The 72089-nt window shown below is 43.5% G+C and overlaps 3 protein-coding genes across 3 annotated transcripts; 2 read left to right on the top strand and 1 right to left on the bottom strand.

Moving 5' to 3' along the window:
* The first annotated feature begins 15932 nt into the window (after window positions 1–15932).
* LOC115204550 (claudin-3) lies at window positions 15933–18545 on the top strand. The gene has a single exon (XM_029770215.1). The coding sequence runs from the start codon at window positions 16208–16210 to the stop codon at window positions 16862–16864; it is 657 nt and encodes a 218-aa protein (XP_029626075.1). The 5' UTR covers window positions 15933–16207; the 3' UTR covers window positions 16865–18545.
* A 15781-nt stretch (window positions 18546–34326) lies between these two features.
* Window positions 34327–48465, top strand: abhd11 (abhydrolase domain containing 11). Its single transcript, XM_029770214.1, has 6 exons — window positions 34327–34762; window positions 36776–36911; window positions 37732–37905; window positions 39869–40039; window positions 42083–42264; window positions 42464–48465. Exons 1-6 carry the CDS (start codon window positions 34635–34637, stop codon window positions 42597–42599), a joined length of 927 nt encoding a protein of 308 aa, XP_029626074.1. The 5' UTR covers window positions 34327–34634; the 3' UTR covers window positions 42600–48465.
* Window positions 48466–48612: 147 nt separating this feature from the next.
* LOC115204548 (BICD family-like cargo adapter 2) lies at window positions 48613–61079 on the bottom strand. The gene is made up of 6 exons (XM_029770213.1): window positions 60411–61079; window positions 58942–59061; window positions 53490–53648; window positions 51532–51620; window positions 51288–51408; window positions 48613–49254 (listed from the first exon to the last, which is right to left on the bottom strand). Exons 1-6 carry the CDS (start codon window positions 60945–60947, stop codon window positions 48913–48915), a joined length of 1368 nt encoding a protein of 455 aa, XP_029626073.1. The 5' UTR covers window positions 60948–61079; the 3' UTR covers window positions 48613–48912.
* Window positions 61080–72089: the final 11010 nt, after the last annotated feature.

The raw sequence follows: 72089 nt of genomic DNA, 5'->3' as shown, positions 1-72089 counted from the left end.
TGCTTCTGATCTGGCGACACTTAACAAAAATGCTTTGTTTCTGAATGACATCTGAGTGTTGGATATGCCCCTGGCTATCCGTAAATTTAGAAAACACGAACAATTGTGCCATCTCGTTTGCTTAATATAAGGAATTTGAAATTCTTTATGCTTTTACTTTTACTTTCGATACTTAAGTATATTTTTGAAATGACATTTACTTTTGATACTTAAGAATATTTTAAACCAAATACTTTTAGACTTTTACTCAAGTAGTATTTTACTGGGTGACTTTCACTTTTACTTGAGTCATTTTCTATTAAGGTATCTTTACTTTTACTCAAGTATGACAATTGGGTACTTTTTCCACCACTGCCTAAAGCTGAACTAAATGTTTCTCTAATTTTTGGGGAACTTTTTTAGTGTGCTATTCTTATTTTGAATGGTTTGAATCACTCCATATGTGTGTTTCCAAATGTTTTGTGAAATAAGTCAAAAAAAAGTTTTAGGTTTTGTACTGTTGTCAGAAGAAGAGGTAGGACGGCGCACATCTGGTATTGCATTTGAACTGTTGTCTAAAAACCATAGAGGGAGGAAGAGAAAGGGGAAATTGGTTATGCATCAGAGTCCAATCCGTTCAATAGACGTTTCAACAATGCACGATATGTACAGTAAGACTAGGACAATATATACATATATTTTATAAGATACGCAAACAACAAAAATAGACCGTGCAGTGTTGCTGGGGCAACCAAACAATCAGGTCAACAAGGTGGCACAGTAGCAGTAAACTACAGAATACAAAGAGCATTGACAGCAGTGACATTGTGATGTTTGAGAGTAGGAGAGGGGGGAGACTTCATGGTCATATAAAATGTTATAGCAAATCTTCTCACCATAGAGTGAACCTTTATAAAAAAAATACTCAGATGAAGTTTGGACTTTGATATCATATCTGTTTTTGTTGTTGCAATATGTCATCTATTTACTGACAGCCAATCTTGGATATTTTGAAATTCATAACCTTTCCATGGGACGTGTAACTCTTGTACTGTAAATGATTGACCTCTGTTTGCCTGGAAATATTGTGTTTACAGTTTGATGATTCATACAAAACAGGTTATATAATAAAAGTGTTTTACTCTGTTCAGTAAAATATGTGTTTTTTGCATCATTTTGAAATTGAATATATGACGCTTTAATGTTCCCCAATAATAAAATAGCTCAAATGAATAGGAACTATTTCAACATGTCAGCTGGATGTGGAAGTACAGTCTTTTTCACCTGTATGTTTAGTTTTACTGATTGTGAAATAGAGGGAGCTGTGGTAAAAGGTAGTGTGTGTGTGTGTGTGTGTGTGTGTGTGTGTGTGTAGCTATACTTGTACAAGCAACACAAATTTGACCAACTGGGTACATTTTCTTGGACCCCACAAGGTCAAAAGTTATTTCTAAGGGGTTTAGTGTTAAGGTAAGAATTAGTATTAGGGTTAGAATTAGGTTTAGTGTTAGGGATCGGAGCTAGGGTTAGTTTTATGGTTAGCGTTAGGAGCTAGGGTTAAGGTTAGGTTTTTGGGTTAAGGTTAGGGTACGGGTTAGGGTTAGGGTTAGGTTTAAGGTTAGGTGTTAGGGAAAATAGAATATTGAATGGGACTGAATTGTATATCCCCATAAGGTTAGCTGAACAAAACTGTGTGTGTGTGTGTGTGTGTGTGTGTATTTCAGAGTGAGGTAAAGACTTGGCAGGAAGGATCTACCATTCAGAGTAAACAACAGTCATAGGAGGAAAGGCTGCAGAGCGGCCAAGTAAACTCTTTCCCATAGTTTCAGTTTCACCCATGTGTGACAGAGAGAAGACATTCACATTAAATTACAGCATGTGACATTTCAGGCAAATACCGTTTTTATGATTTATTGGTATGAGCTGGTCAAGTTCATACAACCTGATGTTTTAAGTGCTGTTACGTTAAATGTTAAATAATGTACTTTGGATCAGTAGGAAATGAATGAATGTATAATTCATGTAAGTAATGTATTGATTATGGCATATAAATGTGATTTTGTCACCACGTCATTGTGTGAAAAGGGTGAGGTGGGGTTAGAGAAGAGGGTGAGGTGGGGTTAGAGAAGAGGCTGAGGTAGGGTTAGAGAAGAGGGTGAGGTGGGGTTAGAGAAGAGGGTGAGGTGGGGTTAGAGAAGAGGGTGAGGTGGGGTTAGAGAAGAGGGTGAGGTGGGGTTAGAGAAGAGGGTGAGGTGGGGTTAGAGAAGAGGGTGAGGTGGGGTTAGAGAAGAGGCTGAGGTGGGGTTAGAGAAGAGGGTGAGGTGGGGTTAGAGAAGAGAGAGGTAGGGTTAGAGAAGAGGGTGAGGTGGGGTTAGAGAAGAGGCTGAGGTGGGGTTAGACAAGAGAGAGGTAGGGTTAGAGAAGAGGGTGAGGTGGGGTTAGAGAAGAGGGTGAGGTGGGGTTAGAGAAGACGGTGAGGTGGGGTTAGAGAAGAGGATGAGGTGGGGTTAGAGAAGAGGGTGAGGTGGGGTTAGAGAAGAGGGTGAGGTGGGGTTAGAGAAGAGGGTGAGGTGGGGTTAGACAAGAGAGAGGTGGGTTTAGAGAAGAGGGTTTGGTGGGGTTAGAGAAGAGGATGAGGTGGGTCTAGAGAAGAGGGTGAGGTGGGGTTAGAGAAGAGGGTGAGGTGGGGTTAGAGAAGAGGGTGAGGTGGAGTTAGAGAAGAGGATGAGGTGGGGTTAGAGAAGAGGATGAGGTGGGGTTAGAGAAGAGGGTGAGGTGGGGTTAGAGAAGAGGGTGAGGTAGGGTTAGAGAAGAGGGTGAGGTGGGGTTAGAGAAGAGGGTGAGGTGGGGTTAGAGAAGAGGATGAGGTGGGGTTAGAGAAGAGGGTGAGGTGGGGTTAGAGAAGAGGGTGAGGTGGGGTTAGAGAAGAGGGTGAGGTGGGGTTAGACAAGAGAGAGGTGGGTTTAGAGAAGAGGGTTTGGTGGGGTTAGAGAAGAGGATGAGGTGGGTCTAGAGAAGAGGGTGAGGTGGGGTTAGAGAAGAGGGTGAGGTGGGGTTAGAGAAGAGGGTGAGGTGGGGTTAGAGAAGAGGGTGAGGTGGAGTTAGAGAAGAGGATGAGGTGGGGTTAGACAAGAGAGATGTGGGTTTAAAGAAGAGAATTGCACATACAAGGACATTTTGATGATCTATTTACTTACCTATTATATCACTGTCATGCATTGTGTTTTTTCCGACAGCATATCTAAACAGTTTCGGTGGAAAGCAGACTATCATACCCGTCATTGGTTCAATAACCATGGTGGTGCGTTTACACACAATAGATGGGAAGAAAATACCATAAAAAGTGGAAGTGTGAGGAAAGTATTCACACAGGTCACACACACACACACACACACACACACACACACACACACACACGCACACTCCATAATCACAGTAACTCAGCTGGTCTGGCTGGCTCAGGGATAGAGACAAGCTGGCAAAGATGCTGACTGGCTGAGTGACTTACTGACTGACTGACTGACTACTGCTGCTTCCCTATTTGAATAGTTAAATAGTTCCTTATGGTCTGACTTGAGAGGTGTGGAGGCACATGGCTTAGTGGAGAGGCCTGGAGAGGTGCTGCCGCCGGTGAATATTAACACCACTAAACTACCTCACTTGACCAATCAGGTAAGTCATTGAAAAAATAAGTTGCTTTCCATAACCTGGATAGGTAGGGGCACAGCACACCTAAGGTTGGAAAGTTATTACACAAGTTACACATTTAACATAGTCTCATATTCAAAGTCTCTGCTGCCTACTGTCCGACCGTGCATTGGGCCTGCATCTGTCCTATGTTCCACTGCTCAGCAGCACGATGACTGACGGAATGAAACTTGCCCTGCTCCTGTTCTTGCTGAACAATGTGACCCATAATAAGGAGATTAAGGGGGGCAGCAGCTCAAAAAATTGGGCAAGAGTGCGTGTGGGGTCCTCTGTGATGAACTTGGCCTTGTCCCTTGCCTGTTTATCATAGAGGCCCTGAAGTGCCCTGCACTACAGCCTGCAGAGCTTGGATCCGAGGTTCACAGTCCGCCTGAGGATTCCCTTATTAGCCACTGACATCCCCCAATACCAGGCCAGGAAACAGAAGGTTAGCACACTCTGTATGGCCAGTGTAGTAGTTGGACAGTATCCTGGAGTTGACAGTCAGTTGTCTCAGTCTGGTGTAGTAGTTGGACAGTATCCTGGTGTTGACAGTCAGTTGTCTCAGTCTGGTGTAGTAGTTGGACAGTATCCTGGTGTTGACAGTCAGTTGTCTCAGTCTGGTGTAGTAGTTGGACAGTATCCTGGTGTTGACAGTCAGTTGTCTCAGTCTGGTGTAGTAGTTGGACAGTATCCTGGTGTTGACAGTCAGTTGTCTCAGTCTGGTGTAGTAGTTGGACAGTATCCTAGTGTTGACAGTCAGTTGTCTCAGTCTGGTGTAGTAGTTGGACAGTATCCTGGAGTTGACAGTCAGTTGTCTCAGTCTGGTGTAGTAGTTGGACAGTATCCTGGTGTTAACATTTGGTTGTCTCAGTCTGCTCAGAAGGTTCAGTCGTTGTTGGCATGTTTTGTTGATGTTCTGAGTGTTGGCATTAAAAGAGAGTCCCTGTCGCCATCCATGGCAAATTTAGGAAAAGGAGGATTTTAGCTAGCTAGCTAGCCACCGGAGGACAACGACACAACGAGATGCAACAATTCAAGTTTTTTTCTGTCAATGATGTTTGGCTTCTGATGTGATGTGATTGGCAAAGCTAATTGTTCTATCTGTGTGATTGGTGTGCACCAAATCCAAACTAGCTTCCCTTGACACTTTTTTATGGTGCGCCAGGACCATTCACAGCTGAGCTCACCCAGTTAAGCTCAACGCTGATTGGCTATTATTTTATAGAGCAATTTATCAAGGGAGGCCAAATGCTCACTTGCTTTCAATGCTACGGGCGGTAACAATGTCATACTCTTTTTGACCAGACAGCATCAGATAGATACGCTACACATACTGAGACAGAGGGGCATTGTTTCGTTCGCTCTGATGCTTTCTCCAGTGAGATGCATTCAGCCTCTTGCAAATTGAAGGACATTTATGAAATAAGGAGCGACCAAATCTACATTATTTTGTATGTTTTTTCTTTTTTTTCTGGGTAGTTTTTTTTGGGAAGCATGGCCAGGCTGCCCTTGGCACCCATGAATATGCACCACTGGACACTGGAAGATGTTTCTGAGTAACAGAGTGAAGGCTTTGCCTAGGCGCTTTGTTTAGTTTTTTTGTGGGACTGAAAAACATTTCTGGAACGTAAAATAATGTTATTAACCGGTTCCCTTGCATTTAAAATATTGGTTCTGTTCTCTAACACTATTGATCACGTTCGTTCCTGGTTCTGATTCTGTCCCTCTTTTTTACGGCACATCCACACTTTTCACAGTAGTTGGACAAAAATCCAATATAATGTTTGTTTTTTAACAACAACAACAATAAATAAATGTAAAATGTAATTATATCCTAAATTGCCATGATAGCCGTTGAACCAGTCTTCTTTATAGTAGGCCAAAGGGAGGTAATGGGTTTTTGAACATATGAAATGGAACACAAACAATTGTTACAGGTTACAGATAACTTCTAAATACGATGATTACTGGTATTCACCGAGGTTCACATCTCTTGTTTTATGATGGGCATGGACACGTAGCCTACATCCTGGAGGGGATCTTAAGCACATCCAAAACGGAACCTGCACGGCAAAAATAATGTGGGCCTGCCTACAATTCATAGATAAAAAGGGAATGTCAACTCACTGTTTTGCTCTTCTCAAACTTTATATTTTAATTAAGCTTTGGTGATTAAGATTTATTTCCAAGCAGTCTCAGGAGCCAAAACCTTTATTGACAGTCTTGACAAAAAAAAAGGCTTCATTGGATTTTAACAAAATAAAACAAAATGGAAAAAAGCATTTGTTTTTATGTTTCTAAATAGGAAGTATACAGGCACCAGAAGAATATTAGGCAACTCTAGTTCCATGCGCATATGGGCACTGTGAGTCACGGCTGGATAAGCTGCGTTTCCACTGTCAAAATTCATGCCATAACCAACGTGTTACCGCTAAAACCAGCTTTTGGTTGATCTTAAATATCCCTATCAGCGCTAATTTGCCCTATGGATCATGTTTTTAAGGACACACCTCAAATATTTCCACCCCTCCTATCTGTTAACACCGACATAATATTTTAGGGAGTGGTAGAGGTGACCAATAGTAGTTGCAATTGAGATCAGCTGTGGGGGTGAATTTAATGCATATTGATGGTTTAACAAGACATCAACTGGTGATGATCTAGCACCATCGATGGTTGCAATAGGCCCCTTGTTATTTCATTATATTCCTATAGGCTACATTTTGTAGGCTACCTGTTAGCCTATCCGTACTGAAAGGTGTGACAAACGATAATAGGCTACTGTTTGTGTTTCCCTGGCTGAGTTGATGAGCTGATTTGGGCCATCAGTTGATTGACAGTTGATGGCCTACTGTAGAACGATAAACTTTCCTCCAGAGCGGATGCTCGTCCACGTTTTATAGTTAGGCTATGTATAATTTGCAGAGGTGGATAAAGTACTGAACATACTGTCACTTAGTTTGTAATTTACTAAAGTAAAAGTAGCCCTCTTAATAAACTACTCAAGTAAGAGTAAAAAAATATCAGATCAGAAAACTACTTAAGTACTAGTTAGAATTGTAATTTGGTCTTTTTTTTTTACACCTTATGGTAAACTGTGAGAGAACAAAAATGACAACTTACTGTAATTGATTTGACATTAATTTATTATTTAACCTTTTACTGCAGTGGGCTATATCAGGTTCACAAAGAGTGTTTCTAGGAAGCCTTAAACAAATCTACTTTGAAACTTAAGTATCCACCTCACGCACATGGTTATGGGCTTCCAAAAAAGGCTTCACTGCAAGTATAATGTATGTTTCGAATATTCAATAAATAAAAATAAATAACATTTAAAAAACATTTTTTTAATCCATGAGGTCGAAGGAATTGTCTGAAGAGCTCCGAGACAGAATTGTGTCGAGACACAGATCTGGGGAAGGGTACCAAAACATTTCTGCAAAGTTGAAGGTCACCAAGAACAAAGTGGACTCCATCATTCTAAAATGGAAGTTTGGAGCCACCAAGACTTCCTAGAGCTGGCTGCCTGGCCAAACTGAATAATCGGGGGAGAAGGGCCTTGTTCAGGGAGGTGTCCAAGAACCGGATGGTCACTCTGACAGAGCTCTAAAGTTCCTCTGTGGAGATGGGAGAAACTTCCAGAAGGAAAACCATCTTTGCAGCACTCCACCAATCAGGCCTTTGTGGTCGAGTGGCTAGACGGAGGTCACTCCTTAGTAAAAGGCACATGACATCCCGCTTGGAGTTTTCCAAAAGGCACCTAAAGACTCAGACCATGAGAAACAAGATTCTCTGGTCTGAATGCCAAGCGTCACGTCTGGAGGAAACCTGGCACCATCCCTACATTAAAGCATGGTGGTGGCAGCATCATGCTGTGGGGATGTTTTTCAACGGCAGGGACTGGGAGACTAGTCAGCATCGAGGCAAAGATGAACGGAGCAAAGTACAGAGAGATCCTTCATTAAAAAAAACTGCTCCAGAGAGCTCAGGACCTCAGACTGAGGCTAACGTTCACCTTCCAACAGGACAACAACCCTAAGCAAACAGCCAAGACAACGCAGGAGTGGCTTCGGGACAAGTCTGTGAATGTCCTTGAGTAGCCCAGACAGAGCTCGGACTTGAACCCGATCGAACATCTTTGGAGAGACCTGAAAATAGCTGTGCAGCAACCCTCCCCATCCAACCTGACAGAGCTTGAGAGGATCTGCAGAGAAGAATGGGAGAAACTCCCCAAATACAGGTGTGCCAAGCTTGTAGCATCATACCCAAGAAGACTCGAGGCTGTAATCGCTGCCAAAGGTGCTTCAACAAAGTACTGAGTAAAGGATCCGCAGACTTATGTAAATGATATGTTTCAGTTTAATAACTTCTTACATCTAGGCGTTCCGCTAGCGGTACCCTGTTCCGCCAGCGGGACCCCTATGCAACAGCCAATAGGATCGCATGGCGCAAAATACAAAAACAACTAAAATACCACAATTCAATTTTCTCAAACAATCAACTATTTTACACCATTTTAAAGATAAGACTCTCGTTAATCTAACCACATTGTCCGATTTCAAAAAGGCTTTACAGCGAAAGCAAAACATTAGATTATGTTAGGAGAGTACATAGACACAAATAATCACACAGCCATTTTCCAAGCAAGGGTATATGTCACAGAAACCGAAAACACAGCTAAATTATGCACTAACCTTTGACGATCTTCATCAGATGACACTCCTAGGACATTATGTTACACAATACATGTATGTTTTGTTCGATAAAGTTCATATTTATATCCAAAAACAGCTTTTTACATTGGCGCTTGATGTTCAGAAAATGTATTTCCCACCAAAAACCTCCGGTGAATTTACAAAAATACTCATCATAAACATTGACAAAATACATAACAATTATTTTAAGAATTATAGATAGACTACTCCTTTATGCAACCGCTGTGTCAGATTTTAAAATAGCTTTACGGAGAAAGCACATTTTTCAATATTCTGAGTACATAGCTCAGCCATCACGGCTAGCTATTCAGACACCCGCCAACTTCGGGGTCACCTAAACTCAGAATTAGTATTCGAAATATTGTATTACCTTTGCCGATCTTCGTCAGAATGCACTCCCAGGACTGCTACTTCCACAAGAAATGTTGTTTTTGTTCGAAATAATCGATAGTTATGTCCAAATACCTCCGTTATGTTCGTGCGTTCAGGTCACTATCCGAAGGGTAACGCGCGAGCACAATTCGAGACACAAAAAGTAAAAATGTTCCATTACCGTACTTAAAAGCATGTCAAACGCTGTTTAAAATCAATTTTTATGGTATTTTTACCGTAAAATTGCGATAATATTCCAACCGGACAATAGTGTATTCATTCAAGGAGGAAAAGAAAAAACAGCGTGCTCGCGGGAACGCACATATCCAATCTCTTTGTCCTCAGGCAGACCACTCAGTAACTGAGCTCCTATTATCTGCCAAGAGACAGGAGAAGGCTCAATCCACTTTCTGAAGGCTTTAGACAGCCAATGGAAGCCTTAGAAAGTGCAACGTAACAGCACAGATACTGTAGTTTCGAAAGGGACTAGAAAGAAGAACTACATTTCTCAGATCATTCACTTCCTGGTTGACTTTTTCTCAGGTTTTTGCCTGCCATATGAGTTCTGTTATACTCACAGACACCATTCAAACAGTTTTAGAAACTTCAGAGTGTTTCTATCCAAATCTACTAATAATATGCAAATATTTGACTCTGGGCCCGAGAAGTAGGCCGTTTAATTTGGGTATGTTTTTAATCCGGCCATGAAAATACTGCCCCCTATAGCGAAGAGTTACATTTTTTATAAATTAGCAAAATACATTTAAAACTGTTTTTACTTCGTCATTATGGGATATTGTGTGTAGATTAATGAGGAAAAAAATAAATGTTATCAATTTTAGAATAAGGCTGTAACGTAACAAAATGTGTAAAAGGTTAAGGGGTCTGAATACTTTCCGAAGGGCACTGTAGAACAATGTGGACTGCAAATGGGTTCAAGATAACATGTTTAGCAAAGATACGTCTACATTTTGTTATTTTGTTTCTGTAAACCATTTAACAAACTATAACAGAATAACATTGGAATTGGAGTTGATTCCAAGGCAATACACAGAAGACAGTAAATACACAACTTGAAGCAACCACATATTTCACCATGGAGCACGTTCTGATTGGCCAGTGAGGGGCCATGCCTCAACAGAATGTTGTGGAAATTCAGTACTGAGAGAGACTTGGTCATTTCTTCAAACAATCATCTTTATTTAATATCAATTAATTATTGCAATAATGAAGCCGTCAATCCAACAGTCTTGACTGCCGGACCGAGTGCTTGAATCATACGGAGAATACATTGTCTTTATATACCAAACCTAAAAATGCTTCAACCATGGCTGGCTCCACCCTTCCCATGCAGACTAAAGGCCATCATAAGCCATTCTGTGTTCATCTCCTGGTCACCTGCCTCTGGTGTTATTATTAACCCCACCTTGTCTTAGTTTCCCAGATGCCAGAACAATTAGGAAAACTGAGGCCTTTGTTCTGCTCCTCCAGGCTCTAAACATACACCATATCTTGTCTATGGAATGCAGGCTCAATCAGACCGGAGACATATGTCTCACATGCACCACTAATCATAGAATGGAATGTGGCTGTTGGTTTTTATCACTAAGATATCAATAAACTATCTCTAGTAAAACCATACGCCCAGATTAGCTGCAGGGTGCTAGAGTGGAGACCTTAAAACACAGCATTAGCAGGACAGAAATATCTTACTGTTTGTTAAGTAAATAATTGTTAAATATCCAACAAATCAGGAAAATATATATTTTTTTCTATCACAACACCTATCACTACAACTTGTTTATTCATCAAAACCTAATCCTTTCGCTCGAACGCCAGCAAGTGCACTGATAATTGTCATAGTGAAAATAGCAAAAACAATTCTGACACACCCCCAAACCTATAGCGATACCGCCTGCGCTTAGATTTCCCATTGTGTTAGGTTTGTTAAGATAGAGCCCTGAGGGAGATTTATCTATTTGACAAGCATTCCATACAATAGAAATAATGTATTTCATTGTTGACCATAGAAAATCTACTGTGGCAATTTACCTGACAATTTGTTTGAATGGAAGCTAATGTTGGTGTAGCCTACTATTATTATTGTATTTGTTTCCTAATTATGTTATCCCACAGTGTCTTGTATGGGGATTTCTTATCAAGATCGGGGGTATTAAGACTAATTGATCCTTAGAAAACCCTTTTGCAATTATGTTAGCATAGCTGAAAACTGTTGTTCTGATTAAAGAAGCAATAAAACTGGCCTTCTTTAGACTAGTTGAGTTTCTGAAGCATTTGCATTTGTGGGTTCGATTACAGGCTCAAAATGGCCAGAAACAAATAACTTTCTTCTGAAACTCGTCAGTCTGTTCTTGTTCTGGGAAATGAAGGCTATTCCTTGCGAGAAATTGCCAAGAAACTGAAGATCTCGTACAACACCGTGTACTACTCCCTTCACAGAACAGCGCAAACTGGCTCTAACCATAATAGAAAGAGAAGTGGGAAGCCCCAGTGCACAACTGAGCAAGAGGACAAGTACATTAGAGTGTCTAGTTTGAGAAACAGACGCCTCACTGGCAGCTTTATTAAATAGTAAGAGCAAAACACCAGTCTCAACGTCAACAGTTGAGAGGCGACTCCGGGATGCTGGCCTTCTAGGCAGAGTTGCAAAGAAAAAGCCATATCTCAGACTGGCCAATAAAAATAAAAGATGGGCAAAAGAACACAGACACTGGACAGAAGAACCAGAAGAACTTCTGCCTAGAAGGCCAGCATCCTGGAGTCGCCTCTTCACTGTTGACGTTGAGACTGGTGTTTTGCGGGTACTATTTAATGAAGCTGCCAGTTGAGGACTTGTGAGGCGTCTGTTTCTCAAACTAGACACTCTAATGTATTTGTCCTTTTGCTCAGTTGTGCACTGGGGCCTCCCACTCCTCTTTCTATTCTGGTTAGAGCCAGTTTGCGCTCTTCTGTGAAGGGAGTAGTACACAGTGTGTTACGAGATCTTCAGTTTCTTTGCAATTTCTCACATGGAATAGCCTTCATTTCTCAGAACAAGAACAGACCGACAAGTTTCAGAAGAAAGTACTTTGTTTCTGGCCATTTTGAACCTGTAATCGAACCCACAAGTGCTGATGCTCCAGATACTCAACTAGTCTAAAGAAGGCAAGGTTCATTGCTTCTTTAATCAGAACAACAGTTTTCAGCTGTGCTAACATAATTGCAAAATGGTTTTCTAATGATCAATTAGCCTTTTGAAATGATCAAGTTGAATTAGCTAACACAACGTGATGGGTGATGATAATGGGCCTCTGTACGCCTATTTAGATATTCCACAAAAAAATCTGCTGTTTCCAGCTACAATAGTCATTTACAACATTAACAATGCCTACACTGTATTTCTGAACAATTTCATGTTATTTTAATGGACAAAAAAGTGCTTTTCTTTCAAAAACAAGGACATTTCTAAGTGACAAGGACAAGGAAATGTTTTGAACGGTAGTGTAGGTTTGGTTAAAGTGACTTTGCATATATGATAAACAGATTTGATAAACAATAATATGATCTAGGTGTAGCGTTTGAGCGAGTGACAGATAATATTATTTTGATCGCAAGTCCTGATCCCAATGACTCGATTGCCCACGCATTTAGAGAATGAGAACAGCACATTTCAAGGAATAACGAGGCTCATTCGAATTTCCTGATACAGCAGGAAAATTCTCCCCAACAAAAGAGTGATCAAGTTAAGGTCTGACATCTGTATATTTTTCTTAAAGGTGCAATATGCAGAAATCCATCCACCATTTTCTAGATGCTAAAATTATAATAGTTGGCATAATTTCAGTTTATGTGATAAAACAAGCAGTCATTGTGTAGAGAATCAGCGTACTATCTAAACCTCTGTGAAATGTATTTTCCATCACCAAAAATATTGTATTTTTTTGCTGTTTGAAGCTGATGTACAAAACCAAAAGTAAAAGACGCAAAAACTAAACTTAATGGGAAGCATAGAAATAGTGCACATAGAAAAGATATATCGCTTTTTAGACTTGCTTTCAATGAGAATGACAGATCTATAACTCATATTTCTATTTGAATTTGGTCCGTTCGCCTAAAAACTTAAACATTGCGACATTAAGGGTAGCTTTAGTGTAGCTTAACTTCTTCCAGTGTAAAGTAATTGGTAGCTTGGTAAACTATATTTTCAGAGTAGCTTCCCCAACACTGCCGTCGGATAGGTTGGGGCACTGCACACACAAGGCTTTTGGTCAGGTCATATGATCAGGTAAAACTAAGACCTAGTTTATCATCTACGGAAATATAGACCTGTGGTGAATGTCAGTGGCTGTATGTTTAGTTGAATGTAAAACACTCCACTGTTGTTGATGTTGTTGCTGCTGCTGTTGTGTTGATTATTCAGGTGCTACAATCAATGGACTGATTAACAACAACTGTAAACACAACAGACTCAAATGCATACAGAGCAGAGTACTCGTTCAGTTAAAGGTTTCATGTGTAAATTTAGCTATCTCAATGTTGTTGCCGTTGTTTGTACCTGTGAGAGATATATCCCAAGGACCGGTAACCAGAGGCAACCAACTGACAAATGTGGACATTTTGGGTGGTTGGGGGGGGGGGGGGGGGTCAGGTCTTTCATCACCGTCACAACATGTGACAGGCCTTCCATCACCATCCTTAACACAATACAAATACGTACCCACTTTCATTCAACGCTATTCATCTGCTTTAGTGCTTCACTGACAGCTAAGGCCAAAACAGCAAATTGAGTTAACTGAACGTTAGTTATACTTATGACAGAAAACAACTGACTTTATCATACAAAGTGTTAGTGACATTTTTCAGGGTATTTCTAATGTGTCACTCGGTATATGGAGCAAGCTGTAGACTGTGAGTTCGTAACCGATACTGAGAGGAGTACATGGTGTGTATGCTAAGGGTGTCTGGGCTCTCTCTCTCTCATGGTCATATTTACTCACAGAGCAGTTTTGCAGGTTTTCAGGGATCTGGGAATGTTTCCCGCATAATCATTCTATTATAGGAACTGACACAGAAACCTGCTGGCTGTGGAAGGCCATGTCACCATGTGGAAGCAGGAAGTAGGCCAACATAATAAATAGTAAGGTGGCTCAACAATTCTGACAGCAACGTCAAACTTTTTCCATATGTCTTTTATTAATAAATTCTAATTCACATAGAAACAAACAAAGGTAGAATTATACAAAGGATTAATTACCATTAGAGTCAAGGAACCAAGAAACTACTGTGAGAAATCACTATCATAAAATGTAATTGTGTATGGTGCTACACAGTAGGCCTAGGTGAATCACGGTGTGAGGCTTATTGCTGTGTGTGTGTGCTTGTTTGCGTGAGTGTGACTGAGGGCTTTATTTTTTGGGCTGGTGCTAAGGAGGCGCAAGTGTCAAACACGTTATTTAGCAATTTTGTCATGTTAAAACTGGGGCATTTTCCAGCCCCATATGCCAGGTTTGGCATTTGACCTGTGGCAATATTTGAAGTGTGTCCTTAAAAACATGAGCAAAAGTGACAATTTCAAGCAGCACTAATGGGAAGTTTTAAGACCCACAAAAAGAAGCTCTTAATGGTAACGCAGTTGATAATGGCATGGATTTTGAGAACGGAAGCGCAGCCTATCGAGCCATGAAGCACAGTTCCCATGGAAGGAGAGATGTGCCATTTGTGTGTGTAAATCTCGATTGGTTTCCCCCAATTTTGTTAAATTTGATTAAAAACCAAGCATAGAAATAGCAAAAATGATTTGACACACCCCCAAACCTATAACGCTTTTGTCAGCGCTAAAATGTACTGTTGTGTTAGGTTTGTTAATAAAGAGTCCTGAGTGTATCTACCCAGCCTGATCACTAGAAATAGACTTTGATTTCAGGAAAGGTCCTGAGAACGGCGATATACGCCTTCCTTGGCGCTCACACGTTTGTTTTAAATAATGGCCTAGCACTGGGCGCAAACGTACATTTTGAAGGGAAACGACGAGATCTCGTTGATCTGCCTTGGTGCGTGTGTTTGTTTCTATGTGAGGTCATAAAGCCTATAGGTAACCACAGTGAAGCCTATAGGTAACCACAGTGAAGCCTATAGGTAACCACAGTAAAGCCTATAGGTAACCACAGTAAAGCCTATAGGTAACCACAGTAAAGCCTATAGGTAGTCACAGTAAAGCCTATAGGTAGTCACAGTAAAGCCTACAGGTAGTCACAGTAAAGCCTATAGGTAACCACAGTAAAGCCTATAGGTAACCACAGTAAAGCCTATAGGTAGTCACAGTAAAGCCTACAGGTAGTCACAGTAAAGCCTATAGGTAGCCACAGTAAAGTCTATAGGGTTTACTGTGGCTACCTATAAGCTTTACTGTGACTACCTATAGGCTTTACTGTGGCTACCTACAAGCTTTACTGTGACTACCAGTAAAGCTTATAGGTAGCCACAGGCCCAACCACTCAGTGAGGACAACAGACTCTGTAGAACGTATTACTATGAGCTACAGTTACCCTCTCTGGCTTACCTACAGGGAGGGGATTAGAAGGGTGTGTGTGTGTGTGTGTGTGTGTGTGTGTGTGTGTGTGTGTGTGTGTGTGTGTGTGTGGAGGGTGAGGGAGATTGACTGGCCTAATGTTTGTTGTCAAACCAACAACAATTGTTTCCCGTCCATGTTTGTTTGTGTGAAACCATTAGATGACACTAGCTGTACCAGCCATTACCTCGAGGGTACAGAGTACATCCAGTCAGAGGACATGATTTAGCACACTTATTCCCCACATTTAGAGGGTATTTGTTCTTCAGAAAGGCACGAAAGAAGAGAGCAGGTAAGGCCAGGGTAATTGTTAATTCACTGTCTGTCCCTATGTTACTGGAACAAATAGTCAAGAGGGAGTCAGATTACAGGTGAAACTCTCCACTCTGGCTCCCTCCCTCCTCTCATCTCTCCTTCCTCTTCTCCTTTCTCCTCCTCCACCTCCCTCTCGCCCCCTTTCTCAGTAACCTCTATGGGCAGGTGTTGTTTTTGTGAAGCACATTCAGCAACCTGTTCTGCCACCCTGTGACATCATCACCAGGGGACTCCTCCCTCCATCCTCACCTGCCTCCACTAGGCTATAAAAGACCTCAGTTTCCATGGCAGAATCACTTAGCTACATCACACCCGCCACACACACAGAGAGAGAGAGAGAGAGAGAGAGAGAGAGAGAGAGAGAGAGGGGAGTGGTCATACACAGGGCCATCAACAGGAAGAAAACAGAACACAAAGAACCTAGGACAAAGTGCTGGACTGAATCCTCTGTTCATTCTTTGTGCTGAATTCTGGAATCTCAGGAGGTTCTAGAATTCCTTCATTGAGTCACATCCTCATTCCTCCAGGTAGGTCAGGTGTATAAGAGAGACGCCCCCAGGAAGCCAGCATGTCAATGGGCATGGAGATTGTGGGCATCGCCCTGGGAGTCATAGGATTCATCCTGGGCATCGTGGTCTGTGCTTTGCCCATGTGGAAGGTTACAGCCTTCATCGGAGCCAACATCATTACAGCCCAGACCATCTGGGAAGGGTTATGGATGAACTGTGTGACCCAGAGCACGGGACAGATGCAGTGTAAAATCTATGACTCCATGCTGGCCTTACCTCAGGACCTTCAGGCTGCCAGAGCCATGACTGTCATCGCCATTGTCCTGGGGATTCTAGGGGTGATGGTCTCCATCGTCGGAGCCAAGTGCACCAACTGCATCGATGACGAATCCTCCAAATCTAAAGTCATGATCATCTCCGGAATCTTCTTCATCCTGGCCGGTATCCTCGTCCTCATCCCTGTCTCCTGGTCGGCCAACACCATCATCCGAGACTTCTACAACCCCCTTTTGGTCGAGGCCCAGAGGAGGGAGCTGGGAGCCTCACTCTACATCGGCTGGGGGTCGGCGGCCCTGCTCCTTATCGGAGGAGCCATGCTGTGCTGCTCCTGCCCCCCCAAGGAGGAGAAGAGGTACAAGCCCCCCCGCATGGCCTACTCCGCCCCTCGCAGCGTGAGCGGGGGTGCAGTGGGATACGACAGGAAAGACTACGTCTGAGAGGGACTATTTCACCTGCATGATTGAACGGAGGGGAGAAAAGATAGAGGGTGAGAAGAAAGAAGAGTGATAGAGGAGAAGTAGATAGATAGATAGATAGATAGATAGATAGATAGATAGATAGATAGATAGATAGATAGATAGATAGATAGATAGATAGATAGATAGATAGATAGATAGATAGATAGATAGATAGATAGATAGATAGATATCTGACAGGAAAAACTAGGAGACAATTCCTACTGAAAAGACTCCGATATGAAGAGATGTGTGTTTTAATGTTACTGTTTAGCTTTTCCTCCGCTTGGGTGTCTCTGTTCAGCGTCATTGTTCAGCTTTATATAGGCTTGTGTGAAGTTTGGTAGAGGCTGTCACACCCAGATGCTGTACATACAATCCCAAAGGGGTAGATTGACTACTGGTAATGACTGGTTTAATAGAATAGTTTCAATTCTAGTTGTTATTCATTTCAAACTTCAGATGATAAACCAAAGCCCTTTTGTTTCAGTAAACCGTACAGTTGAAGGGTCTTGGTTTTCAAGTACTTGGGAGAAATGCTTCAGTTACACAGCATGTGGGCTCACTGCAGTATGGAGGTCCCTATTGCGTGCGTAGTTTACTGTTGGCGAGGTGGGATTTTCTTCCACTGAAACGTTCAGTTAAAAGGTTTCACTGTGTCTCATTAACACAGACCAGGAAGGACCAGCACTGTTTTTACATAGATTAGGCAATGAGTTTCAGTATGTGTGTGTGTGTGTGTGTGTTTGTGTGTGTGTGTGTGTGTGTGTGTGTGTGTGCATGTGCGTGCGTCTTTTGCATGTATTTGGTTGTGAGAGATTCTGCCTCAGGTATCATGATATCATAGATTCCCTCCTCTTCACAGTTCCACTCTATTTAGGCCTTTCTGTGTGTGTGTGTATGTGTATGTGTGTGTGTGTGTGTGTGTGTGCGTTTGTGTGTGGTGAAATAATATTTGCTTAGTAAAAAAATAAATACAAATAATGAATAGCTTTTTAATGCTGAAAATGCTTTTTGTCAGATTTTTGTCTTGTAAATAGTAAGACATGTGTAGTGTCATTTGTAAAAGAATGAGACTATGTATAGACTAATTATAGTTAGGAGAGGGATGGTAAAGCAGGACCATTGTCTGAAGTGACATATGGAGTCAGTCAGTCTCTTGTTTAACAAAGCAACTGTAAAAACTGTTTGGTGAGCAGGGAGTAGTGTGTGTGTGTGTGTGTGTGTGTGTGTGTGTGTGTGTGTGTGTGTGTGTGTGTGTGTGTGTGTGTGTGTGTGTGTGTGTGTGTGTGTGTGTGTGTGTGTGTGTTTGTGTGTGTACATAGAGGGTGAGAGACTACCTAATAAAAGGCATGTGTGTCTAAGGTCTTAATTTTCAACTGCAGGCAAGCAGTCAGGTTTACCTACAAACACCCATATAACCACAATGGACAGCTTCCGTTGTTTATTTGAATTAAGTCAGTCATTTTTTTAATTTTTTTATGTAAAATACAATGCCTAGTTTCAATACTTATTGTTTGATGGAATGTGTATCTTGTAAATTGTCTTCATAAACGTATATGTTAAGACAACAATGCTTGAATGATGTCGTGTTTTACAATGGTCTGCTTCTCTCTGCATATTCAGCTGTCCTTTACTATGCTTCAATAAATGTGAAAATGTATTCCCTGTTGTGATTTAGCAGTTTTTTTTCTTCATGGTAAATACCTCCAACCTCTAGCTATACCTCTTCCTCGTAGAGGTAACTATCTATAATTAGTCTATACATAGTCTTATTCCTTCACAAGCAGGTAGCCTTGTGGGTAGGAGCGTTGGGCTAGTAACGGTAAAGGTTGCTGGATCGAATCCCTGAGCTGACAAGGTAAAAATCTGTCGTTCTGCCCCTGAACAAGTTAGTTAACCCACTATTCCTAAGCCGTCGTTGTAAATAAGAATTTGTTCTTAACTGACTTGCCTAGTTAAATAAAGGTTAAATAAAATGCAGAAGACACATTACAGTTGTACAACTGAAATGTGTCTTCCGCATGTTTCTCTCTCTACTAACACTCTATGGGGAAGTGATACTGCTTGTTCAGAGTATCTGTATTGTGTTTCTATGATTATTTGTCAGTAGAACTTCCTCTGGTACAGCTGATGGCACAACACCTGAATAAACCTGTCCCAAATTAACATATTAACACAATTGAAAACACTGATCTGCTAATGTTATGGTGAGAGGAAAAATGAAATGACACCCTATCCCTTGCATACAGGTTAACTGCCAAAATAAAGGAAAGACCAAGATAAAGTGTCTTAGTAGGGCGCTGGGCCCTATTAAGCCGTCAGAAAAGCTGCAATGTGCCTTGGCATTGATTCTACAAGTGTCTGGAATTCTATTGCAGGAATGCAATACCACTCTTCCACTCCCAGAGTGCAAAGAAACTTGGCGTGATCATGTCGTTCTCTACAAACATCAAAGCAGTGACTCCCTCATGCAGGTTCATACTCTACAACATCCATAAAGTACGACTTTTCCTCACACAGGAAGCGGCACAGGTCCTAATCCAGGCACTTGTCATCTCCCGTCTGGACAACTGTTGGCTGGGCTCCCCGCTTGTGCCATCGAACCCCTGTAATTCACCTAGAACGCCGCAGCCCGTCTGGTGTTCAACCTTCCCAAGTTCTCCCATGTCACCCCGCTCCTCCGCATACTCCACTGGCTTCCAGTCATAGCTCACATCCACTACAAGACCATAGTGCTTCCCTAATGGAGCAGTAAGGCGAACTGCCCCTCCCCACCTTCAGGCTATGCTCAAACCCTACATCCCAACCCAAGCACTCAGTTCTGCCAGCTCTGGTCTCCTGGCCGTCCCACCCCTACGGGAAGTCCAGTCCCACTCTTCTCCTGGCTGTCCCGCCCCTACGGGAAGTCCAGTCCCGCTCTTCTCCTGGCCGTCCCGCAGTAATATCTAACAAGTAATCTAACAATTCCACAACAACTATCTAATACACACAACTCTAAGTAAAGGGATGGAATAAGAATATAAACAGAAACACTAGGCAGACGAAATGCCCTTAGAAAGTTTTCTGGGTCAGTCTCTTGATGTGAGTTTTATGAGATTATATCAGTGTCATTCCACACAGAACACATAGCACACACTCGCTGATTCATGAATAGGGTATGAATATGGTATTCACCTCATGACGCCTGGCAACAAGGGTTAAATAAAGGTTAAATTTAAAAATAATATTAAAAAAACAAGGGCGTTTCTAATTTCTTGCTTTTGTTTTCCTACTTCAGGCCCATTCACAAACAAGCAAAACATTGTTAATATGAATTACATTGGTCAAAACTACTAAATAACATGCACAGAATTTGAAAGATATCTTAATTAAAATACAGTATAAGCACTCGGAAGCCGACATTCATTAGCATTAGCATTCTCATAGACTTTGACTGGGAGGGTTAGCTAGTTAGCTTTGTAGCACAACAGATAACAAATATCCTAATGTTTATATAAAGATGTTGCCACCGTTTCTGTCTTTTATCTTCTGTTTCTAACAACATTGCCATTTCAAGCATTGATCTTTGATTGAAAAGGGATAGTCCTGCAGCCTGTACTGATAACGACCATTATTAGATACAGTCTAATATGCTAACTAGCTAACCCACCCAGTCAAAGTCTATGAGAATGCTAACGCCAACGAAGGTTGTCTTCCGAGTGCTTATACCACATGAAAACATACGTTGACATTTTTTCAATAAATTCCCTCAACATAGAATTTTTTAAATTGCATTAACGCTGGCAAAGACTTAATACAAATGCTTTAGCAATGTCATTGTATTTGCAGGCACTATAGTGTAATTTAGACTAAACAGTCGTTAGTGTCTGTCCAAAATGGCTGGGTTTATCACGACTTTTGGGCAGCACTATTGCGTCGACGGTAGAGAGCGGCTTGAGAACGTTCATAAGAGCGGCATGACACGACAGAGTGATGGATGTACGAGTGCCACCTATGAATACAACACATTTCTGAGAATGTAATTTCTGGGAATTCGTCAAAGCTGCTGGGGTGTTCTTACCAATGTCCATTATTTGGGCCATACAATTCATTAAACCATAACCTCCTCTGTCACATTTCCTAAAGGCCCTAGACTGGTCAATAAGGACACCATAAATCCTTGGTTATAACGATGTCAGTTCAAACAAGGCAGAGCAGAGAGCTCACTTCATCATTGAACATGACATTACTAATCTCCTAAACAAAGATGGGCTTACTCTATCTCACCTCGACCCACCCTAGCACCCAGTGTGTCAGAAATGATCAATATTCTAAGCATTATCAGTACTAACACACACCCAAGACCATTGGGATTTTTTACTGATTGGTTCTACTCTGTCTTTCTCACTAAAACACCAACATGCACAACCACACACAGCCCCAAGCTCTGCCCCCTACCAGTACAGCTATTGGATTTTCAAATCCAAACAATGTCAAGTCTTAACCACCCAGGAAAGAAAACATATATATTTGAGAGAGCCAATCAAAGCTCAGCCCCTTTCTGCACGAATACTGCATTTACAACGGACTCCTGTCCAGACCAGCGTGTCACAGTTCTCCCTCACTGTACACCACCTGTCACGTCCGCTTGCATGCACACACACGCACACGCACACACACACACGCACACGCACACACACACACAAACATACATACATAAATACATACACACACAAATATACACACACATACATACTTAGTGAGGTCTCTCAACTTATTGCTCTCCACTCTAATCATGAAATTGTAACATCTTGAGCTTCCTTGGTCCTAGTTACCTGATGTCTGCAGCCGTCCTCACTACTGTTACCATGGGAACATTGCTCCAGGGAAGCAACACACCCATGTCTCACCTAAAGAGGCGGGATGGGAGATTCTGCTCTCTCAACTGGTGTTAGAGAACACAAGGATTCACACTAATTGTAATGAATGTCAACCGATGCATTTCAAATTCAAACTCCATACAGATGCTCTGTACCTTCACATTGCATTCATTACCTTTCATTTTACTATAACCTCAAACTGGTTAGTGTACATTTTTAAAAATAAAAAACAGGATTATACAAATGCTCTCGTCATGACAATCATCAAGCAGCTGACTTTAAACAGTTGGAATATGAGGCTGACATGCAGACATGTGGACAGACAGACAGACCATGTCAGCCCTATCCTGATTTTCTGGTCTGTCCAATCCCAACATTTTGTATTTCTATTGTTATATTTACAGTGAACTAGCAGTGAGGTATGACAGGAGGACAGCAGGAGGAGGAAGAAGAGATGGAGTGTTTGTAAATGATGAGAAACTGAATTATGGCTGGCCGGCAACATTGCCATGTGGCTGATTTTCACACAATCTGAAGAACAGAGAGCAAAGTCCAACATGCATCTGATTGGGTCGCCTATTTAATAATCCTTAAGGATCCCCATCCACAGCAGGTTATCAAAGATGCTTTAACCCCTATAGAGGAAATATTGGTTGTTTGTGTGAGAGAGATAACTCCCATTGGATTATCTGATCCTGACACCTCAACTGACTCCGCCAGCAGGCTGTAAATATCTGGACTATATGAGATGATCATCAGGTGTGGTTGAAGGGCATAGCAGTGTTACAAACTCTACGTCCCAAATAGAACCCTATTCCCTTCACAGTGGCGATAGGGGGCAGACACACACACACACACACACACACACACACACACACAGACACACACAACCCTGGATGTACCATTGGACAAGATAACAGACGTTTGAAAGAAAACACTCTCTCAGGGACGGTTTTATGGACAAGGGATTTTGAGATGACTGTTAATCCGACCTACTCCTGGTTTTACTTAATCTTCGTAAAACCGATCCACAGTTTCAACCAAAATGTCAACCCTGGTCAGGGTTTTTGGCCTTTTGGGGTGAAACAGTGGGCCATGTTGTTTCTGCATCACTGTAGGGAAGACTGTAACGGTCGTCTGTGGAAGAAGGAGTAGACCAAAGCGCAGCGTGGTACGTGTTCATGATGTTTATTATACTTGAACACTGAAACAAAAAACAAAGTGGAACAAAACGCAACAGCTCTGTCAGGTGAACACACCAAACAGAAAACAACTACCCACACCAACCCTGTGGGAAAATGCTACCTAAGTATGGTTCCCAATCAGAGACAACGATAGACAGCTGTCTCTGATTGAGAACCATACCCGGCAAAAACAAAGAAATACCAAAACATAGAAAAAGGAACATAGAATGCCCACCCTAGTCACACCCTGGCCTAACCAAAATAGAGAATAAAAACCTCTCTATGGCCAGGGTGTGACAGTACCCCCCCTCCCCCCCCAAAGGTGCGGACTCTGGCCGCAAAACCTGAACCTATAGGGGAGGGTCTAGGTGGGCTTTTCTCCGTGGTGGTGGCTCCGGTGAGGGGCACAGACCCCTCGCCGCCGACCCCGGACTGGGCACCGACTCTGGCAGCTCCGGACTGGAGGGCGACTCTGGCAGCTCCGGACTGGAGGGCGACTCTGGCAGCTCCAGACTGGAGGGCGACTCTGGCAGCTCCGGACTGGAGGGCGACTCTGGCAGCTCCGGACTGGAGGGCGACTCTGGCAGCTCCGGACTGGAGGGCGACTCTGGCAGCTCCGGACTGGAGGGCGACTCTGGCAGCTCCGGACTGGAGGGCGACTCTGGCAGCTCCGGACTGGAGGGCGACTCTGGCAGCTCCGGACAGGCGGGCGACTCTGGCAGCACCGGACAGGTGGGCGACTCTGGCAGCTCCGGACAGGAGTCAGGCACAGGACTCACCAGGCTGGGGAGACTTGCAGGAGGCCTGGCTCTGGGCGCAGGCACAGGATTCACCAGGCTGGGGAGACATGCAGGAGGCCTGGCTCTGGGAGCTGGCACAGGACTCACCAGGCTGGGGAGACATGCAGGAGGCCTGGCTCGGGGCGCAGGCACAGGATAGACCAGGCTGTGGGGAAGCACTGGAGTTCTGATGCGTAGACTTGACACCACTCTTCCAGGCTGAATGCCCACTTTTGCCCAGCACGGGAGACACAGTACGCAGAGCCGGCGCAGGATACCCTGGGCCGAAACGGCGCACTGGAGACCAGACGCGCTGAGCTGGCACAATCCGCCCTGGCTGGATGCCCACTCTCGCATGGCACTTGAGGGGGCTGGCCTATAGCGCACCGGGCTATGAGTGCGTACTGGAGTCACCATGCGCTTCACCGCATAACACGGTGCCTGACCAGTACCACGCTGCTTCCGGTAAGCACGGGGCGGAGTCAGGACTATCGCCTGACTCCGCCAATCTCCCTGTGTGCCCCCCCCCCCCAAAAAAAATGTTGGGGGCTGCCTCTCAGCCTCCTCCTGCCGTCTCAGCCGATCCTCCCAGAAACGCTGTTCCGCCTTCGCTGCCTCTATCTCCTCCGGCGGGCGGCGGTACTCTCCCGGCCTTGTCCACGGTCCTGCCCCATCCAGGATCTCCTCACACGTCCATGACTCCCTTTTACCACGCTGCTTGGTCCGTTGGTGGTGGGAAGTTCTGTAACGGTCGTCTGTGGAAGAAGGAGTAGACCAAAGCGCAGCGTGGTACGTGTTCATGATGTTTATTATACTTGAACACTGAAACAAAAAAATAAAGTGGAACAAAACACAACAGCTCTGTCAGGTGAACACACCAAACAGAAAACAACTACCCACACCAACCCTGTGGGAAAATGCTACCTAAATATGGTTCCCAATCAGAGACAACGATAGACAGCTGTCCCTGATTGAGAACCATACCCGGCCAAAACAAAGAAATACCAAAACATAGAAAAAGGAACATAGAATGCCCACCCTAGTCACACCCTGGCCTAACCAAAATAGAGAATAAAAACCTCTCTATGGCCAGGGCGTGACAAAGACTCTACAATGTTACATCATGCAGGACGTCCTCTAGAATAGATGAAGGGCCTTGGCATCACACAGAATTTGGACTGCATTCTGTAAACCAGAGTTGGGTTCATTTCAGGGTTGGAGTCATTTCGTAGTAATTTGTATAGTCTCATTTAATAATTGAAAAAGTAGCATCTACTTTCAGTGACAAACTGAAAATATAAACTATTTATTCTAAAAACAATTTATTGAATTGACCCCAACACTGCTGTAAATGTGCTGTAATGTGCTCCTAACTTATCTAGCAAGGATGGTCGCTATGCTTCCCCTGTCTTTCAGAACACGTGGCTTGGTGTGGCCCTCTGTAAATACTATGGCCTCAAAGTGAGCAGAGCCTCAACCCACCTCCACAGTAACACTGACGCAGTGCCCCAACCCACCTCCACAGTCACACTGATGCAGTGCCAAATCCCACCTCCACAGTCACACTGACATAGTGCGCCATCCCACCTCCACAGTCACAGTGACGCAGTGCCCCATCCCACCTCCACAGTCACAGTGCCCCATCCCACTTCCACAGTCACAGTGACGCAGTGCCCCATCCCACCTCCACAGTCACAGTGCCCCATCCCACTTCCTCAGTAACAGTGACACAGTGCCCCATCCCACATCCACAGTAACAGTGACGCAGTGCCCCATCCCATCCCACCTCCACAGTAACAGTAACAGTGACACAGTGCCCCCTCCCACCCCCTTAGTAACAGTGATGCAGTGCCCTATCCTACCTCCACAGTAACAGTGCCCCATCCCATCCTACCTCCACAGTAACAGTGCCCCATCCCACCCCCTTAGTAACAGTGATGCAGTGCCCCATCCCACCTCCACAGTAACAGTGTCCCATCCCACCTCCACAGTAACAGTGCCCCATCCCACCTCCACAGTAACAGTGCCCCATCCCACCTCCACAGTAACAGTGTCCCATCCCACCTCCACAGTAACAGTGCCCCATCCCATCCCACCTCCACAGTAACAGTTACAGTGCCCCATCCCACCTCCACAGTAACAGTAACAGTGCCCCATCCCACCTCCACCTTAACAGTTACAGTTCCCCATCCCATCTCCACAGTAACAGTAACAGTGCCCCATCCCATCTCCACAGTAACAGTAACAGTGCCCCATCCCACCTCCACAGTAACAGTTACAGTGCCCCATCCCACCTCCACCGTAACAGTAACAGTGCCCCATCACATCCCACCTCCACAGTTACAGTAACAGTGCCCCATCACATCCCACCTCCACAGTAACAGTGCCCCATCCCATCCCACCTCCACAGTAACAGTGCCCCATCCCACCTCCACAGTAACAATAACAGTGCCCCATCCCATCCCACCTCCACAGTAACAGTAACAGCGCCCCATCCTACCTCCACAGTAACTGTAACAGTGCCCCATCCCATCTCCACAGTAACAGTAACAGCGCCCCATCCCACCTCCACAGTAACAGTGCCCCATCCCACCTCCACAGTAACAGTAACAGTGCCCCATCCCATCTCCACAGTAACAGTTACAGTGCCCCATCCCATCTCCACAGTAACAGTAACAGCGCCCCATCCCACCTCCACAGTAACAGTGCCCCATCCCACCTCCACAGTAACAGTGCCCCATCCCACCTCCACAGTAACAGTGCCCCATCCCACCTCCACAGTAACAGTGCCCCATCCCACCTCCACAGTAACAGCGCCCCATCCCACCTCCACAGTAACAGCGCCCCATCCCACCTCCACAGTAACACTGAGCTGGAATAGCTACTGTATTTCTAGCTGGTACCCAACTGTCAACAGCCGGTTACTTCTCAAGGCTAGTGCACACAGCACACTCATTTCAATTCAATACAACTCTCTTATGCCCTCAGGGAAATTAAGGAAGGCATAGTCAGATTACAAATATCAACATCCCCCTCATATAGTACGGTATATAGACAATAGACATCACATCCCAAGACATACAAGACAAGACAACTGGGCACTATAAGGGTACTGTGAGGACACTCATAACTTAAATGACTAACTGAACAGGTATAAGAACATCCACTAAGGCTATTGTGAGGACACTGACTGAAAGCCTCACAAGACAGTAAAGTGTTCTGCCTGCCTTTCTAAAGGGAAAGAAGACATTCCTCTTCAGGAACGGACTGGTCACAGGGCAGATCTGGCAAATGCCAGATGGGCTGGTTGATCTTTAGCCCAGTGGGCCTGTCTAGGCCTAATTATTATTTTTGATGCAGACTTTAAGACATAATCAATGCATTTTATCCATGCTTACACAAAAACAACAAAGATCCCTGCATGAGGGCCCCCGATATCTCTCTCCAAGGCTGACGTGAGTAAGGTTTTTAAACAGGTCAACACTCGTAAGACCGCTGGGCCTGATGGTATTCCAGGGTGTGCACAGACAAGCTGGCAGGCGTCTTCACTGACATTTTGAACCTCTCCTTGTGTCAGTCTGTAATCTCCACATGTTTCATGCTGACTACTATCATTCCTGTTCCCAAAAACACTAAGGCATCCTGCCACAATGACTACCGCCCTGTAGCACTCACATCTGTAATAATGAAGTGCTTTAAAAGGCTAGTCATGGCACACATCATCTCCATCATCCAAATTACATACCGCCCCAACAGATCCACTGACAACGCAAACTCAATTACATTCCACTCTGCCCTCACCCACCTAGAAAAGAGGAATACCTATGTGAAATGCTGTTCATCGACTGCAGCTCAGTGTTTAACACCATAGTGCCCTCCAAGCTCGTCACCAACTCAGGACCCTGGGACTGAACATCCCCCTCTGCAACTGGATCCTAGACTCCCTGACGGGGCAACCGCAGGTGGTAAGAGTAGGCAACAACACCTCCACCACGCTGACCCGCAACACGGGGGGCCCTTGTGTGTGGGTTTAGCCCCATCCTGTACTCCCTGTTCACCCACGACTCTGTGGCCACGCACGACTCCAACTCCATCATCAAATTGGCTGACGACACGACGGTGGTCGGCCTGATCACCAACGATGATGAGACAGTCTACAAGGAGGAGGTCAGAGACCTGGCAGTGTGGTGCTAGAACAACAACCTCTCCCACGACGTCAGCAAGACCAAGGAGCTGATCGTGGACTTCAGGAAACAGGGGCAGGTGCACACCCCCATCCACATCAACAGTGGAGAGGGTCAGGAGCTTAACATGGTCCTCCCACACCAGCACAGTCGTGAAGAAGGCACGGCACTTCCTCTTGTCCCTCAGAAAGTATTTGGCATGGCACCTAAGATCCCTAGAAACTTTTACATCTGCGCCATGGAGAGCATCCTGACTGGTTGCATTACCGCCCTCGACCACAGGGCCCTTTATCCTGCTACGGGTCACTATTACTCCTGTTCACATGTATTCTCAGTTTATTAGGTACACCACCCCATTCACGAAAATAGCTTGCTCCTACAGAGAGTGATTCATGTGGCCGTGGCTTGCTATATAAAGCAGGTGGACAGGCATCGAGGAATTCAGTTACTGTTCGATTGAACAATAGAATGGGCAAAACAAGTGTCCTAAGTGACTTTGAGCGTGGTATGTTTGTCGGTGCCAGGTGCACTGGTTCCAGTATCTACGAAACGGATGGCATCCTGGGCTTTTCACACATGACAGTGTCTAGGGTTTACAGAGAATGGTGTGACAAACAAAAAAACATCCAGTCAGTAGCAGTCCTCTGGGTGAAAACAGCTCGATGAGAGATGGCAAGAATCATGCAAGCTAAAAGGCGGGCCACAAACAGGCAAATAAAGACGCAGTACGACAGTGGTGTGCAGAACAGCATCAAGGAACACAAACTCTTCGGTCCTTGTCAAGGATGGGCTATTGCAGCAGACGACCACACCGGGTTCCACTCCTATCAGCTAAAAACAAGAAGAAGCGGCTATTGAGAAATGGAAAATCTGTTCCTGTTGCATCATGCTGATGGCAGAATCAGGATTTGGCATTTATGTGACAAAATAAGCTAGTATAGTGTAGGGAATCATTGTACCATCTAAACCGCTGTGAAATATATTTTCCATAACCAAACATATTGTTGTTTCAGCTGTTTGAAACTGGTGTTCAATACAAAAAGTAAAAGACACAAACAAAATGGGAAGCATAGAAATAGAGCACATAGAACAGATCTTGGCTGGGACTGAATTCGTGTTCTGTCAGTGTGTGAAGATACATAGCACACTCTGCAAACACAGAGTGAGAGAGATAAGGAGAGAAAGCGAATGAGAGAGAGGCGGGGGGAGAGAGAGTTGACCAAGAGTTTCGGTTGGATTGCTTCCCCTCCTCCTCCCATTGGGCCTCTGTGTCATGTCATCACCATGGTGACGGCATGCATCGCCTGCTCTATCTTGGTAAACATGCCTCCCATAACAATGGACCAGTAAAAGAGAGACAGGACTTTAGCTCAGACTTCTCTAAACTGATTGTGTTTTTCTCTTTGTTGGTTTCAGCTCGTCATAGATCAGACCATGGCAGCAGGGGCCACAGAGAGCACACGGCACAAAAAACCTGATCCTAAATAAACTTTAACGATCCTCAGATGAGGGGCAGGGAGGGAGAAGGGACACGCATGCATCATCTTACTACTAGAGCGTGTTGTTTTAGCTTCATCCCCAGCTCAACTGTTGATGCATGTAGAACGAGTGCCGGCTGGTGGACGAGATTAGTCTTGTTTAGGGCCTAGGCTATAGTACAACTGATGATGGTAGATAGGCCTACTACATACTGTAGTTCTGCCTGGCCTGCCTCTCACAAACTGTAGCTTCAATTGTTTAAATTGTTTTTATTTTTTATTTAACCAGGCAAGTCAGTTACGAACAAATTCTTATTTACAACGACGGCTAACCCTGGCTAAACTAGGAGGATGCTGGGACAATCGTGCGCCGCCCTATGGGACTCCGAATCACGACCGGTTGTGATACAGCCTGGATTCGAACCAGGGTGTCTGTAGTGACACCTCAAGCACAGAGATGCAGTGCCTTAGACCGCCACGTCACTCTGGAGCCCAATGATCTATTCAATGATCTCAGCCACTGTTGGATAAGAGTTGTTGAGTGTTGAATATAATTGTGTCTGCCTTACTATTCAGCTCTTAACAATAGTACTGCCGCAAGACCTTCATCTTCACTTCAATCAAATTGGATTGGGGAATTTAATTTTATTGCATATACAGGCTGGGTATGTAGCCTAGCTGGTCATTTCTCCATTCATGTAGCCTACTCATTGTACTGTAATGCTAGCGCTCATACAGTGGGTTCAGAAAGTATTCATACCCCTTGACTTATTCCATATTTTGTTGCGTTACAACCTGAATTCTAAATGGATTAAATATATGTTTTTTTCCTCACCCATCTATACACAATACCCCATAATGGCAAAGTCAAAACCTGTTTTTAGAAATGTTTGCAAATGTATTGAAAATGAAATACAGAAATATCTAATTTAAATTCAGTACAAGTCAAAAGTTTGGACACAGCTACTCATTCCAGGGTTTCTCTTTAATTTTACTATTTTCTACATTGTAGAATAATAGTGAAGACATCAAAACTATGAAATAACACATATGGAATCATGTACAATAGAAAATAGTACAAATAAAGAAAAATCCTTGAATGAGTAGGTGTGTCCAAACTTTTAACTGGTACTGTAAGTATTCACATCCCTGAGTCAGTACTTCGTAGAAACACCTTTGCCGGTGATTACAGTTTTGAGATGTCTTGGGCATGTCTGTATCAGCTTTGCACATTTGGATTTGGGGATTTTCTCCCATTCTTCCTTGCAGATTTTCTTATGCTCTGTTAAGTTAGATGGGGAGCAGTGGTAAACAGCAATCTTCAAGTCTTTCTACAAATTTTCAATGGGATTAACGTCTGGGCTTTGGCTGGGCCACTGAAGGACTTTCACATTCTTGTTCTGAAGCCATTCCAGCGTTGCTTTGGCTGTATGCTTGGGGTCATTGTCCTGTTGAAACGTAAATCTTCGCCCCAGTCTAAGGTAGTTTGCACCTTGAACTAGGTTCTAATCTAGGATTTGCTTGTATTTGGCTCCATTCATTGTTTCGTCTATCCTTACCAGTCTCCCAGTCCCTGCACTGAAAAGTATCCATTTAGCATGATGCTGCCACCACCATGCTTCACGGTAAGGATGGTGTTAGACGGGTAATGAGCTGTGTCTGTTTTTTCTCCAGACTTAAGTGTTTTGCATTCAGGTCAAATTTGTCTCTTCAGACCACAGAATCTTGGCCTTATGATCTCAGAGTCTTTCACATGCCTTTTTGCAAACTCCAGGCGTGCTGTCATGTGCCTTTTTCTCATGAGTAGCTTCCGTCTGGCCACTCTCCCATAAAGCCCAGATTGGTGAAGAGTTGTAGAGACTGGCAGGTTCTCCCATCTCAGCCAAAGACCCCTGTAGTTCTGTCAGTGGTCGTTGGGTTCTTGGTCACCTCCCTGACCAAGATCCTTCTTGCCCGGTTGCTCAGTTTGGTCGGACGGCCAGCTGTAGGCAGTTCCATATTTTTTCAATTTCCTAATTATGGAAACCACTGTGCTCTTGGACACAGTCAACACACAAAGAAAATTATACCCTTCCCCAGATATATGCCTCATCACAATTCTATCTTGACAATATATGGACAGTTCCTTGGACTTCATGGTATAGCTTCTGCTTTGACATGCAGTTATTCTATGATATAATGGTGGTCCGCAAATGAACGTTAAAGGTGCATGACACCACCTACTGTGATGGAGTGTGTGGTAAATCACGGTTCAGAACATTAGCTCCACATTTCTAATTCCTCCCACCTAACTCACTACTTCTGAGGAAATAAAAAAGAGCCCTACTAACTTCTAATAGACCCTACCCCACCCCCCAAAACTCTTCCAAACACCCCCAACCCCATCCAACCTCAATGACCTTACATTTCAATCTTTCCTCTCTTCAACATACTTACAACAAAATAATTAATGCTCCACCACTCCCTTGAACATACACTCCAGACAAAAAGCATTCACATGGTTGCCAACCAGATGTAATGACAAGTTCAATGTACAATTTTCTAGGCGCAATCAATCAAACACCACCTCTTCCTTCCAAATCTGACCTTTGAATCTTGGTCCACCAACCTTTCTTTGGATGACATAAATGCTCATAGTCCCATCTCTTCTGCCACACATCTGTCAAAAAGGCTCTGATCTTACATTTGGCCTCACCTCTACCCAGTGGAACATTAATATCAATTAAATCTAAGCTCTTTTGGCTAACTGGTCCACATTTTCATTACCTTCCACAGCTTAATGGGCTGGGATCTAGCAGAATCTTACTACTACACCCAGTCTCTCAATTCTCCATAATAACATGAATAGCTCCAATAGTAAGTCACTCCTTTTAGATTTACCAAGTGATAAACTATTCAATACAGAGAGAATCGGAGCATACTATAATTCTAACAGGTTGTACGTCCTCCACCCACTAGAGGGCAACTATTATCACCAATAGTTCAACTGAGTATACTGACAGTTCATCTGTTAGTATTCTACATATCTGCACATCACATTCAGGAACATAAACATCTGCTCCTGTGCGCACACTATCTTGGTAAAAATGCATAAACCTACCAATGTATCTCACCTCATTTGCTCACTTTGTATAGACTTATTTTTCTACTATATTATTGACTATAGGTTTGTTTTACTCCATGTGTAACTCTGTTTTGTTGTGTCAAAGTGCTTTGCTTCATCTTGGCCAGGTCACAATTGTAAATGAGAACTTGTTCTCAACTTGCCTACCTGGTTAAATAAAGGTGAAATAAATAAAATTGTAATTGTCAACCCTATATCACGGACTTCTGACCAATCTTTCATTTTCTCTACCAAGGTTAGATCAACAACAGGATCTGGGAGTAACCATGGAGGAACATCCCCTATCACCACAGTAGGGCCATCCTCCAATTCCCTCAAACCACGCTCATCAGCAAGCTTTCCAACCAAAACCACTGCCTTGTCTACTAGTATATTCCCAACAGTCATCTAGAACAGTAGCAGTGGGATGGTCAACCTCAAAGATTATCATCCTAACCCAATAAGCTAACGAAAATGTGTATATATCCAAGGCATCTTACCTGCTGATCATCTTACCTGTTGATTTACATGTTTTATTTATTTAACTAGGCAAGTCAGTTAAGAACAAATTCTTATTTACAATGAAGGACTACCGCAGCCAACGCTGGGCCAGTTGTGCGCCGCTCTATGGGACTCCCAATCACGGCCAGATGTGATACAGCCTGGATTTGAACCAGGGACTGTAGTGGCGCCTCTTGCACTGAGAAGCAGTGCCGTAGACCGCTGCGCCACTCAGGAGCCTAAAAGCATCAATACATATCCTTAAAGCTATATACTGGATTCTGTCCATCCTCTGAAGCCAAGTCTTCACCGCTGTTCCATAAACTATACACCCCTAAATCAATTGTCGTCCTGATCAGAGCTCTATAAATATCCATCAACGATTGTGTTGCCAGCACCCCATTCATAACCAGAGACCGAGTGCATAAGATTCATCACCTTCTAAACACTTTGTTTCAACATTTATGACACGATCTTTCCACATATATCATTGAACCATAGACTCAAACACTTAGAAACCCTCTCCATACACTGTCCATTCAGAATTGACTGTATATTATCAGAAACTTTCTTCTGTGAGAAGAACATACAGTAAGACTTTCTGACATGCACTGTAAACTATGGGGCTTTATATAGACAAGTGTCTTTCTAAATCATGTCCAAACAATTAAATTGGCCACAGGTGGACTTCAATCAAGTTGTAGCGACGTCTCAAGGGTGATCAAAGGAAATTGGATGCACCTGAGCTCAATTTGGAGCGTCATAGCAAAGGCATGTGAATACTTAAGTATATTAAATATTTATGTATTTCATTTAAATTAAATGTGCTAAAATTTCTACAAATATATGTTCACTTTGTCACTATGGGGTATTGTGTGTAGATGGGTGATATATATATATTAATCATTTTTGAATTCGGGCTGTAATGTTTTATTTATTTATTTCACCTTTATGTGGAATAAATCAAGGGGTATGAATTAAAAACATTTTGTCAGTAGTTTTTCTTGGTGACCTCTTTTTCAACACTTCAATCACTGTTTACTTCACACAGTCGCACTCAGCTTCTACAAGCTGCTTTTGCAGAGGAAATGTGTTATTGAGGAACGTTTTGAATTGCAATGACTGTGATATTGTTGTAACTTTTTATCTACCTCAGTTTAATGTAAGTCGCTCGACGCTAGTAGATGAGATTGACCAAAATGAAAATATAATGTATGCTTTGTTTGATTAGTTGTAAGGATCTGGCGCCATCTCCTTGTCTACATGTGTTACGTGCTGACTACTGAACGGAAACGTCAGCCCAGACCTGCGTTTTGCGTCATGACGAAGAGCGTCAGTTTGCGCTCCTCCCACACATGCTTTCCACTAGATAACACAGACACAAAGTCAACCTGGGCTATATCGTAAAAATGTATGAAAAAAATGGCTTTTTGATCTTAATTTAAGGGTAGGTTTAGATGTGGTTAATGTTAGGGTTACATTTTAAGAAGAGAAATTGTAAAAATAGGCGGGGTTTATGACTTTGTGGCTGTGGTAACTAGTGACGACTCATTCTCTTCTAATGTCAGTCAGAGAATGATTTTCTCTGCTCCGAAATCTGCAGAATAGAAAGCGTATGTTGTCGGTCAGCCTGGAAGAAAACTAAACGAGCCTACCTTGTCATGAGTGTTTTCTGTCGCTTTCTCTCGAGAGGACTTCTCTGCGGACGGGCAACATGTCGGTTTGTAACCGGACAGCAGGATTTCAGCGGTGGCGGGCTGCGGATGGCTCCGGCGGTTGGCTCGACCAGGTAACGTTAATGCCCTCTACTTGCTCCAGTCCAGGCTAATAAATTGACAGCGAGTTCAAATTCTAGCTAGCTATCTTCTTTAGCTACGTAACGTTCATGTAAATGCACCGAATAACAACATTATAGGAGAAATTGGTTATCGTATTATTCAAGCAATCATCGATCTTTATTTGTATATGTTTGTGTTATTTAGGGGTAGCTATGGTATTTTATTTAGATAGTTAGCTAACTAACATTTGCTAACCAACGTTAGCAGTACACTTGGCTGCGGACTAAATTAATATATTTCTACATTTTCTGTTGTATGACAAGCAATGTGTGCCCATGCGATGTTGCTTACATTGATTGTATTGTGTGTTGTCAAATCTAAAGCCCAATATTTTACTAGCATTTTATCTAGCCAGCTAACCAACTAGGCCAGCATTCCAACAATGACCCCGGCCCTACTCAGTATTTTTTTCAACTACCCTAGGTTAGCAATGTAACGTTATGGTAAATCAGTTACATCGTTCAATGAGAATATCATTTTGACACAGTCAGTTACTTGTTTTGTTTACTACATTGCTTAGCCGAATTCATTACCAAGGATACGTTAACAATTAATTCACGTCATTGCCTCTTTCCTCTGTTGCACCCCTGTGAAGATAGCTGATTTCTTATCAAATACACGACATGACCGAAAGTATGTGGACACCTGCTCGTCGAACATCTCATTCCAAAATCATGGGCATTAATATGGAGTTGGTCCCTCCCTTTGCTGCTATAATAGCCTCCACTCTTCTGGGAAGGCTTTCCACTAGATGTTTGGGACTTTCTTCCATTCAGCCACAAAAGTATTAGTGAGGTAGGACACTGACATTGGGCGATTAGACTTTGCTCGCAGTCAGTATTCCAATTCATCCCTAAGGTGTTCGATGGGGTTGAGGTCAGAGCTCTGTGCAGGCCAGTCAAGTTCTTCCACACCGATCTCAACAAACCATTTCTGTATGGACCTCGCTTTGTGCACTGTTTCCTGTTTTAGCATTGTCATGCTAAAACAGGAAAGGTCCTTCCCCAAACTATTGCCACAAAGTTGAAGCACAGAATCGTCTAGAATGTTGTTGTGCTGTATCGTTAAGATTTCCCTTCACTGGAACTAAGGGGCTTAGTCCGAACCATGAAAAACAGCCCAAGTCCATTATTCCTCCTCCACCAAACTTTACAGTTGGCTCTATGTATTGGGGCAGGTAGCGTTCTCCTGACAACCGCCAAACTCAGATTTGTCCATCGGCCTGCCAGATAATGAAGCGTGATTTATCAAATCAAACTTTATTTGTCACATGAAATGCGTACTTACAAGCCAAGAGTGCAGTTCAAGAATAGTTAAGAAAATATTTACCAAATAAACTAAAGTAAAAATAATAAAAAGTAACACAAAATAACAATAACGAGGCTATGTACAGGGGGTACCGAGTCAATGTGCAGGGGTACAGGTTAGTCGAGGTCATTTGTACATTAAGCCAGAGAACGCATTTCCACTGCTCCAGAGTCCAATGTCGGCGAGCTTTACACTACTCAAGCCGACGCTTGGCATTGTGTATGGTTATCTTAGGCTTCTGTGCAGCTGCTCGGCCATGGAAACCCATTTTATGAAGCTCCCGAAGAACAGTTATTGTGCTGCATTGCTTCCAGAGGCAGTTTGGAACTCGGTAGTGAGTGTTGCAACCGAGGACAGACGAGCTATGCTCCTAGACATTTCCACTTCACAATAACAGCGCTTAGTTGATCAGGGCAGAAATTTGACGAACTGACTTGTTGGAAAGGTGGCATGCTATGACAGTGCCCCATTGAAAGTCATTGAGCTCTTCAGTAAATTAATTCTACTGCAAATGTTTCTGTATGGAGATTGCATAGCTGTGTGCTTGATTTTATACACCTGTCAGCAATACCCGACTCCACTAATTTGAAGGCATTTACAAATACTTTTGTGTGTATGTTAACTCTAACAATGTATTATTCTATTGTCTCTTGCAGCCCTGTGAACCTAACCTATGACGTGTTTGACGGGACAGGGGACGGCACCCCCCTGGTGTTCCTCCATGGGCTGTTTGGCAGCAAGTCCAACTTCCACTCTATAGCCAAGTCCCTGGTGCAGAGGACAGGCCGAAAGGTAACGCATAGTCTCACAAGGCAGACAACTGTTTCAGAAATATTACATGGGCGGCAGGTAGCCTAGTGGTTAAGAGCGTTGGGCAGGTAACCGAAAGGAGTTCCCTGGGCGAGCCGACTAGGTGAAAAATTGGTCAATGTGCTGTTGAGCGAGGCACTTAACCCTAATTGTTAATCTAAGTCGCTCTGGATAAGAGCGACTAAAATGTAAATGTACATTTATTTATCACAAAGAGCAACACATGTTAATGTTAGACTGTAAATCCAGGATGGCTAACACACGAGGAGGGGGGATACACTAGGCTATGTATGCCTTGGTCTCAACTGATATCTTTCTCTCTAAACAACCAGGTAAATAATACATCTGAATTTAGTGTATAGAATTTATCTGAAGCCATGCTGATAAGGCTGTTATTCTCTCACATGCAGCCAGTTATGCACCACTCTGGTCTTCGAGGGTGGCTGTTTTATTCATGCTTTCTATTTGGTGAGGGTTGTGAAACCAGATATGTGTACCAATCAGTGACCGTAATGCAGTTAAGTGCCAGTGAGAAATGAATACCAGCAGGATTATGGCCTGTACCCTCCTCCCACCCTACTCTCCTCCCACCCTACTCTCCTCCCACCCTACTCTCCTCTCACCCTACTCTCCCTCTCCTCTCACCCCAATGAATCTCTACTCTCCTTCCTTTCAATGAGTGATCACAGAGGACTGGACTGTAGTCTTCCATCTAGCCTATAGCCCTGTGCCCTCCCTCCTCCCCTCCATCTCCCTCCTCTCCACCCCTCCCTAGTGTCCTAACTGTCCTTTGTCCAGTCAGGTGCTGACGGTCGACGCCCGTAACCACGGTACCAGCACACACAGCGCCGATCTGACCTATGAGGCGATGACCAATGACTTGACGCACTTGCTCGCCCAGCTGCACATCGGGAAGTGCGTCCTGATTGGCCACAGCATGGGGGGCAAGGTCGCCATGACTACGGCCCTGTCGCAGGTGAACAAACGAACGACCCCGGAACATCAATATGAATCCTTACTACACTGTGGTCTCTGTGCCACTTGAAGCTGCACTAATTACATTAGAAACCTGCAATGATTACTGCTGCACTGTACCATGGGAAAGTGACTGCCCATCTCGCCTTACTTCCTGGATCCAGTCCCAATACTTTTTTTGAATGCACTTTTAGATTATATCATCAAATTCACGGAAACGCAGTCATTTAGGATATAAAGTGCATTCGGAAAGTATTCGGACCACTTTTTTTACCTTACAGCCTTATTCCTCATCAATCTACACACAGTACTTCATACTGACAAAGCCAAAATACATTTGCAAACATTTAAAAAAATCTATTTTTTTAATGTAAAGAAATGAAATACACATTTACATAAGTATTCAGATGCTTTTCTCAGTTCTCTGAAGCACCTTTGGCAGCGATTTTAAAGTCTTGAGTCTTCTTGGGTATGACGCTACAAGCTTGGAGCACCGGTATTTGGGGAGTTTCTCCCGTTCTTCTCTGCAGATCCTCTCAAGCTCTGTCAGGTTGGATGGGGAGAGTCGCTGCACAGCTAATTTCAGGGCTCTCCAGAGATGTTCAATCGGGTTCAAATCCGGGCTCTGGCTGGGCCACAAGGACATTCAGAGACTTGTTCCGAAGCCACTCCTGCGTTCTCTTGGCTGTGTGCTTAGGGTCGCTGTCTTATTAGAAGATGACCTTTCGCACCAGTCTGAGGTCCTGAGCGCTTTGGAGCAGGTTTCATCAAGGATCTCTCTTTACTTTGCTCTGTTCGTCTTTCCCTCGATCCTGACTAGTCTACCAGTCCCTGCCGCTGAAAAACATCTCCACAGCATGATGCTGCCTCCACCATGCTTCACCGTAGGGATGGTGCCAGGTTTCCTCCAGACGTGATGGTTGGCATTCAGGCTAAAGAGTTCAATTTTGGTTTCATCAGACCAGAGAATCTTGTTTGTCATGGTCAGAGTCCTTTAGCTGCCTTTTGGCAAACTCCAAGCAGGCTATCATGTGCCTTTTACTGAAGAGTGGCCACTCTACCATAAAGGCCTGATTGGTGGAGTGCTGCAGAGATGGTTGTCCTTCTTGAAGTTTCTCCCATCTTCACAGAGGAATTCTGGAGCTCTGTCAGTGATCATCAGGTTCTTGGTCACCTCCCTGACCAAGACCTTTCTCCCCTGATTGCTCAGTTTGGCTGGGCAGCCAGCACTAGGAAGAGTCCAAACTTCTTCCAGTTAAGAATGATGGAGGCTACTGTGTTCTTGGGGACCTTCAATGCTGCAGAAATGTTTTGGTACCCTTCCCCAGATCTGTCTCGGAGCTCTATGGACAATTCCTTCAACCTCGTGGCTTGGTTTTTGCACTGTCAACTGTGGGACTTTAAATAGAGAGGTGTGTACCTTTCCAAATCATGTCTAATCAATTGAATCAAGTTGTAGAAATCTCAAGGATGATCAATGGAAACAGGATGCACCTGAAATCAATTTTCAGTCTCATAGCAATGGGTCTAAATACTTATGTAAATAAGGTATTTCTGTTTGATTTTTAAGTTTGCAAAAATGTCTAAACCTGTTTTCGTTTTGTCATGGGGTGTTGATTGTTTTTCCTCAATCAATTTTAGAGTAAGGCTGTAACGTAACAATGTTGGGGAAAAAGTCAGTATGAATACTTTTCAAATTCACTGTATACGGTATATAAAATGATATTCACATTCGTGGGTTAATTTAGTTCTACTCTATGCCTCTTAAGAAGATTTTAGAAACTGATGTGGTCACACTTTCCCATTGTGTAGAAGGGGCAGAACTTTTCTTTTTCTTTCCGGTTCTGATTTCTTCCTCTTCTCCCTCTTCCTTTTCTCTCCCTCCTTCTACCTGTCTCTTCATCACTCTCCCCCTCCCCCCAATCACCCCCTTCTCTTTGCTTTCCCCATATATCTTCCGGTAGCCTGGCCTGGTGGAGAGGTTGGTGGTGGTGGACATCAGTCCAGCCCAGACCACCACCCGTACCAACTTCCACTCCTACATCCAGGCCATGAAGGATGTGAAGATCTCTAGCGACATCCCTCGCTCGACCGCCCGCCGCATGGCCGAGGACCAGCTACGCAAACTGGTCAAGGTTAGTGCAAGCTCCTCACTGGCTATCACTACTGTTATTACCACCAGGGTTCACACTACTGTTAACACCAGAGCTGTGTTCGAATACCAATACTGTATACTACACACTTAATGACTATATACTATTAGTTAATTTTAGTATACTGTAAACTGTTATCCTTTCAGTTGAGCGTACTAGCACTACGCCCGTCTACCTGAAGTTGATTATGTTGCTATGCAACCTCTTGCTAGCTTGTTAGGGTAACAAATTACTAGCTAGACATCTTATGACTTTGGGTGTGTTTGTAAATTCAATCTGGAGTGCCAGCGTGCGCTCTGAGCATTTGTAAATTCAGAGCGTTTCGTTCTCGGAGCGTTCAGAGCGCACACTGGACACTGGCCAAGGAGTAGGGTTGATCCGAGCTTTCTGGCACACTCAGACTCGAGTGCTCTGAAATCGGAGTAGATAGCCAGAGTGAATTTACGACTGCACTGAATTAACAATGTCCATTGAACGCACAACAACTATCCCGCTTAGCCAAGAATGACGTGAATAATCAAGTCAATAAATGTTGGATAGTTAGCATGTAGTTAATATACTTGCAAGTTCGATGTATTAGTAGCCAACTAACGTTAGGTAGCAAGCTAACGTGCGGTATATACTGCTGTATTGATATGTTATGCGCCCCGTAAAGGATAGCATAGCTAACAAATTGTCAGTCAACATAACGTGGAATGTATTTGAAAAGTCATTACTTTACTAAATTGCTCAACATTTTCTTAACATTTGTTGTAATTGGTTAAAGCAATGAATTTGTACTGCTTTCATTGAACTTGGGCTGCATATTTTCTTCAAATCTGCAAATGTTGTGAAGCCACGCCCATTTTCTGAAGAATTGCATTATGTGCCCTAAAAGCACGGAAATAGTGTCCACTGCTTGTATATTTAGTATTTTGGCGAATGTAGTACTACATCCGGGAACTTTTGGCATACTAACTATATCCATACTATGACCAATAAGCATAGTACATACAGTTGAAGTCGGAAGTTTACATACACTTAGGTTGGGGTCATTAATGCTCATTTTCAACCACTCCACAATTGTCTTGTTAACAAACTATAGTTTTGGCAAGTCGGTTAGGACATCTACTTTGTGCATGACACAAGTCATTTTTCCAACAATTGTTTACAGACAGGGCTGTTTAACCTCTTATGGCTAGGGGGCAGTATTTTCACGGCCGGATAAAAAACGTACCCGATTTTAATCTGATTATTACTCCTGCCCAGAAACTAGAATATGCATGTAATTATTAGCTTTGGATAGAAAACACTACAAAGTTTCTAAAACTGTTTGAATGGTATCTGTGAGTATAACAGAACTCATTTGGCAGGCCAAACCTGAGAAGATTCCAAACAGGAAGCGCCCTCTCTGACCATATCTTGTCCTTCGTGATCATCTCTAACCAAAACAGGGGATCTCTGGCATGACGTGACACTATATATATATATTAACTAATTACCTAATGTTAATGGAACCCATAAGGCAGCGGCTAATAGGGATCCTTTAATAAATACTACTGTTAATACCACCCAGGGTTCACACAACCTGTCACTACAACAGTAGCAAGCCAATCGTCTGACAGCTGAAAGGCTATGTTATTGAACATATAACTACTGTAATGAAGTAGCGAATGTAAAACAATACCATTTTATTGCCAAAATGCAATTCCAGTAAATTATGCAAATTAACCCATTGACCGATCAACATGACCAGTTAAATGTACTTTTGGCAGCTAACCGATTTAACTGTTAACATCTCTAGTCCTTGGAGAATGAATGAATGCGTTGTGAAATCAAATGGATATAAAGCACTCTTCAATTGGTTGTTGACTAATCCCCAAGCACCATCTAAAGGGCTTTGGAATTGAGTAAAAAGCAATATTATATACTGTAAATGCTTTCCATTGAAATGTCTTTTCTTTTGTAACCAAAGAGAAGGCATTTGGAGGACATACCCGGTGATTGTTTGTTTAGTAATGGTGTCGCGTTCCTTCCTGTGTTCAGGAGCGCTCAGTGCGCCAGTTCCTGCTGACCAACCTGGTGGAGCAGAACGGACACTACGCCTGGAGAGTCAACCTGGACGCCATCGCTGCGCACCTTGATGACATCATGAGCTTCCCTACCTTCGAAACCACATACGAGGGCCCCACCCTCTTCCTGGGTGGAGCCAGTTCTGCCTACATCAGGTATAAGATGTCATCTGTTCTACAGTTTAATAGTGGTCATTGGTGTAAGACTGCTTTGTAATATTTCAACTATGATTTGGTGTCTTCTGTTTCCTTACTTTGACTCTTCTCTCTTCCATCTTTTGCCTCTCGTTCTGCTCCCGCTCTCGTTCTGCTCTCCCTCTCTCGTTCTGCTCTCTCGTTCTCCTCTCCCGCTCAGTTCTGAGGACTATCCAGAGATCCAGCGGTTGTTCCCCTGTGCAGACATCCAGTACATCCCAGACGCCAGCCACTGGATCCACGCAGACAAACCCCTGGACTTCATCAGCTCCATCAGCTCCTTCCTGCAGCCCTAATTTACCCTGTTCACCCACCTAATTACTAACCCTACCCTGCTCCAACCCTCTCCACACACCACCACCTAATTACAGGACAACCGCTGGCCTTTAACATTATTCACACTTATACGACACAGCACAAAGCCACTGTTATCCAATGGCGGAAAAGAACAAGCTCCAAAGGGCATGCTGTGTTGCGAAGGCTCTGAGGGTGTCTGTCACTGCTGTTGCCTGCACTCATCAAAGTTCAAATAATTGTTTGACCTTTCCAACGCATGTGTGTGGTGTTCTCGCTGTGAGCAAAACGCCTTGTGCGAATAATGTGAAAGGCCTGTTAGGCTCCGCTCACTCACACTGGGGTCCACCTCTTAAAACAGCCAGTAGGTAGAGCTTCAAACCAGAGGAGGCACAGCCATCTTAGTAGACAATGCTAATATTGCTAACCCTGGACCAAACTCACTTTCTTTCCATGCTGTTTATCTTGTGCTTAAAGGAGCTGTATGGAAAATGCCCTTAATATATCTATAGTAATTGTGGAATGATAGTGTTTCATCATATTTTCTTCCCCAAAAAAGGTTATTGGGCTCACACAAAATTGCATTCTAATGGTGCAGCCTTCTTATTGGTCATGGACCGTCTCTTGTGAAATTGACAACGAGTTACATATAGCTCCTTTAACCGCCATATTGTAATACAATCAAGGATTTGTGTAAATGTATTACCGTACTTAATAGATATGTAAATAGTAGGTAGTTGGGTAGTCAGAGGTTGAGATTATATTTAAAGTAGATAGATTGACAGTTTGTTTTTAAATGAGGGAGTTGTTTTAGGTATGAGTTACTAATCCAAAGATCCTCTCGTCATTGTTGCACAGTACCATTCTACTCTAATCAGGTTGATGTAAATCAGCATTGAGAAAAGGCTTCGAGCCAGGTCTTATATAGTCTAGTCTGGACATGTTCTGTATGTATCTGGCTACGTCTCAAATGGCACCCTGTATCCCATATAGTGCACTAGTTAAAGATGCACTATGCGGAAACTGCTGTGCCATTTCCTGGTTGCAAAAATCCTAATAGTTTGCCTAATTTGAGTTTGTGACAAACAGAAAAGTATAGTGTAGAGAATCATTGTACCATCTCAACTGCTGTGAAATATTTTTTCCATAACCTAAAATATTGTATTTTTTAGCTGTTTGAAACTGGTGTACAAATCTGAAAGTAAACGTAACTTAAGCACGGGGAGCATAGAAATAGCGCACATAGAACATATCTACCACTTAGACTTGCTTTCAATTAGAATGACAGATCTATAACTCACATTTTTATGTGAATTCGGTCAGATCGCCCAAAAATGTACATATTGCAGCTTTAAAAGCAGTGCACTATGTAGGGGATAGGGTGTCATAACAGCCTTAATATAGTGCACTATGTAGTCCAGGGATGTCACTCATTCAACTGAGTGCCGAGTGTCTGCAGGTTAAGACCTAGACAACCAGGTGAGCGGAGTTCCTTACTAATTAATGACCTTAATTCATCAATCAAGTACAAAGGAGGAGTGGCCCTCCGTGGAACGAGTTTGACACGTGTGACGTAGTGAAACAAGGAAATAGGGTGTCTAATTTGAGACAATGCCTGACATGCATCGCAGCTCTAACCCTACAGTATGGGGAATATGGTGTGATCTGTAAAGCAGCCAGACTGTGTGTCTCTGGGATGGGTAGACTAGAGGGGTGATTCAACAGGGAGCTTGGCAGAACAGGAGGGTTGGCGATATAATCTCATTCTAGTTCTATGGTTGGAACCCTGGTTCATAATACTGACTGAAGTGAAGCCTGGCCTAAAGACGAGCCAAGCGGAGAGAATGTAAAGCACAGCTAAAGCATTATTTACAAAGCATCTCGGAGTAGGAGTACTGATCTAGGACTGCCATCATTAACCAGGCATGTTTCCATCCAACCTTTTTTTTTTATGCGAGTAAAGTACATGTTAGGTCAAAAATGCCACAATAGCCTTGATGGAAAAAGCAAATTTTTCAGTGAACTTTCCAAATGTAGACAAAACAAAATACGCTAGACAAGGTGGGATCTTTTTGTGTCGTAAAATGTATTATGCGAGAACTGGGGGTCCTCCCATTACGACTCGGGGAAAGCATGCAGTTTATTAGGCTTCATATGAAATAAGTTATGAGGAACTTCACATGGTGGTGAAAGTGCAAGGTGATTATCTTGCTGCTTTCCAATAAATATCGAGGGTCTTATTCTAGTGACATGATGATCGATGTTTGGCTGCCGTTTGACAAATAAAAATGATATTTCTCTTAATAATTTAATCATGCAGGCCAGTTGTCACCAACCGGTCGATCTTCAAGGCATTCCTAGTCTATCACCAAACATTTCTGTAGAAAATCCAACATTAAAGGCTTGCGCTCCTTTTAAATTCATGTTGAGCTGTTGGCGAGAGGTGCGCTTGATTTGAGAAGCCCTGCGCACCGGGTAAGCAAAGTTCCCATTTTGAACCATTTCAGTTGTCTGAAAAGTTAAACTGGGGGACCGGGAGATCTGTGGCTAAATCGAGTGGGCCTAATGGGGTGGCCAATCTGATATCAAATCACAGTGTCTACAGAGCTTCCACGACCCCAGGCCATAGCAAAGTTTGACACATAGCCTAACTTAGATGTAATAACTTGTAAAACCATTACCACAGAGAGACTGTCAAAGAATACAGCAAAGAGCTGCTCATTTTATGAGCGAGTTCATGTTAAAAATATGTATTCAGCACTATAGTCAGCTGTGCCTTGCAAGTGCTACACCAACTGATCTATATTGTAATCAAATCTCAAGTTTAGAAATATTGGCAGGCTAGGCATATAGCCAATATGCTGTGATAATATATTAGGCCTACTGCACAAACCTCATTCTTACACAACTGTTTTTATTGGGTTAATGTTACATTTTCTTCAGTCATGTTTAAAATAGTAATCCTGAGCGGTATATCTCGTGTTGCGTTTTGACTGCGAAAGTGATCTTGACTTAAAGGTTGGTGAACACTGATCTGAGCTGTTGACTAAAGCGCACAAGCCAATACAAGCGTGGCCACATTCGCTATGTAACGCAACATGTTTTTGTGACAAAACCATCAGCAGGTTCAAGTGTTGAAAATGCCATGGAAACTCTTAACTTTTTTATTCGGTACATGTGAATCCGCAAAAGGTATTTTGATGGAAACTCATCTCTGCAGATTTTTTTTATATTCACATGGAAATCTGACGCCAATTGGATGGAAACCTAGCTATTGAAGTCGTTTGCGGTGATATCAAAATGAGGGGTGTTGTACAAAACAAAGTAATCAGCGATTGGCTCATCTCTAACTAATCAAACCTCTACTTTAACCGTGTGTGTTCTGGCTCTGGCCCAACCCATCTGTTTCTGGGGCCAATCAGAACGGTTAGAATGTTTTTCCGTTCTAGAAATCGTTGTGGAAGTACTCAGATTTAGACTCATTGCGGAGAATAAATTAACACCCGTGGGTGTGGTGCAGCTTTCGGGTGGAGCAAGGAGCTTGGGTAGCCAGGCAACCCCTGGGGGAAAAAATATGTATGTATCCTTCATCAGCACTCCTAATCCTACAATGCTTTATGAATACGGGCCCTCATTTTTTATATTAGAAGTCTGGACTAAAGGCAGGACCACTCAAGCAGAGGGAATGTGAAGTACAACTGCAGCTCTGGACCAGAGATTAGGGTGCTGATTTAGGATCTGTTTTTTATTTTTTTTTATTTTTAGATCATAGTGAATAACATATGAACAAAGGGTGAACCTGATCCAAGGTCAGTATTCCTAGTCTAAGAAGCTTTATGAATAAGTGCTCTGGTTCTGTCTGAACTGACATGTGGATTTAGCACCTGATGTCAGTGAAGGAACATCTACGGCTCCCCAGAGAGATCGGGGCTGTTGTGTTGCTGTGTGCAATCGCTTTTATACATGGTGTTAATTTGTGTGTTTTTGTGTGCGGTATGTTACTAAGCCTGTGGGAATTAGCCAGAAAGGAGAACAAAGGGGTAAAATGATTGTTACCGAATGGAGTAAGACATTAAGTGAAAGCACACAGTGTAGCCTAGTGTTAAAGCAGTTTTTTTTTGGTATCTTATCCTCAGCTGGGGAAAAAAGGTGTTGCAATTGATGCAAACGCTTAGTAAGTCTGACCCTTAGTCTTTGGAATTAATTTCAGTATTTTTTTCGATGTGTAAAGGTAGTTTTTTTTTTTTGTGTCGTACTACTAGATTACATGTAATGTAACACGTCTGTTTGACCTTTTTTATAGTGCGATGTCATTCAGATAGCTAAATAGCTACCTTTCTATGCCATTTAAGCGCTAATAAAGCTATATCTTTCCAGGTACTGTATTATCTCCTGTATCTCCCAGGTTAGACTCTACAGCAGAGGGGGTCCTACTCTGGTCCTGAGGAATCTACTGGACCTGCAGGGTTTTGTTCCAGTCCTACACTAACACGCTGGAGATCCCTAGGACAGTGGGTCCTGACTCCCAACACTAACACCTTATTCAACTAATCAAGTTCCAGACAGACCATGAATAATTGATTACTTGAAACTGGTGTGTTAGTGCAGGGTTAGAACAAAAGCCTTCACTCTCTAGGACTGGAGTTGGAAAACCCAATGCTCTATACTACACTCTGGGTAATTCTCTCTACTCTTCTGTGTTGTGAGTGGCCATTTTGTAAAAATTAACTGTACTCTGTTTGTGATAATCTACTAGCGTCTGTTTCAATGGTCATTTATTCAAGTATATGAATCACTTTAACTCTGTAGACGAAGGCTGCATTTACACAGGCAGCCCAATTCTGATATGCCGCTAATGTCGTTTGACCAATCAGATATTTTGCGAATAATTGGGCAAAAGATCAGAATTGTGCTGCCATGTTTTAGTGTTCATGGGTATGTCAGATATGCTGCAAAAATATCTAACTCATATTGTTCTTAATCTTATCAGATTTCCTCTATTGTGGTCGGGTTTGTTCTTCAGTGAAATGTTTTGGTGCTTGTGTGTATGGGGAAAAGTACAATCAAACAGTGATACTGCAGCTCAGTAAGTCTGTCTGTGCCTCGGAGGCTTTTTTTGTTTTGATCTCTGTAAAATTTGTAACAAGTTTTCCACAGTTAACCAGCAGCTCTGAGACTGGTCTCCGTGTTGCCAGTTATGTATATTTTATCACAGGGACTCATAGCCCCAAAAGGGTTCTAGTGTGTTTATAATTTTTGTAGTTGAAAGTATTTTGATCAGTTGAAAGTAAAAATAAATTTCGAAAAATGTACTCCGTTGGATGCCAGGTCTGAATAACTAAAGATATCAGAATGGTTTGTGTTGAGCTAGTTTACCCTTGTTTTAACTAAAATAGTTTGGTGGTTGAGTAGCTAGGCAATGCCCTACCACTCATACTCAGACTCCAGGGTTCATATTAGCTTTCTGTTGGTCAAGAATGTGTCGAGGGGAAAGATTGTACAGATATTGGACCTGGGTTGATGGGGTTTGCACTTTTGGGACTTTCCTTGGTTCCATTAACACTGTACAAGCTCAATCAAGCACACACCTAAAGTATTTGAACCATTAACCCAGGTATGAGGTGAAATGACTAATTTATTTAGCCATGTTGAAATTGACAAACCGTAATTTAGTCTAAGAGCCTTTTCATCCTCTCGTTCAGTTGTCGATAGGCCTATGCATTTTAACTTTGCCACAGTAACGTTCATTCAATGTCAAGAAATGAATTTAAGATGTTATGTAGTTGTGAGATACATTGGGTGAATAATTGAGATATAGTATATTAAATTATGTATTACTGATGTATATTAAAATTGAAGGAAAAAAACGAATGTCTTGTCTTCCTGTCTCAGATAATACCGGTTAGTCTGCACTTGGTAAATATTATGGGTTAAGGAGAATGGGAAGTTGGGATATTGTGGCTGTTTTTAGCTGTGGACTTGTATCCTCAACTCGAATAAAAAGAACGCTCAGCATTTGGAAGGACGTTTAAATTACTTTAATCAGAGACACGCGTTATAGTTAAATTAATGATTACAGTTGGAGGGACTCTACAACCCAAATGTACTATGCAGGCAACCAAGACACAGAATGTCCTAGTATGAAGGCAACCATTAACACTGAAGAATGTTTTCCTCAAGTAGAGAATTAATCTCCCTGTGAATGTGTGTAATTCATGTCAACCATCAGCTCAATCCATGTATCTCTCCCAGTAGGAATCAACAGTTTGAAAAATGTATAAAGTAGCTATGATTTGTCCCTCATGTTATGTTGTATTATAAGTCTATGGTATGAAACCGCTCCAGTCTGCTGCTGCTACTCGACGACCGCGACACCGGTGATGCCTGCGCTGCATCCTGGTCACCATGACGACCCGTCTTCCCCCTCTTCAGCCTGTCCCTCCAGGTAACAGGGGTGCGTTGCGGGGCCGGCGAGGGGGCAGGGGTATGGACGACCTGTCCAGAGGTGTGGGTTAAGGTGGTAGGGGTGGAGGCTGGCCTCTGGTGTGGGGGTTCTTTAGTCCTCCTCAGCAGCCCCAGACGGGAGGGTTTCCTCTGGGCTTGTTCTGCTGCCTGCTGGCTCTGGAGCTGCTGCTGCAGGATCCTCTGGACGTCATCCTGACACACGGAAATACATTTGTTGACATCTTTATTGACTAATGGTAAAAAGACAATATTGATGGATTATTTCTGATTATGGCAATCCAGTATTGCAGTTGTATTTATGTTTATCATTTTCTGCCCACTGCTGCAACTTTTACCTCTGACGCCTTGATAACACCTACAGCGTCATCTAGATGTGTGTGCAACAAAAGTTCAACATTCACCCTTTGCTACCATTTCTGTCAAACCGTCTACGCATATATTCGATAAATCCAACATATGCAAGGCAAATGCAGCGTTACATTGGAAATGAATGCACTTCCAGTGTACGAAAATACAATGGCGCTATCGGTGTGATCGACACCAAACTTGCTACACATTCTGACCAGTGATGTAGTGGTAAAAAATAGTGTGTGTGAAATCACTTATGCTCAGTGACTTTCAACGTGGCACCGTCATAGGATGCCACCTTTCAGTTCATAAAATTGCTGCCCTGGTCAACTGTAGGTGCTGTTATTGTGAAGTGGAAACTAAAAATTGTCTGTCCTCAGTTGCAACACTCATTACCGAGTTCCAAACTGCCTTTGGAAGCAACGTCAGCACAAGAACTGTTCTTCAGGAGCTTCATGAAATCAGTTTCTTAGATTATTTCTCTCTCCAATTTCGTGATTACGAACTTGTCTCATCGCTGCAACTCCCCGACGGGCTCGGCAGAGGCAAAGTCGAGTCATGCATCCTCCAAAACATGACCTGCCAAACCGCGCTTCTTAACACCCGCTCACTTAACCCGGAAGCCAGCTGCACCAATGTGTGAAACCTTTCAAATTACGACAGAAGTCAGCCTGCAGACGCCCGGCCCGCCACAAGGAGTCGCTAGAGTGCAATGAGTCAAGTAAAGCCCCCCCCTGCCAAACTCTCCCCTAACCCAGATGATGCTGGGCCAATTGTGGGACTCCCGGTCACGGCCAGTAATGACACAGCCTGGGATCAAACCCCAGGCTGTTGTGACACCCCAACACTGAGCCACTCTGGAGGCCATAAATGGGTTTCTATGGCCGAGCAGCCACACACAAGCCTAAGATCCCCATGCGCAATGCCAAGCGTCGGCTGGAGTGATGTCAAGCTTGCCGCCATTGGACTCTAGAGCAGTGGAAACGCATTCTCTGGAGTGATGAATCAAGCTTCACCATCTGGGAATTCAACAGACAAATCTGGGTTTGGCAGATGCCAGGAAAACGTTTCCTGCCCAAATGTATAGTGCCAACTAAAGTTTGGTGGAGGAGGAATAATGGTCTGGGGCTGTTTTGCATGGTTTGGGCTAGGCCCCTTACTTCCAGTGAAGGGAAATCTTAACGCTACAGCATACAATGACATTCTAGACGATTCTATGATTCCAACATTGTGGCAACAGTTTGGGGAAGGCCCTTTCCTGTTTCAGCATGACAATGACCGTGCACAAAGTGAGGTCCAAACAGATATGGTTTGTCAAGATTGGTGTGGAAGAACTTGACTGGCCTGCACAGAGCCCTGAACTCAGCCCCATCGAACACCTTAGGGATGAATTGGAATGTCGACTGCGAGCCAGTTCTAATCGCCCAACATCAGTGCCTGACCTCACTAATGCTCGTGGCTGAATGGAAGCAAGTCTCCGCTGCAATGTTCCAACATCTAGTGGAAAGCCTTCCCACAAGACTGGAGGCCCATGATTTTGGAATGAGATGTTCGACGAGCAGGTGTCCACATACTTTTGGTCACTTTAGTGTATGTCATATTGCACCATTAGAGGACGCTGGTCCCTCACCACCAGATGGCCCCAGGCTCTATTACTCCATTATCATGCTAGGATACCAGCTGGTGACATGTACCGGCTGGATGCATTATACCGTGTCTTAAACCATGGGTAATTTGCCATTGTCCCTCATTAGTGAGAGCTTGTTTTCCACCGTAACCTCTCCCCAGCTGAGCCCATATGTTGCTACTATATGTCTCAGACATACCCATTTTTCCGACTCGCTCTCTCTTTCTCTCCTCCCACCATCTTTTAGTACCTTCCAGGCCTCTAGTTCCAGTGAGAGCTCCAGTCGTTTCTGCACAGCCTCCAACAGCTGGTTGTTCAGTAACATCATCTCTGTCTTACTGCGGAGAAGCTCCGCCTCCATGGCCTTCTTCCTGTTCAACAGGAAGGGGAAAAAAACTAAACAAAACATCAATGTGTCATTTTTCTACAGGAACAATGCAGTTCCCTCTTAGGAGGCATTGACACTTCTCTTTGCTGTGAATGTGTGTACTCACTTGTCCATGGCATCGTCTCTGTCCCGTAATGCCTGTTGTAGAACAGCACTGTCATCCACACCATTCCCTTTAACCCAGAATTGGGAATCCTGGGGGAAACAGAGTGGTTGGGGGAAAAAAGGCAGGTTTGTTTTATTTATATTCACACAGTTATAGAATACATTGACATAATGGTGTTTCTTACTCTTGATGACATCAGTTCTTCTGCTAGTTGGAATAAAATGTTTGCTGATGTATTCTGACCTTCCGTGTATGTGGTGATGCATTACGCCTGGGAGTCATGTGGTGATGCATTACGCCTGGGAGTCAGTCATGTGGCGATGCATTACGCCTGGGAGTCAGTCATGTGGTGATGCATTACGCCTGGGAGTCAGTCATGTGGTGATGCATTACGCCTGGGAGTCAGTCATGTGGTGATGCATTACGCCTGGGAGTCAGTCATGCGGTGATGCATTACGCCTGGGAGTCAGTCATGTGGTGATGCATTACGCCTGGGAGTCAGTCATGTGGTGATGCATTACGCCTGGGAGTCAGTCATGTGGTGATGCATTACGCCTGGGAGTCAGTCATGTGGTGATGCATTACGCCTGGGAGTCAGTCATGCGGTGATGCATTACGCCTGGGAGTCAGTCATGCGGTGATGCATTACGCCTGGGAGTCATTTAAATGCCACCGAGTAATTAAAATTCCATTGAAACGAGGTTGAGCTAACTGAACCCATCAGGTCACATACCTGAACTGAACCAGTCTGGGCTCACCTGAGGGGCGGTGTCTAAACTCACCTGACATGAACCGTTAGCCTCTGAGCTACTGTTGGATAGGCAAAGATTTACTCATCTTTGTATTCTATGGGTTTGCCTGTGGGGGTGGGATCTAAGCTCACCTAAGAGGTGTTTTTTATTTATTTTTATTTTACCGTTATTTTACCAGGTAAGTTGACTGAGAACACATTCTCATTTACAGCAACGACCTGGGGAATAGTTACAGGGGAGAGGAGGGGGATGAATGAGCCAATTGTAAGCTGGGGATGATTAGACAGCCGTGATGGTATGAGTGCCAGATTGGGAATTTAGCCAGGACACCGGGGTTAACACCCCTACTCTTACGATAAGTGCAATGGGATCTTTTAATGACCTCAGAGAGTCAGGACACCCATTTAACGTCCCATCCGAAAGACGGCACCCTACACAGGGCAGTGTCCGCAATCACTGCCCTGGTGCATTGGGATATTTTTTAGACCAGAGGAAAGAGTGCCTCCTACTGGCCCTCCAATACCACTTCCAGCAGCATCTGGTCTCCCATCCAGGGACTGACCAGGACCAACACTGCTTAGCATCAGAAGCAAGCCAGCAGTTGGATGCAGGGTGGTATGCTGCTGTGAGTGGCTGAGTGCAAGCCTGGGTCACATTCACTAAAAACTGAGGAACTAAATGCATCTTTGAGGACCCTGGCCTAACTTGTGCTGTGTGGCTCAGGGCTAGTTTAGACTCACCTGTGCTGTGTGGCTCAGGGCTAGTTTAGACTCACCTGTGCTGTGTGGCTCAGGGCTAGTTTAGACTCACCTGTGCTGTGTGGCTCAGGGCTAGTTTAGACTCACCTGTGCTGTGTGGCTCAGGGCTAGTTTAGACTCACCTGTGCTGTTTGGCTCAGGGCTAGTTTAGACTCACCTGTGCTGTGTGGCTCAGGGTTAGTTTAGGGTCACGTGAAGTGTGGCTCAGTGCTAGCAAGGGCGGCAGGTGGCCTAGTGGTTAGAGTGTTCGGTCAGTAGCCGAAAGGTCACTGGTTCGAATACCTGAGCCGACAAAGTGAAAAATCTGTCTATGCCCTTGAGCAAGGCACTTTTAACCCTATGGCTGACCTTGTAAAACAACATATTTCACAGCACCTATCCGTGTATGTGGCTCAGGGCTAGTTTAGGTTCACCTGTGCTGTGTGGATGAGAGCTAATTTAGGTTCACCTGTGCTGTGTGGCTGAGAGCTAGTTTGCGTGCGACGTTCTGCAGCAGGACCAGCGCTGTATCCAGACTGTTCTCCTGAACAGATGGTTCTACTGTGCTGGACTCTGCTTCTGTCAGAGGAAGCAACAACCTCAGAACGGACTGAACCTCCTCTGTAACCTAGAGAGAAACAGTCAAGGCATTCATGCAGAAGAACAGCTCCTGACTTTTTATAACTTCTTGTTTGTTAAGATCACGATGAAAATGTGCTACAAAATAAGTAATCAAATTATACAACTGAAGATCGAGGAAAAAATTGACAGAGTGAGTAACAAAAAGCTCTTAATCGTGCTAGCTAAATTCAAATTTGTCACTTAGCTTGCTAGGAAGTTAATCCCTGGAATTTGGGGAATTTTGCTTAAATTCATCAAAAAAAGTTAGCTTATAACAGTGAACCTTTTTTTGTGGGATACACACAAGGCAATTCTAAGTCTTGTGGCATATTTTGGTTAAACTATCCCCAATCCAATGGAATTGCAACCCTCTGCATGCACAGTGCATTCTTCCATCACATGTGCAACTGATTCTCAAGATCTTGCACACTAATGAGATGCTACAGAGCCCACACTACTACACTGTCTGAGCCAAGGACTACATGCTTCCTGGTAAGTTTTCATTACAATACTGGATGGGGTGAATATTTTATGACATACATTATTTTTTGTTAATTAGTAAATAGTAGCCTACAGCCAAAGTGTGTTTAAATCATATCTAACTTGTTAACAATTTCTGCTAGTTAGTTTTTGCTACCATGTGGGTTTTCGCTTGCTTGAGCCTGCTAACTGAGTGTTAATTCACCTGTTTCCATACATGTTTCATTTATCTTACAAAGAAGTTGTAATCCAACTGCTTAACTATTCATCTGTACATGGAATTGTATTTGTTATTTTTTTACTATTTTTTTGTAATCTTTACAGGGAAATGCCACAGGCACCATCTGATGTGTGGAGACTGCAGGTAATGTAGAAGGAAAAGCTGTGTACATTTGCAAACACTGTGCCAAATCATGTGAAGAATGCAACAAAGATGCAGAATCATCTGGCCAAGTGCATAAAGTTCCCTCAGCGCTCACAACAAGCAACCTCTGACAAAAGTACCTCTACTTCCATTCGAGGTGAAAATGATGAATCAGACACCACAGACACAAGGAATAAGACACACCGGTCTCTACATTGCAGATGAGCTGAAGACAGTCATCAATGACCTTGGACCACAGAAGGTATTTGCACTGGTGAACCAATGCTGCGAACATGAAGACTGCTTGGTCTAAAGTGGAGGAGTCCTACCCTCACATCACACCTATTGGCTGTGCTGCTCATGCATTGAATCTGCTCCTTAAGGACACCATGGCACTGAAAACAATGGATGCACTCTACAAGAGAGCCAAGGAAATGGTTTGGTATGTGAAGGGTCATTAAGTTATAGCAGCAATCTACCTCACTAAGCAAAGTGAGAAGAATAAGAGCACCACATTGAAGCTGCCCAGCAACACCCATTGGGGTTGTGTTGTCATCATGTTTGACAGTCTCCTGGAGGGATAGGAATCTCTCAAAGAAATGGCCATAACACAGTCTGCAGATATGGACAGCCCCATCAAGAGGATCCTCCTGGATGATGTATTTTGGGAGAGGGTGGTAAGCAGCCTGAAACTCCTGAAACCTAAAGCAGTAGCCATTGCACGGGTTGAGGGAGACAATGCCATCTTGTCTGATGTTCAGACTCTGCTTGCAGATGTAAGAGAAGAAATCCGTACTGCCCTGCCCACTGTTGCTCCAAGCAGAAGAAACTGCAGTTCTGAAATACACCAAAGAGCGTGAAGACTTCTGCCTGAAGCCCATACACGCCACAGCATACATGTTGGACCCCAAAGCTGCTGGCAAGAGCATCCCGTCTAGTGCAGAGATCAACAAGGCCTATGGTGTTATCACTACCGTGTCTCGCCACCTTGGCCTGGATGAGGGCAAGATTCTTGGCAGTCTGGTGAAGTACACTTCCAAGCAAGGGCTTTGGGATGGAGATGCAATATGGCAGTCGTGCCAACATCTCATCAGCCACCTGGTGGAAGGGACTTTGTGGATCTGAGGCTCTTTCCTCTGTTGCCTCCATCCTCCAAATCCCACCAACATCAGCCGCCTCAGAGCGCAACTGGTCCATGTTTGGGAATACACACCAAAGCACGCAACAGGCTGACCAATACAAGGGTTGAAAAATTGGTGGCCAAATTTTTTTTCTTTTTGAGCCTGACAACGAGCCATCCTCAACAAGGTTGGAAAGTGACCATGAAGATTAGGCCTCAGAGTCTGATGTTCAAGAGGTGGACATTGAGGAGGTCCAGTAAGAAGACATACTGAGATTAGGAGCACTCCCTTTAAGAGTGTGCTCCTAATCTCAGCTCGTTACCTGTATAAAAGACACGTGGGAGCCAGAAATCTTTCTGATTGAGAGGGGGTCAAATACTTATTTCCCTCATTAAAATGAAAATCAATTTATAACATTTTTGACATGCGTTTTTCTGGATATTTTTGTTATTCTGTTTTCACTGTTCATTTAAAATTATAGACTGATCATTTCTTTGTCAGTGGGCAGACGTACAAAATCAGCAGGGGATCAAATACTTTTTCCCTCACTGTAGAAGCCTGAGAAGAAGACAACCAAAGCTTTAGTTTCTAGACTATCATTTTACAGATGTATGTTGAAAATGTTGTTGGGAGATGCGATGGATCATTCAATATTCACTTTTGTTGTTCAGTGAAATCATCCCATGTGAAGAGTCAACTCATTTAATTAAAGTTCAATTCCTAACTACGTTTTTTTTATGTCTATTGGAAGGATTTAATCATTTGCAATTATGTCTACTTATGGTAAGGTTTATATTTCTGTCTCCATATGATATGGTAAAAACATCTACATTTAAATGGTATTACTATTAATTTGCATAAATTCCCATATTCGTGTTAATTCCCAAGGAAAGTTTCCACCTCTGAATATTCCCCAAAATGTTCAACCCTAGCCATGACCACACCCCCATCAGCCTGCTGAGAGGCTGTCTCTGTTAGTGGTATGGGTTACTAATCTAATGGAGCAGACCCCCAGCTACACCACCCCCAGGACCAGATCAACCAGTCCAGGAGCTGAGAGAGAGCCTTACCACAGTGCTTGAGGAGGTAAAGGCCACCATGAAGAGAGAGCCTTACCACAGCGCTTGAGGAGGTAAAGGCCACCATGAGGAGAGAGCCTTACCACAGCGCTTGAGGAGGTAAAGGCCACCATGAAGAGAGAGCCTTACCACAGTGCTTGAGGAGGTAAAGGCCACCATGAGGAGAGAGCCTTACCACAGTGCTCGAGGAGGTAAAGGCCACCATGAGGAGAGAGCCTAACCACAGCGCTTGAGGAGGTAAAGGCCACCATGAAGAGAGAGCCTTACCACAGCGCTTGATGAGGTAAAGGCCACCATGAAGAGAGAGCCTTACCACAGCGCTTGAGGAGGTAAAGGCCACCATGAAGAGAGAGCCTTACCACAGTGCTTGAGGTGGTAAAGGCCACCATGAAGAGAGAGCCTTACCACAGCGCTTGATGAGGTAAAGGCCACCATGAAGAGAGAGCCTTACCACAGTGCTTGAGGTGGTAAAGGAGATGGCAAAGGAGCTGTCTGTCATCAAGTTCTGCACCATAGAGAACAGACTGCAAAGACTCCTAGAGAAGCTGCAGCACCCCCGCTGAGCAGGACCTCTAAGAAACTTCAAGGCCCTCAAATGTAAAAAAGAATGCAGACCTGATGGCATCCTAAATGAAATGCTCAAATTCAGCAAAATTCCAATTGGCTATATTAAAACTGTTTAATTTGAACCTGGGGGAAGGTTACTTCCCTGACGTCAGGAACCAAGGACTCATAACCCCAATCTTTAAGAACGGAGACAAATTTGACCCTAACAATTACAGAGGTATTTGTGTGAACAGTAACATGGGGAAAGTTTTCTGTAGTATTATAAATGTAAGAGTTCTAAACTTCCTTAACAAGCACAATGTCTTGCCTAAAAGTCCAATTGGATATCTACCAAAAACATCTCACGACATGACAATTAAATCCTTGGCAATAAATGGAGCATCAAAATTGGCAAGAAATTATTTAACCAGGGGCCTGGCCTTTGCCAGGGTTGCAATCTCAGCCCTGCGCTCTTGGCCACTATTCTAGAAAAATCCTCAGCCCCTGTTGTTGGTCTCCACAATACAGAGGTTAAATGCCTGCTCTGCGCAGATGACCTGTCCCTGCTGAAACCCACAGCACATCATCTAGAGCAGTACTGCCAGACCTGGGCCTTGGCAGTAAATCCCCAAAAGACTAAAACAATGATTTTCCAGAGAAGATCTCAGGGAATTAGACCAAAGTTCTCGATTGGTACAAAATATACACAATACTGCACACACTACAATTACTTGGGTTTCAAAATAAGCTCAACTGGACACCTAAATGAGGCAGTGAATGAATTGAGAGAGAAAGCATGCAGGACATTCTACACCACTAAAAAACTAATCCAAATAGAAATACCTCGTCTAGTTTGGCTAAAACGAATTGAATGTGTCATTGAATCAATTGTACTTTATGGCAGCGAGGTGTGGAGTCCATTTGCAAAACAAGATTCCACCAAATGGGGCAAACACCTACAGTACATGTCCAGAGGAAAACTACAACAATGCATGCAGGGCAGAATTAGGCCAATATCCACTAATAATAACTCAAAAAACGAGCAATGAAGTTTTGAAAACATCTCAAATATGGTGACCCCTTCAAATAATTTATCAAGCCCTGCAATGCCAGAAAATATTTCCCTCATTCAGCTGGTCCTGGGGCTGAGTTCACAAATCGGTTCTACTAATACGCTGAAGCCTCAGGACTAGAACGTCCAATCAATCAGAAAAAAAAAACAAATTTCACAGTCAAAACAAAAACTACATTACCTATTGGGAAAAACAAGCACAAAGCAAAATCCTGTGCTATCTGGCTTTAAATCGACAGTACACCATGGCAAACTATTTGACCACGGTTACTGATTAAAACTTTGAAAAAGTACAGGCTCAGTGAGCACAGCCTCCGTATAGAGGAAAGGCTGTGCAACCACTGTACCACAGCAGAACCCGAGGCAGAGCTTTACTTCCTGAGGGAGGGAGGGGAAAGAGTTCAACATAAACACAGACTTCTAAAGGTGACGTGCTTCACAGAAACAGAAAGGATTCACTCCTGTTAGCCTACTCCCAGAGACTCCATTCAAGCCCTGTTATGTGATTCTTGTTGTTATTCAGCCTCTATACATCACACTGATCTTGTTTCTGTATGTTTCAACAATTGCATGACCTTTGAAATTACCTTTCAAATATATGGTTATGCTTGACTGTATTTGAAGTGTGTGTGTGTTACCTTCTCCCTGTGTTGACTCCATCCCGGTTGGTCTCTGTTCTCCTGCAGTTTGTCCACCTGAGCCTTCAGCCTCAGACTGCGTCTAACTGACAACGCCACCTCCCGACGTACTTCCTTCAACTACACACAAAAGCACGTTTGTAAAGAAGCATGTTTAACAAATTCCTACAGGTGTTGCTGAACTTCCTCTTCCCTTCAACTAGACACACACCCAGTGTTACACACACACACACACCACCTCCCGAGGCACTGCCTTTAACCACGCACACACACACACCACCTCCCGAGGCACTGCCTTTAACCACGCACACACACCACCTCCCGAGGCACTGCCTTTAACCACGCACACACACCACCTCCCGAGGCACTGCCTTTAACCACGCACACACACACCACCTCCCGAGGCACTGCCTTTAACCACGCACGCACACACACCACCTCCCGAGGCACTGCCTTTAACCACGCACACACACCACCTCCCGAGGCACTGCCTTTAATCACGCACACACACCACCTCCCGAGGCACTGCCTTTAACCACGCACACACACCACCTCCCGAGGCACTGCCTTTAACCACGCACACACACCACCTCCCGAGGCACTGCCTTTAATCACGCACACACACACCACCTCCCGAGGCACTGCCTTTAACCACGCACACACACACACCACCTCCCGAGGCACTGCCTTTAACCACGCACACACACCACCTCCCGAGGCACTGCCTTTAACCACGCACACACACACCACCTCCCGAGGCACTGCCTTTAACCACGCACACACACACCACCTCCCGAGGCACTACCTTTAACCACGCACACACACCACCTCCCGAGGCACTGCCTTTAACCACGCACACACACCACCTCCCGAGGCACTGCCTTTAACCACGCACACACACACCACCTCCCGAGGCACTGCCTTTAACCACACACACCACCTCCTGAGGCACTGCCTTTAACCACGCACACACACACCACCTCCCGAGGCACTACCTTTAACCACGCACACACACCACCTCCCGAGGCACTGCCTTTAACCACGCACACACACACACACACACACAACCTTCAGCTAAGAATAAATGGTGTCAAGAAAAACTCAGGCACAGTGGTAAACAGTGCTAATCCAGATTCCTGGAAGACGAGACACAGCAGAGACAAATCCTGTTGTACTGGATACGAATGTGACAGCTCATATTACACACGCACACAGATACTCCAGGCCCCTCACTGATAAGAGCCCAAAGAGAGACAACAATATTCCCTTCAGCCACAAATCAAACCTGTCTCCATGAGCTGATAACATTCTATAGCAGAGTATGACACACTTGTACTGAACGAGGTAAAGATCTGTTCTGGTCCAAGATCTTTGAAAACCATAACAAGTACTGCGTCAAATTACACTCAATATACTTTCTTGGCCGCACAGCACACACATTTTATTTTTGTCCGTCCTCACTATCTCACCGTGTCTGAGACTGGTCCTAATGTTCTGCGTCTGCTGAGCTGTTGTCCACTCCTGATGAGGTCCGGTAAGGTTCTGTCTACATTGCTCCGTCTGAAAGGGCTCTTATCCTCACTGACCATGGTCAAACCACCTGGATCGCCATTCTCTATGGCCAAACTCTCCTTGACCACGGTCAGCTCACCAGAACCATCAGGACCAGCATCTTCTGCGGTCAAAGACGGCATCAAGCAGGTACTGGTCATGGTGAACAGATCATGACAGTCGCCCCCCTCTTCAGTCTGCGAAGTCAACCCTTCTGTGACCACATCCTCCTTCTCTGGGTCATCCTCTGGTTCGGTCATGGTCGAGCTTGAATCGTCCTGTGTTTGTCTTTCATCTCTCAATATTGTAGACCGTGTGGTTGAACTGCCACTGACAGTGCCAGGCAGCTGGTGTCCATCTTCCAGGGTGTGCAGGGAGTAGCAGAGTTGTTCCATGGCAGTGAACTGTGGTCTCAGTCTCTCATTCAGGATAGAGAAAGGCACAGGGTCTCCCATGGTATAATAGAGGGGTCACAACCACCAAACTGACAAGAGGAGAGTTCGAGAGAAATAATTGAAGAGAGGAGCTCACAATCTCACTGGGACGAAAAAAAACTGGCAGTGAGAAGAGGCTATGACAGAGAAAGAGAGAGCGAGAAGGGGAGGGAACAAAACACAGAATGCCTACCAACTCGTTTTTCCTGAACTTTGAGTAACCAGAATAGGACCAACATATCTTCTGTGATGTCATTGAGTGATGTCAGAGGAGGCTGCACCCTCACTTTTTTTCCCTTCAACTTCTATTGCTACGGTGATGGTAGCCTGGATACGGACACGTCAACATGTCAGGGCTTGAGGGAAATCGACCTTTGATGTCCTAACGCAATCAGAGACAGATTACCTACATGACGTACGATACCTATCTGTTTATACTGCCCTGTCATCATTTAACAATGCCAAACTACACAGACACCATTTCAGAAGGGATGAGGAGCAAGTGTGTGAGAGAGATAAGAGGCAAGACATGGGAGGGAGAGTACAAAAGAGAGAGGTCGTTCCACCAATTCAGTGCCTTTTGAGAAGTGTCACTTGATAAAAAAAATATATATACAGCACCAGTCAATTGTTTGGACACACCTACTCATTCAAGGGTTATTCTTTATTTTTACTATTTTCTACATTGTAGAATAATGAGCACATAAGGAATCATGTAGTAAAAAAAAAAAAAAAAGTGTCAAACAAATCAAAATATTTTTTAGATTCTTCAAAGTAGCCACCCTTTGCCTTTGACAGCTTTTCACTCTCTTGGCATTCTGTCAACCAGCTTCACCTGGAATGCTTTTTCAACAGTCTTGAAGGAGTTCCCACATATGCTGAGCACTTGGCTGCTTTTACATCACTCTGCGGTCCAACTCATCCCAAACCACATCAATTGGGTTGAGGTCGGGTGATTGTACAGGCCAGGTCCTCTGATGCAGCACTCCGTCACTCTTCTTCAGGGTCAAATAGCCCTTACACAGCCTGGATGTGTGTTGGGTCATTTTCCTGTCGAAAAGCAAATGATAGTGGGACTAAGATCAAACCAGATGGGATGGCGTATCGCTGCAGAATGCTGTGGGAGCCATGCTGGTTAAGCATGCCTTGAATTCTAAATAAAATCACTGACAGTGTCACCAGCAAAGCACCCCCACACCTCCTTCTCCATGCTTCACAGTGGGAACCACACATGCAGAGATCATCCATTCGCCTACTCTGCGTCTCAAAGACACAGAGGTTTCCACCAGTCTAATGTCCATTGCTTGTGTTTCTTGACCCAAACAAGTCTTCTTATTGGTGTCCTTTAGTAGTGGTTTCTTTGTAGCAATTTCACCATGAAGGCCTGATTCACACAGTCTCCTCTGAACAGTTGATGCTGAGATGTCTGCATTTATTTGGGCTGCAATTTCTGAGGCTGGTAACTATAATGAACTTATCCTGTGCAGAAGAGGTACATCTGAGGCTTCCTTTCCTGTGGCGGTCCTCATGAGAGCCAGTTTCAACATAGCGCTTGATGGTTTTTCTGACTGCACTTCAAGAAACTTTCAAAGTTCTTGAAATTTTGCGGATTGACTGACCTTCATGTCTTAAAATAATGATGGATTGTCGTTTCTCTTTACTTATTTGAGCTGTTCTTGCCATAATATGGACTTTTACCAAATAGGGCTATCTTCTGTATACCCCCCCACCCCTACCTTGTCACAACACAACTGATTGGCTAAAATGCATTAAGGAAAGAAATTCCAGAATTGAACTTAACAAGGCACACCTGTTAATTGAAATGCATTCCAGGAAGCTGGTTGAAAAAATACCAAGCGTGTGCAAAGCTGTCATCAAGGGAAAAGGTGGCTACTTTGATGAATCTCAAATATATTTTGATTTGTTTAACACTGTTTTGGTAACTACATGATTCCATGTGTTATTTCATAGTTTTGATGTCTTCATGATTATTATACAATGTAGAAAATTGTAAAATATAAAGAAAAACCCTTGAATGAGATTGTGTCCAAACTTTTGACTGGTACTGTATATATAACTTGATTTCACATCATTTTCATTTTAACATTCGTCATAAAGAGCACTTGTTCAGTTTCATAAAAAAACATGTTTTCCCATCTCATGAGGTTAAAGAACGACTGCCCCTAAAAAACAACTTCTCGTTTTGAAAACAGCCAGTGACATATGAGTCAGAAACATTTATTAGTGTTAAAATTTGCTACAAAGTGTAAATAGGATAATTTTGGTCACAAAGTAAGTCTCGTCCAAAATGAAGATTGGTGAGATAAGAAAAAAAATGTACCTCATGGAATGAAGGGTACCTTTAACAGTGTTCCTCTGGTTGGGTTAATTTCAATCCTGCCCACAGCGCTCAAGTAATGGTCAATTTGGTTTGACATTCGATATCTGTACAGGGCTGGTTAGGGACCATCAGTAAATTACACAGTTTACTTAATACAATATTTTAAAATGTCAATAGCTCCATATTTCAAAATGACTTAACTCCTTACAAACTATAAATTGTAGATATTCATATAAATATTGAACGCGCTTAATGAGACAACTAAAAGATGTGCAACATGAAGACACATTTATATTGTGTAATTTATTGACGATCCCATAACTAGCCTCAGAGATAAGCTATCCAATGTCAAACTAATTTTGCCCTGCTCGCACACCAGCCGAATGAAGCGATTTGAAGAAAGAAGTTGGCCTTGGCGACTTCAAGACAAGACCTGGTTAGACTGTTTCAAGTTATCTAGATGGGTGAGCGGCTGTAACGGTGTATGGTTTTGGCAGAGTAAATGTACAAACGTTTTCCACGTACATTCTTGTTTGGTTTCAGTCATGGCCGCTTCATTTCTTAATGACCAAGATGAAAAGCTAGGCCAAATCAGGAAATTCAGCCCCCTTAACCCTCGAGTCAATTTCCGCGGCCCCACGGAAATCAAATTAACATATTAAAAAATCCCCTTATAAAGCTAAAGGTATATGTTTTTTTTGCATTGGCGGAGTCTCAATTCAACGCATTGGTGGCAGATCTGCATTGGTGGCGGAGCAAAAGTGGTGTTTGTCAGAACATGATACATCCCGAAAATGTGTCTTCTCACGAAAACGTCTAATGTCCGGACGGTTTGATATTGTTATAAATATATTTGATAAGCTGGTCTATTGCGCAACACTTATCTGCTGATACAAAAGACACATTCTGTGTTGAACTGATACTAGCTATACACGCACACCCAGAAACAGATTGGCCGAATTAGACCTTACACAGCACTGATAAAACAGGAAATGACCTGATCACAGGGGTCAACGTCCAGTCTCGCAATAATATCTTGTGACTACAGAGATACACAGACAAGGACTCAGCACAAAGTACACACACACACACACAAACCCATCCCAGAGGGCTGGGTCAGCGGAACAAAGAACACACTCATGGACCAATGGGGAGTCGATCCCGACCCGAGACCAGATCGTCACTCCACTCATCGACCAGTCAGGAGGACGAATCTACAAGACTCAACATACGTCATTACATTACAATCATGTTGTATAAAATAGATGCACACTATGTGTAGGGGCTCGCTTCCGCTAGTTCCATAAGAGCTAAAAGAACGAGTCCGTGCACGTTTTGCCAAATATCTTTGTCTCTTAATAAAGCTGCCTTACGATAATTGAATCCACCCGGTCCAGCGTCTTGACTTGGTCTCCTTCTCAAGTAACTGATCATCAACAAAACTTGGTAGCAGAGGAAGGTTTCATACTTCTGAATTCGGTCCATAGATGGTTGATGTGAGAGGGGACAAGTCCAGGACAATCTCGTGAGGACGGGTGACCTGTCCGCAGGAGCCATCGGTGATTCTACTTGCCCCGGGAAACTGATCAACGAGCTCGACTAATAAAAGGTAAGCAGAGCCTGTTAAAAAAAAAAATCTGCATATTGTATTATAGTCATATCCAAATTTTGATCAGAAGTACCGGGCGTGAGTATGAATTACTGTTAATATTGTATAGGATTGTAATAACGAAATGTAAGGGCTGAGTACAAGGATATTTGTGGTAATAGGCTTGATACCAAGTAGCATCAGTAGAAACTGGGATTGGTACAAATGTATACCGTGAGATTATGACCATTCACCGTGGCGTGTGGATAAGGGACATCAATAGAAAGTCGGATACATAAAAATGGAATAGAGAGATCGTGAATAGAGTGAACAGAGAGATTGTGTGTCGGTCGCCCATGCTAAATTAAAAGCATGTGTGGCGAAATATTGATAGTATACATCTGCTAACTAGAGAAGGCCTACTGGAATAGCTGACCAGAAGGGAACACTCAGAACAAGCGGATTCAGTAAAGTAAATATAACTAAAACATATTAATCCTGTTAAAAATTATTTAGTTTCGTCCCGGAGATCTGGAATTTATTCTGGTTCCGGTTTTGACTTTGCTTAGGGAATAATGAAATAGCAAGTAGATAGATAAACCGATTTTGGTCGGAAGCCCCGTACATTGTAAAATTATTTAGTTTCGTCCCGGAGATCTGGAATTTATTCTGGTTCCGGTTTTGACTTTGCTTAGGGAATAATTGAAATAACAAGTAGGTAGATAAACCGATTTTGGTCGGAAGCCCCGTACATTGTAAAATTATTTAGTTTCGTCCCGGAGATCTGGAATTTATTCTGGTTCCGGTTTTGACTTTGCTTAGGGAATAATTGAAGTAGCAAGTAGGTAGATAAACCGATTTTGGTCGGAAGTCCCGTACATTGTAATAACGTGTTTAGTTTCGTCCCGGAGATCTAGAAATAGTTCCGGTTTTGACTTTGTTTAGGGAGGGATTTGTGCGCCTCCAGTGCGTCTGGAATTTGTTTCCAGCCCTGTTTGAGTGTGCTTGTTTGTACGTACCCCGAAGGTCCGAAACTATACCAATAGTTTGGGTTTCAGCCCGGGTGTGCGATCTGTCTGTCTATAAAACTGAGTGAGGATTTGATTTGCAAGTACTGCGGGGGACCTAAATAACATTGAACACCAAATTGGGGTAATCACCGGGGAGTTGGTATTGACCGGGTTAATGTTTTAGCCTATTCAAAATATTAGTCATAATATTTCAAAAATACTTTGTTTACGAGGGTGGGGCACCAGAGATAAGTCTGAGCCAGCACCGTGAATACATCGCTGGTCTTGACCAACGACGAGATAAGTATACAAAGATAGAGGGACATTTATACAAATAATAACATGGCAGCTATTCCGCCCACCAAACTTAAATTCAGTGAATATTTGGAACAAAAAATACAGGATAGAGCTGGAGGAGAGGAACAATATAAAGTAATAAGAAAAGTGTGGGAGGAAGTGAAGTTGAGATGGACACAGGCGGGCTATTTTAGCGGGGGAGCTCCCACTAAAGGCCAGCTGATGGTGATGGAGGAAGGTTTGAAGGAGGCAGTTCAGAAAGGAATAGAAGGTGAGATAGAAGGTAACAGAAAGCATATGTTTAAGAAAAAAGGGACTAAGAACAGAGAAAAGGCAGAAGCAGAATTGAGAATAGGAGTTTGGGCTATAGAGGAGACTAAAAGGGCGCTTCTATATAAAAAACCAGATATGCTTACCCAGTACCCAATGCCTGTTTCCAAGACATTAGTATAGATCACACAGACATGGGAGCAGATAACGTGGGGGGAGGAAAAAGGTACCTGTTAGTAATGGTAGACAGGTTCTCTAGGTGGGTAGAGGCAATACCAACGGCACGGGAAGATGCCAAATCAGTCATCAAATGGCTGCAAAGAGACCTCATACCTAGGTATGGGGTTCCGAGACAAATCCGTTGCGATAACGGATCCCATATCAGCAATAAACACCTGAGACAGGTGGAGGAAAGGTTTGGAATTGTGCACAAATTCGGGTCAGTGTACAGGCCACAATCTCAGGGCCTAGCGGAACATGCAAATCAAACTCTTAAGGCTAAGATTGCTAAGGTATGTGCAGGTTCGAAGCTAACCTGGGTGGAAGCCCTACCACTGGCACTGATGGCCATGAGGGCCTCGCCAGGGGCGGGACCCATCTCTCTCCCCATGAGAAAATGACGGGGAGAGTCATGCCTGGCCCACCAAGGGAGGGAGGTCATATGTCCCCTCTTGATGTGCTGAGGATTGGAATGTCTGACTATGTGAGAAAACTGACGGAACTGTCTGCAGCTCTCTCCACACAGATCCGCAAGGTCCAAGAGGGGGAGCTGTCGGGAGACTCGCCACCACTGAAGGTAAAAGTTGGGGACTGGGTGAGGGTCAAAGTCCACAAGAGAAAGTGGCTAGAACCCAGGTGGACTGGACCGTACGAAGTGAAGGAAGTTACTTCACACTCTGTCCAGGTCAAAGGCAAATCAGGCGCGCCTTGGCACCACCTTACACACTGCACTCCGGCCCCAACCCCTTCCAGAACTTTGACTGAAACCAAGGCCGATTTGCGCGCCCTAAAATTCGATTCCAACCACTGAAACCTTAGTTGGGGAAAATGGTACCACAGCTCCCGTTTCCACGACCTAAGGCGCCACGCCCAGGGTCGGGTTATCTCCCTCCCTGGGAGAGGCTGGGGATATCAGCTCCCCTGTTTGTTATTTTCATAATCATTGCCGGAGTATCCTTAGGAACTCTCACTGGTGGGGATTTGAACATTGCATGGAAAAATATTAAGTTAGTAAAGTGAATTGCAGGTGGAGTTAATTTTATTTTTACAGGGACGGTGCACATTAAACACAGTTGTGTATAATGGCAAGGTATTCTTAGCAAACAGAATGGGCCGGTTTGCAGACAAACTGAAGGGGTTTAAGGTTTTAAGCAATCTTGGGTTAAATTAGTTAAGTAGTATGTTAAAGTAGGGGAGTTTAATAGGTTTGAAGTACAGTATTGTATCCAAGGGTAGCGCATGTTCAAGTAAGTTTAAAACTAATGACCGGGGGGAGTATAATGGAATTATAAAGTATTTTTAGGTTTGGTTTGTAGTTAACGTTTGGGTTTTTGAATAGGTGTAGTATGAGGAAATGCTGACAAAGTGGTTATTTTATGGAAAAAGGAGCGCTTAACTGTCTTTGGAAAAAATCCTAGGGACAGGATATCTTAAAGGGGTATACACACATGGCATTTTGGAAGTTTTGTTTTCTGAGTTTTAATAAACACACGAAGTTCTTTTGATAAGGGATGTTCTGGGAACCTGGGATACAAATGTAGATAAAGTTCTTAGCTTTAATTTGTTTAATGTAGTAAGAAACACGGTTCTGAAAGGGTGGTATGACTTTTTAACCCCTCTGGTGACTTTTCCTGTGTGGTCTGATCAGCCACATTGAAAAGCCATTTGGATGGGGAATTTAAGGGCATTGGTGATATTGATTTTAAGGGAATTTGTAGAACTGATAATAATGATGGAGTTAAAGCTCTTAGACACAATTGATAATTTGAACCAATGATAGGACTAAAAGGGTAAAGCCTTAGAATAAGGGTAGGCTTCCTTTAAGTCTATTTTCCTAGAACAATAAGGGTAAAATATTTTTTCTGGGTGGAGTAAATCAGATGAGTCATTTTGATCTGATTATGTGATTTGAAAATATTTTGACCAGTAGCAGGGGTATTTTTTACATGATCTAGATACGTTTATTTTCCCTTAGGAAGTCAGCTGTTGTTGAATTCAGTGTAAGAGATTTAACACAACAAGGCTGTGAAATTGATATACTAGTATTACTATATTTTGTTGTGAATAAGTTTAATAATGGTAGACTTATGTCAACAGGACAGGGATACATGACATCTTTAGGTGATCCAGGATTATTGAGGGTATCGAGATAAATTTAAGTAGATATGCAATATCAAGACGGGTTGATTTTTCTAAAGTTCAAGAGTGCAACCAAGGAGACAATGAGACATTTAGTCAATATTTGGAAACAACCCAGATTTGATACTTTCTGTTATGAGAAAAAGCTGGAGACAGATAGAAGGGCAGACAGAGAGATCCTCCCCTGCACTGCTCTAACCTTGAATGTTGGGGAGTAGCAGGAAGAAAGAAAGGGGGCCAGCAGGAGTAGATAGGAAGAGAATTTGGTTCACTTAGCTTTAGGATATTAATTCATGGAGAGACTATCGGCTCCATTGGCAGGCATGTATTTTAGTTTTGATTTGAAGTTTATGTTTGGTAAATTTCGCTAGGAAAAGATATGATAATTTAATGGAAAGTAGTTAAATCTTAAAGAAAATAAGACACTTGATAGAGAATTGTTACAGGGTAGATAAGGAGGAATGCCCCAGGGAGAATTGGACATGTGGAAAATGAAAGGGGAAATCCTACAAGAGAAGGGCTGACATAAGGATAATTTACTAACCTTACAAAAGACATTGTTAAGAAATGCAGCAAAATTGATACAGGGCTTGAGCCATGTATAAAAAGGGGGAGTATAGTAGAGCAGGCGATAGAACAGGATAGGATGCTACTAGAAAAAAAAAAAAAAAAAAAAAAAAAAAAACATTTTTGTAAAATTTTCATTCCAACATTTGGAAATGGACTTATTGAACTATTCCGAAATGAGATATTATCCCTAGAGTTGGTTTACTGGGATCTATCTCTTTAAAGAATGAATGACAGATTAGCTAATCAGGTAGAGCCTATAGAATGCCAGAGTTAGAGATACCAGAACAGGTAGACATAGAAATTAAAGATATACTGGCAGAGCACATGAGAAGACTGTTTGTTAACCAAACCCGTATGTCCAAGAATTTGTGTCCAACAGGTGAATTACAGGAGAAGGTGATTCACTCAATCCAACCAGGAGACTGGGTGTGGATCCAGTCCCTGAGGAGAAAAGACGGGAAGCAGTCCCGTTGGGAAGGCCCATACCAGGTTCTGTTAAACCACTGCCTTTGCCATTAGAAAAGCTGAGAGAGTCACTTGGGTCCACGTTACCCACTGCAAGGAGGTATGTACACATATGAACACTGTTGATCACACACAGAGTTAGGAGAAGAACCGATACCAATAGGGTCCGGGGGTTACCTCCTTAACGAAGATTTCCTATCCCGACCGTTCATCACTGTGTGTGCTCCTAGAGGTGTGAGTATGGGGTGGTACCTAGCAGAGAGACTAAGGGCAGGAGAGGGTTGGCGGTTTTTGGAAAGAGTTTAGACTCTGAGCTGCATCATAGTCTAATCTGACTGATACATTCAGATCCACCACCTTCTGGTACAAATCATACGATACCGTTGTCATTGAGAAAAAGTAGAGGATAAACTATATAATACACTGATGAGTGACTTACAGAATAAGGAGTCAAAGAAGATCAAGATGTAGGATTTAAGGTAAACATTAAACAATTTCCTGGGAAAGAAGACAACTGTATAGGAATGGGGGTTGGCCAGATTGAAGTGCTCAGCCAACACACCTCGGTTCACCTGGATTCCTGATGAGCACCAGTGTTATAGATACAAGAATGGCACCGAGAATTAAGATGATTTTAATGGCTGGAAAGGTAATCGTTAATGTGACTGACTTAGGTTTGAAAGCATAGGAGAAAATGTGTAACCTCATAGCACCTATAACTGATGAAGGGTGGGCTAGTACCAGCGAAGGACGCATACGACAGGAATTACCACAAAGGGTGGTTAGGAACTTGCGCCCTGGGGTTATTGGTCCAACCAGTTTGAATTAGTGATAAGAGACCAGTTATAGGAGGCTAAAGTAGGTACAGGAGGAGTTTTGACCAGGATGGGAGTAGCTTTGTCTAGATGGATGCTATTGGCATCCTCAGGGAAGTTCCAGATGAATACAAAGCTATGAATCAAATATATTCATGAATGAAACCGGGGATGCAGTAAAGAGGTTCTCTGACCAATTATCCGCCACCCCCCTCATGACCTGGTAAAATAGACTGACTCTCGATATGTTATTGGCAAAGGAGGATGGTGTAGGTAGAATGATTAGGTTCATTGCTGTACGTACATTCCTGATAACACAGCCCATGTTTGGGAAATGGAAAAGTGTTGTAGGAACTGTATTATGGCCTGCCTTCACCGGTATGAGTGTGTTTGTGTTGTGTGGTTGTTGTTTGGTCCCGTGTGCGAGAGGTCTTATTTCCAGGATTCTGGAGAGATTGATAACGGAGCAGATGGGCAACTGGAATGATGCCTTTGATGGAAGTGACCCCGGAGGACACTGAATCCAGCTATGGGCAATGATCCTTGGTTTACTGTTGAGGAAGCAGAACCTACTTACATATTCTTGTGAGACGTGAAGAGGGGGACTCACAAAATTTGCCTCTTGCAAATTTTGCCCTTGTTTTCCTATTCATATATATAATTGTCACATCTCTTAGGAGACGTGAAGAGGGGGATTTGTTATAAATATATTTGATAAGCTGGTCTATTGCGCAACACTTATCTGCTGATACAAAAGACACATTCTGTGTTGAACTGATACTAGCTATACACGTACACCCAGAAACAGATTGGCCGAATTAGACCTTACACAGCACTGATAAAACAGGAAATGACCTGATCACAGGGGTCAACGTCCAGTCTCGCAATAATATCTTGTGACTACAGAGATACACAGACAAGGACTCAGCACAAAGTACACACACACACACACAAACCCATCCCAGAGGGCTGGGTCAGCGGAACAAAGAACACACTCATGGACCAATGGGGAGTCGATCCCGACCCGAGACCAGATCGTCACTCCACTCATCGACCAGTCAGGAGGACGAATCTACAAGACTCAACATACGTCATTACATTACAATCATGTTGTATAAAATAGATGCACACTATGTGTAGGGGCTCGCTTCCGCTAGTTCCATAAGAGCTAAAAGAACGAGTCCGTGCACGTTTTGCCAAATATCTTTGTCTCTTAATAAAGCTGCCTTACGATAATTGAATCCACCCGGTCCAGCGTCTTGACTTGGTCTCCTTCTCAAGTAACTGATCATCAACAATATACAAAATATTAAAATGGTGACTCTCACGAACACAACCCCCACATAAGTGCCAAATAAAGTAGCAATTTAATCGTAAAATCAACCATAAATCCAAATGCTTCACAAAAAGCATTTCTAGCCTGTCTATTTATGTATAGGTAACATGGTT

This window comes from Salmo trutta, chromosome 12, assembly GCF_901001165.1.
Source record: "Salmo trutta chromosome 12, fSalTru1.1, whole genome shotgun sequence".
Lineage (NCBI taxonomy): Eukaryota > Metazoa > Chordata > Actinopteri > Salmoniformes > Salmonidae > Salmo > Salmo trutta.
This window is presented reverse-complemented; position numbering and strand designations above follow the sequence as displayed.

Bases quoted from the DNA above. Each gene is read 5' to 3' on its own strand.
- LOC115204548 (XM_029770213.1), bottom strand. From the start codon at position 60,947: ATGGGAGACCCTGTGCCTTTCTCTATCCTGAATGAGAGACTGAGACCA. The intron at 59,062-60,410 runs GTGAGATAGTGA...TTTTGTGTGTAG, and splicing joins TAGGACCAGTCTCAGACACG to TTGAAGGAAGTACGTCGGGA. The intron at 51,409-51,531 runs GTGAGTACACAC...CCTGTTGAACAG, and splicing joins AGAGACGATGCCATGGACAA to GAAGAAGGCCATGGAGGCGG.
- abhd11 (XM_029770214.1), top strand. From the start codon at position 34,635: ATGAGTGTTTTCTGTCGCTTTCTCTCGAGAGGACTTCTCTGCGGACGG. The intron at 36,912-37,731 runs GTAACGCATAGT...TTGTCCAGTCAG, and splicing joins TGCAGAGGACAGGCCGAAAG to GTGCTGACGGTCGACGCCCG. The intron at 40,040-42,082 runs GTTAGTGCAAGC...TCCTGTGTTCAG, and splicing joins AGCTACGCAAACTGGTCAAG to GAGCGCTCAGTGCGCCAGTT.
- LOC115204550 (XM_029770215.1), top strand. From the start codon at position 16,208: ATGTCAATGGGCATGGAGATTGTGGGCATCGCCCTGGGAGTCATAGGA.